The 72,089-nt window shown below is 37.0% G+C and overlaps 1 long non-coding RNA gene across 1 annotated transcript; it reads right to left on the bottom strand.

The window, feature by feature from the left end:
- Positions 1 to 37,373: 37,373 nt before the first annotated feature.
- On the bottom strand, positions 37,374 to 60,716 carry LOC121646363. The gene is made up of 3 exons (XR_006011612.1): positions 60,706 to 60,716; positions 57,155 to 57,158; positions 37,374 to 37,856 (listed from the first exon to the last, which is right to left on the bottom strand). It is a non-coding gene; the product is annotated as an uncharacterized LOC121646363 (long non-coding RNA).
- Between the last annotated feature and the right edge of the window lie 11,373 nt (positions 60,717 to 72,089).

The following is a 72,089-nucleotide window of genomic DNA, read 5'->3' as shown; positions in this document are numbered from 1 at the left end:
TAAATGCTCAGCAGGACCAGGTGAAAATCATCCATCTTTTTTAAGATCCATCCATCTCCATATTTACCAGCCAGCTGCACATCAGCTACACATTCATGTGAGAATAAAATGCATGCATTTTCAATGGGCCAAGGTTTTTCCAACACAAAATAATAATAATAATAATAATAATAATAAAAAGATAAATAGAAACCATCTCAGTTCTGACATAATACACTGCCATTTCCTGTTTTTTCTTTTTTTTTTTTTTTTTAAGAAGCTAAAATACAGTAGCAATATATAATAAACAACCACAACTAAAGTAGACCCTTACCATTTCTGTAGGAATTCTGGAAAAGTAGCAACCATGTTGTGTTAATCAAATGAATAATTAATTGATCATCAATAAGTACAAAAGCAGATGTTTGACTTTCTGCTGATTTGCAGCGTTCAGGTTTGTTAACACAGTTCAGTAATTTAGAGATCTTCATTCACATTGTGAAATATTTTTTATAAGTTGAATATATTAAGGACAGATTTCAGTCTTCCCAGAAGCCGCTGCCCCATCAACTTCAGACCAAGATCAAGACTGTGCAATGTTCAGAGAAACTGCAAAAACCCCAACAGCTGCAACTCAGGCTTTACAGGCCATTTTTTACTGAGATAAGGTTTAGCTGTATATGCTGATGAAAACCAGCAACCTTGCAAATCTTCAAGCTTTTTTTTCAGAAATCGTGGATGAGGTCATACTCTTGCTCCCCCAAATTCTTTTAATCCTATTGGTTCTAATCTTGGCAGTATATCACAACCTCAAAAATCAGGTGATTTCCTAGCTGCTGATTATGCATGCTTTTGTCTACTTTCTTGTCTTGACCTCACTCAGGTCTCAATCAGGGCTCCTCCACTGTCTCCAGTTGGTGTAAAATGGTGCATCTCATGGAAAAAAAATGGCATGAATATATTGCATGTGCTCTTGTCTCTATGACCTGTCTTCCTGTTTAGTTACAGTGATTTCTAAAATCACAAATAAATCTTCTGACTTTTGTATTGTTTCGCCTAGACTAAAAGATCTTTTGCAGGTCACAATATTTTCGGATTCGCTTTAGATTTTTGGTCAGTAGATCATAAACTACATAAGATCTGACCTCATGTAGTTTATGATCATATTAGAAGTACAGTATATGAATCAAAGTACTACGTTCTGTGCTTCTGACTCATTTTGATGGCACACTGGCATTCATTCATCACATTCCGGGGGTTGACATTGACCTACAGCGTCCTGGGGCTGAGCCAGCCTCGGAGCATCGCACAGCATCTTGTAACACGCTAGCAAATGGATATCAACACATTGCCTGTTTTGAATGTGCACTATTTCTCATTCATTAAAGAAACCCAAGAGCACATTACCTGGGGAAGTGGTGAAAAGACAGTAAAAGTGACAGTAACATCCAACTGGCCTTTACTGGCTGGAGAGAAGAAAGGATGCAAGATGGATGCTGAATTTGTTCAGTAGTGAGGCTTTAAGAGATCACTTAACTATTCATCCAACAGCAGACCAATGTGCTACTGTTTATGCTGAGTGGCACAATGATATTTGCTCACAGCAAAGTGAAATAGTTTTGATTATTGATTCCATAACATCTAACCATATTCTTATTAGCTACTAGTTACTATTCTTACACATATGTAGTATCAGAGTAAATGTGAAATCAGCATTAGAACATTGTTATCATGTTGGCTCAATGAACAAACTTGAACAACTAAAGGATGCAACAAATCATTAGCAACACATAAAATGCTAATGTTTCATTTATGATGTGCTATTTTTTACATAATTTTATTAAATTAGGTAAAAGTACAACTTAAAACAAGAACAAGGTTTGCCAGAATCAGTAATTAACAATTTATGAGATTTATGAGTTTATATATTTAAAAAAAGGTTTGTTTTTTAGTGTACAAAAAAAAACAACAACAACAACAACAACAAAAACAGTAAGGAACAAAACAGTGTGCACAAACTGTCTGGTGGGTGTATATTTCCTGGTTCAAAATACAGTATAGCTATGGTTTTCACCTTCTTGTCAGGTAAAAACTGAGTAATACCTTTCAGAGAATTGTCTGCCGGGTTCAGTTTTACCTTAGAAAGAAAAAGGAACTGATTTAAAAATGAGCAAGCTCAATCACTAATGATGGATTCTTTTGTACAAAAATAGCTGTAAATGGAATATGAAATAGAATTTCAAATACACTGGTATGCTTAGGGCTGTGGCTTTGAATGCAAGCATTACTCTGCATTTATCAGCCTGCAGATGGAAGAAGTAGCACTTAGCCCCAGTTGTTTGTATATGATGGCAGTTTATTAGAGTTGAGTCCCTGGCGTCCTTATGCAAAAGAGAGAGAGAAAAAAAAATAATACAACAATGAGCAAGCACCATATTTGCACACATATGCACATTTTGATTTTACTGAAAAGAAAAAAAAAAAAATAACAACACTTTTGTCATTGGAGAAAGTGGCCTCTAGATGAATTTGTCATGCTTGGTAATTTGCCACTCCTCACAAAAGATCCAGTTTTGTTTTTTTTTTTCAAATGATCTCTCTCTCACTCTCTCTCCCTCATACTTGTATTTTAACTTCCCTTTAAAAGCATCATACTATAAAATGTTGATGTGCTCAGCAGTATGCAGTATGTCTCAGAATTTCTTGTAATTCTGATCTGCAGACTCAGGAAAGGAGTACAGTAATTCAAACCACAAATGAATGCCGTAAAGAGCTAGAAGCCATGATGACTATGTCCAGTGATGCAAGAAGGAAAATTATGAGTAAGATGGGTGCTGTTAGTTCTAATGGGGCTGATGAGAAGGACTGCCGTGCAGATGACATTGTACTGTCATTGTCACATTAACACAGAGAGAAAAGCAAGCCTGTAGCGTCAGTTTTTGTACTTTAATGCACTGAATGTGACTCTGTTGTTTTTCAAAAAATAATAATAAAAAAATGTGCGGTGTCATAGCTGATCTACTATAATGGGAATAAAAATCATCTGAAACTTTTCCCCCTTCCCTTTAATTGTAAAATACACTTAAAAATCCATCTTGAATATAAGTGCTCAAGTGTTGCGTCTATAGTTCCCCTTTACTGAAGTAGTTCAAAAAATGTTTTTCTCACTTTATTCGGTTAATGTTTAGGTAATTAATTATTTATTTTAAGCACAATTCATCTATCTTTATCAGTGGGGAATGGTTATGTGGTGTTAATTATAGAGCAAATTCAACCAGCACCTGCCTAAAATCTTGGTCTCTGCACTATTAAGTATTATCTTTTTTTCTCTTAAGAAGAAATATCTATCTTTAATTAAAAGATTTTTTTTTTTTAAATCTAGGAGTGAACACAATGGGGGCATTCGTCTTTATGTGACTGTGTATACTTCACATGATGTATGATGGTGGCAAAGCAACACATGCTGGTTAGACCTCTTGTCTGATGTGGAGGAATGTAACCTTGTCACATGACATTAATGCCTTGCAAGATCAAGGTGACTTCACCAGTCAGGCTCTACAGCCACTCTCTGCAAACTAATAGCTGAAATACACCTCCATGAAGAAACAGTAATTAATGCTGTTTCACAAACAGCAGCGAACTCCACACATGCTTTCACTTTACAAGTTATTTGGACTTTAGCAGGAAAAGGTGCATACTAAATTCTAAGAGGTTTCCTCACTGCTGAACTTATCCCCATATCAAATAAATAATAAAAGAAGAATGAAAAATTATAGATCACTCAAAGAGGTCAGATTTAAAAATGAATACCTCCCTCCAACTGGGGCACCAAAATCCAGAGTTGTTTTAAAATGATGGATGATGTTTATGTTTCAGCATACTAAATTCAAAGCTGACAAAACACAAACTGTGTGTCTGAAATCTTTTCATAAATTGATGTAGGAAATAGATCCCTAGTCACCTACTGCAAAATATAACAAAGTCAAAGTCACAGTTGAAGTGCATGATCATATAAATCAAATGATGTGCAGCACTTTGATTATTGATTGTGACAAAACTATTTATTTACACATAAGGATTGACAAAAGCCAGATTGTGTCTTTAATCTTACTGAACAAGATCAGCATCTAAAAAAAAAAAAGAAAAAGAAAAAGGCTTAGGCCTTGTAATTGTTTATTAATAGTCACACTATAACTGGAATTCAGTCAGCTAGAGTGGGATTTTACTTACTGGGGTCTGTGCAGGATACTGATAGATGTGTGTAGGATGGACAGCCTGCCAATGGGCACATGAACAGGAGATCCTGTCTGACGTGACTGCAGCTTGCAGCTATTTTACAATAGTTTTACAGCAATTGTCGACATATAATATAAGTCAACCACACCCACCCACCCACCCCCCACACACACACATACACACATATATATATATATATATATATACACACACAGTGGTCCCTTGTTTATTGCGGGGGTTACGTTCTGAAAACACCCCGAAATAAATGAAATTCGCGAAATGCCGACCTTATTAAGGCCTAATTATCCCTCCTTAGAGTGTTTATAGACCTTTCCCAAACTATAAAGAACATTTTCAACATTCTTTTTCAACACACTTTATACACTGTCAACAATGTGAATTTCTTAATACTTACTCACATTCCTACATTAAAATTTGGACATAGAATGGTTGAAATAGGAATTAAATATACTTAAATATGCAGTGCTGCATACAAAAAAAATCTAAACCGCGATATGGCAAGGGACCACTGTATATATATATATTAGTGCTGTCAAATGAATAAAATTTTTAATCAGATTAATCACTGTTTTTGAATTTAATTAATCATGATTAGTCACCATTCATGATTATGCCTGAACTTTTTTAGACCCGCCCCTGCATGGCTGAAATATAAAGTATAAACCCTGTCTACCACCAACCAACTACTGTGTTAGAGAAGGTCCTGGCAAAAACAATACTTTTGGGGTAAATATGTAATTGTGTGAACCATGAACCGTTAGTTTCCTCCTTCTCTTCTTAACCACAAACAAATGCAACGAGAAGTGAAAAGCCAATCAGCTGATCACGACAGCTGCCATGATTCACTGAACAACAAGAGAGGAGAGGGAGCAAACAGCTGCTGCACAAACAATGAGACTACCAGAGAGCCTTTAGAGCAGACAGTTGGTGCAGGATAAGTTTAGAAAAGAATGCGGGAAAAGTGCAGGTATGGCTGATCTTTTCAGTCTCCACTCTGCTAGACCTGCTATCATAACAGAGAAATAACGGCTGTTTGGGGCTTGTCATACCGTTGCTTTAATTTTGCTAAAAATATTAACGCAATTAATTCCATAAATTAGTTACCAACATTAATGCATTATTTTGGACATCCCTAATCAGTATATATATATATATATATATATATATATATATATATATGCAGGGTGTTAGGCATACATGTTACCACCATACTGAGTCTTCCTGTCACCACACCAGCAAGCACACTCAGGTGGAGCTGCAGTCCCAGTGGTACTACACGAAAAGAGGACAATGAACTGTCATGGATCAGTGACTGTGACCAATAAACCCTATGTCCTGCAGTGCTGTAGTGGGACCATTTTTAAGCCCAAGGAGTTCCAAGTCCTCTTCTCTTTGATGTGGAGAAAGCAGGAAAATTAGGTCAGTTTTTACTGCACTGTAAATTTTATTACTAAAAACTTTTTCAAAAAGAAAATAAAGTTGAAATTAAACAAGGATACCTACGTCACTGTAGTCTAAACAGTGTGCTGGTTTCTTCAGTTTTGTGAATAACTGTCACATTATTATAGCATGTGAGAATTTCCTTTTCAGGATATCCCACCATGAAGAGCCACCAAGCTTCTAATTTTTTTTTTATAAACTTTGATGCTTATAAGCTTGAGTTATTTAACTATTATTCATTTTCATTACAGTGAAGATTGAATAACTGGTCTAAACAATCAAATTTAGCAATATAGCAAATATGGTCTCTAAGGATATCACCACTTTTCAAGGTTCCACCTCTCCCTTAAAACAAATTAAAAATCCCACCAACAGCAACAGCAATGGTGGAATACAATGCAACATTCTGTAAAAGCTAATAAGCATGATATGGCTTTGGCAGCAACATCTACAACCAGGAATGAATGAGCATGAAGCCATTTTGTAATTTATGCCATAAGTGCCTTTGTCTCTGAAAGATTTCTATGTAGCACTGATATTTCCTGCTTAAGCTAAATTTAAGTAGTTAGCCATAAAAAAAAAAAAACCTCCAGGGGACTGGTACATCAAACTGGTCAACTTTATATGTGTACTTTGTTTGCTACTAAATGTTGATTTAGCAGATTTATCTTGGCCAAAATATACCAAAACCAAGAATAAAAACATTTGCCACATATTCATTCATTCAGTCATGAAGTTTTTATTAAACCAAGCTCAGCTAGAGCTATGCTCCTCAAGAGGAGAGGCTCTTCAGCTCTGATCAACATGCTAATAAACTAATCATGTTCTCATTTGGCGCTAATCAAACAATCAAACTATTTGTTCCTGTATCCTATTTCATGCCGGTATAGTTCCCAGCAGACTGACGACTGAGGGGCAAAGGGGATAAGCATGCATGTGTTCACCATGAGAACTTACACAGGTAATTGATGATGTTATTTAACAATCACAGAAAAAAGAGGTCGTCACATTTGAAAATAAGAACTCCCATCATGTCATCTGTCTCCTATGTTAACAAAGTTTATGTGAATGTAAAGGTAGTGGTCAGGTTTATGAATTTAAAGCATCATCACATTTTCTTTGTTTAGATAAGCAAATTGAACTGTCTAAAGCTATTGTGATCAGTGAGAACTGATGATCACATTTAAGTTCATATGAAACTGTTATAACCTCTAAAATTGCAGTTGTAGACTAAGGCCACATGTAAGCGGTTTAAAGAATGTTAAGAAATCAAGAATCTTACAGAAAGAATATTCACAATATTATAATAATTGAAGCATGTTAAGCTTTAATGACTACATTTATATCTGAGTTTACACTATTCCATATTGCCATTTTACATGACAAAAAAAAATAAAAAAATAAAATAAAATTCAGACAATAACAAAGATTCTGCATATGAACATTACAACTTATTTAACTCAACATTAAAGACTTACTATGTAGCTTTCCTTGAAAACTTTATATGCTGCATTCCTGACTTATTTCATGCTACAGTAACTTTTAATATGTACTTTTCTCCATCGCTGCCCAGCAGCATCCAGAGGCTGAGAAACCGTACTTTACAACTTTTGCTTCTGGTACGCCACTTGACGTTGCACCTTAGTTTTGCTTCAGGCAATAAGTCATACGTAACAACATGCAAAAGAACATTACTGGAGAAAGAAAGAAAGAAAGAAAGAAAGAAAGAAAGAAAGAAAGAAAGAAAGAAAGAAAGAAAGAAAGAAAGAAAGAAAGAAAGAAAACGAACGACAGGGACAGCATAGGACTCAGAGTAACAGTTTAAAGAGTGCTCAGAGTACAGGTAGAATGCCCGATGGATGCCAAACTAGATGTCATTAGGGGGCGTGTCACAGACAAAATCTGCCAAAGTTCTATAATGTGTCTTTAACGAACCACAATACTCAAGGGAAAGTTGGGCTGTTGGAGCTGCATCAGCAACTAGAACACATGAGCAAATCAGTGGAATAATGAATAATGCACTGCACTTCACCTAAATGAATAAAGCAGCTAATGTCAGTGATCTAATCTAAGCACAGCTTTAGTGCAGTGCATGAACTAATATTGTGAACCTAATGCTTAGCATGATGACTGCATCAAGAGCAGTCATTTGTCAATATCTCCACATAAGTAAGAGAGTACTGTGGGAAAGCTTTCTGAGGAACTACAATACAGTTAAAATTACAATTGTGACTTAAACACTGACAAATCTTGGATTCATACCATTTACAATGGAATAAAAAAATCAGAAAAAAAAAAGTTAAGAATACTTTTCCCTTTATGGTTAAATTTGGCATAAAGTTTTACACGATCTGAACCTTTTATTTTTTTGTGTAAGTAAGGTACTTGGTTATGCAGATAAAAGCATGAGTAAAAGCTGAAAAAAAAACAACTGAATGAAGATAAGTAAAGAAGTAAAGAAAGTTGTTATAAAGCCATTTCAAACTCCAATCCCACAGTTGGAGGCACTGACAGCACCAAGGCAACACATGTTTATTTGTATAGCACAATTCAACGACATTCAAAGTGATTTACAGAGACACTGAAACATCAGAAAATAAACAGCATAATTTCAAATTAAAAACAAAAGCGAAAGGAAAAAGAAAGAACATTAGATAAAAACAGTGTTAAAACACAATGAAGTTTAAAAATTCAAGCTTAAAAGCAACTGAAGAATTTGACTTTTAAATGAAAAAAAACTAGTTAAATTCAGCTGAGAACAACCTGGATTTAAAATGTTTCAGCTGATCTGAGGCTTTCTGATTCCAGACATGTGGAATATAGATTGTTGGTGGTTTTTAGGCATATAGACTGAAGCTCTGTGGTGACCTTTTATTGTTTCTTTTTGGCTTCAAAGACAATCACCTCAGTTTTGTTTTTTGTTTAACTGAAGACAGTTCAGGCACATCCAGCCATTAATCTCTTCAATGCATTTACCAAGAGCCTGTATAGGGCCTCTGTCTTTATCGCAAATCTTTATGGTGAAACAGAATTTTCAGCATTTACCAAATGGTAATGATCGGGCAAGGTTTTAACATTTGTGTCAACCTGACATTATCAAAGCAATGAAAATGACCTTCATTTTATTGCCTCGACGTCTTAGATCTGCTGCTACACTCAGGAAAAAACAGTTCAGGAAGCAAAACCAATAAAATTTTGGGCAAAATGAGATGTGCTAAGGCTGTGCAAGAGGTATCCTTTGTGGGGTTTGCAGTTCAATTACAATCTGCCCAGAATAAATCCAACAGATCTGCACTAGTAGTAATTATGTGAAATGAGCTGGATATACAGGTGGTGTCTTGGGGGATTATACATTCAAAACAGATGCAGATAATATCTCCTGGGTAGGGTAAAGTTGTATACAGCAACTGTTTGATTAGTGTCGTGTTGGATAATAGAAGTTCCTGTGAGACTACTGGTCCCGCATCAGTGAATCTATTCTTTAAGATGAAAATGCACAGCAAGACTCCAGGGTTAAAAACCATGTTTTAGATAAGAAAGAAAATAATGCAAAATCAATACAGACCCACTCATCTCATGTTTTTCAGGTTAAACGCTCTGCCTGGAATTTCTTTCAAAATCATACATCCTGGCATGTTCAGTCAAAAAAAAGAAAGCAATCATTACAATCTTCTTGACGTATGATGTTTCTAACTAAGTGAGAAAACAATCACTAAAATATTCAGTGTTCTCAGGCGTAAAGAGAAGAAATTAAGAAATGTCAGCTATGAAGATGGGTGTACAGGAAATTCAGCCACCCACTGTGTCATTTATTCTTGCCTTCCCAACACTGGCACTACCAGTGCACTGCTACTACTATACAACCAAGTTTTTGACTGGGTTCTTCACTCTCTTTTACTTAAAAAAAAATCCCTTGAGAGCCATGTTGATTGTTTTGTCACTTGGGACTGTCAGTTCAACTGCTCTACACTAGAAAGAACAGTGGCATTGGTTCTGTATAAAAGGCTTTGATACTCTCTTTAAAGTTTCCTATTATTATTGGTTTTGTAATACAATTTATATTGTCCTTTGTTTCTGGGTAAACACCATAGCGCCATAGTAGTGTTAGCATGATGACATCATTGTCAATGTCCGCACTGTACTGCCAACATTGTATGTATGCTGGACGGCTGAAGTTGCAGAAATATTGCCATACGTAAAGAACTGTTCTCCACATGTTTGTGTGTCAAGGACAAGTAGAGCTATTAATCTTGTGTTGCTGTTTGTGTTGTAGATGGAAACGACTTTCCCATTAGTGTTAGATGTTTGGTTTCTAGGTGCTGCTTTAGTTTAAATATAGATAAATAAAGAACAGCTTTATTATAAATTTATTTACTGATGTTTTTGTTCACCTCCAGGTCACTGGCTGGTCAGTAGTTAAAGTTTTAAAGAGTGTTTTACATTTTATGTTGATCACAATACATTTATATTTGGAATACAAAACCTGTCTTTCATGGTCTCACCTTTGTGTGGGTGTGTACTTTTTGTATTAATGAGGTTGGTGGTTCTTGTGTGTGTGTTGCTCCAGGACAGGGGTGTTCGAGACTGGGAAGGAAAAATCAGAGTTTACCACTAGTTTAAACTCGGCTATACTACTGAAAAAGTAGTAATGGTAAAGATGGAAAACTACAGAAGCGTGGAGCTGCCACCCAAATTAAAAAAAAATCGGACCTTATCACGTTATAACGTGATATGTTTATTGTAAAAACGTAAAACGTATCACGTTATAACGTGATACTTTATTGTAATAACGTGAAACTTATCACGTTATAACGTGATAAGTTTATTGTAATAACGTGAAACGTATCACGTTATAACGTGATACTTTATTGTAATGACGTGAAACGTATCACGTTATAACGTGATAAGTTTATTGTAATAACGTGAAACCTATCACGTTATAACGTGATAAGTTTATTATAAGAACATAGCCTGTACTGTATGCAGATGTTGTTACGACCTATATTGGAGCAAAATACATTTTATGGAAAATATACTCATCAAGCAGAAACTTTTCAGTTCTTTTTGACAATGATTAATTGTTCTACTCTGGTTTATTGTTGTACAGAAATGTGGGACAGTTATGAGAAACACGTAGGTCACCTGCCTGCACGTAGTCAGACGGTGCTTGCGTGTGTGTCTGAATTGCCACATCCCCAACATGGGACCTCTTGAGCCAGTGTCCTGCAGGTTTTCAGTATGTCCATACTGCAGCACACCTGACTCAAATAATGGGTCGTTAAGAGGCTGGTGCAGACCTGGTTTATTCTTGCACACAAGACCGTTATAAGCAACACGGTGCGTCACCTGCCTGCACGCAGTGAGACGGTGCGTGCATGTGTCTGAGTGGCAATAGAGTGTGCGCGCTGCTTTCAGTTAATAATATGTTGTCTCCTGGCAATAAAAATGAAAATTATAAAGGCTTTATGCACCGCTGGGACTGGGAGAAATAAGTTGCCGACACAAAGACGTGGTCCTGTCTACTTAAAGAGTGCAACGTCAACAAGTGTCCTCCAAGCTTCATCAAATCTCTCCAATGAAGTAAAACTTAATCCCATGTAGTAAATTAGGAATTTCTCTGGAAATAATAAACCACACTGAAAACCTGCAGGACACTGGTTCAAGAGGTCCCAGGTTGGGGATGCCTGCTCTGTGGCAATTCAGACACACACGCACGCACCGTCTGACTGCGTGCAGGCAGGTGACCTACGTGTTTCTCATAACTGTCCCACATTTCTGTACAACAATAAACCAGAGTAGAACAATTAATCATTGTCAAAAAGAACTGAAAAGTTTCTGCTTGATGAGTATATTTTCCATGAAATGTATTTTGCTCCAATATAGGTCGTAACAACATCTGCATACAGTACAGGCTATGTTCTTATAATAAACTTATCACGTTATAACGTGATACGTTTCACGTTATTACAATAAAGTATCACGTTATAACGTTATACGTTTCACGTTATTACAATAAACTTATCACGTTATAACGTGATACGTTTCACGTTATTACAATAAACTTATCACGTTATAACGTGATACGTTTCACGTCATTACAATAAAGTATCACGTTATAACGTGATACGTTTCACGTCATTACAATAAAGTATCACGTTATAACGTGATACGTTTCACGTTATTACAATAAAGTATCACGTTATAACGTGATAAGTTTCACGTTATTACAATAAAGTATCACGTTATAACGTGATACGTTTCACGTTATTACAATAAAGTATCACGTTATAACGTGATAAGTTTCACGTTATTACAATAAAGGTTTCACGTTATTACAATAAAGTATCACGTTATAACGTGATACGTTTCACGTTATTACAATAAACTTATCACGTTATAACGTGATACGTTTCACGTTATTACAATAAACTTATCACGTTATAACGTGATACGTTTCACGTCATTACAATAAAGTATCACGTTATAACGTGATACGTTTCACGTTATTACAATGATAAGTTTCACGTTATTACAATAAAGTATCACGTTATAACGTGATACGTTTCACGTTATTACAATAAAGTATCACGTTATAACGTGATACGTTTCACGTTATTACAATAAAGTATCACGTTATAACGTGATACGTTTTACGTTTTTACAATAAACATATCACGTTATAACGTGATAAGGTCCGATTTTTTTTTAATTTGGGTGGCAGCTCCACGCTTCCGTAGAAAACAGCAAGTGAAAGAAGGAAAAAAGGGAAATGATGGAAGGAAAACAAGTGATGAAGCCTGTAGGGAAAGAAGGAAAAGACAGATGAGATGATAGAGAGGTACAGTAAATACTACAGCATGATCTTTATTCTGAAAATTGCAAGTGACTGAAAACAGTTCACGTTCATCATTTTGTTGCAGAAGATGTGCACCAAAGAGCAAGTTGTGGAGATAAACAGCAGATGTCTGGAAAAGTAAAAGTTTAATACAGATTTTAGAGATCTTGTTTACATTGTCACGTTTAAGATTGAAAATAAATACATATCGAAGCACATATTGTAGTATTTGGCTTTAAACAAGGTGACACAATGCTCAAGAAAGCTTAAATAAAATGTCGGTTTTACTGTGTTGGTTTACTGAGGTTTCTTTACGAGGGTGTGGGCTCAGCCCCTAATGTTCCCAGGTCCAGGAAACGCCCCTGGTTTTGTATATGATTAGATGCTTGTATTTGAAGTGTAGCTTGTAAACATGATTTGTGGCTAACGAATACAGCCAAGTGCTACTTATGCTAGCCAGAGGATCTATAGTGTTCAAGATTATTCTGTGAAGAATATGTTGTACTAATGTGCTTGCTGGGGCAGTATGCCAGCTGTATGAATGTATTGTGCAGACATTTATGTGGAATTAAGTCATTAGCTGACTACATTCTTGGCTGGCTGGTTAAGCTTGAGGATAGATGTGTTCCTATCTGCACTTATTTCAGTTGTACATCATTTATGTACATTATATAAGAATGCAGTGTTCTGTAACTTACAGCAAATAAAATAGAGTTGGAATCATTTGAACTTATTTGTATTCAGCTTATTGACAGAAAACCTCATTGAAGAGAAGTCCAAACATGGGTTTGGAATACAGATCAGTTAAAGCAACCATCTTGTCTGATTCTTTTTTCTCCATTTATTTTAATCTATGCTTGCACCTATGCAGTAAAGGAAACTTCCTGCCCTCAGGTTGTGTTTTGGCGACACTTCAGGTTGAGAAATGATAAAACCTTTGGTTCCTCACAGTCTTTACCTCTTAGTTATCTCCCCTGTAGGTTCATAGTCTCTTCAATATCAGTACTAATGTCTGTACAATGTACAGAACCTAAATTAGGTAAAAGTTAAATTAGGTTATCAAATACTTCAATTTTTATTTGTAATTGATGCTTTGTTGAATTCTGAGATTAAACCTTTTAATTCAGGTATGTGCACATTAAAATTCAACATGCAAAATTCTCAGGGATTTGCTTTTTGTTTGTTTGTTAGTTTTTCTTTTTTAATATGATTTTGTATGCACATGTTTATATTCTTGTGTTTGCCTCACATCACTTTGAGGTAATAATCTGACTCAGACATCTGAATCATCCTCCTCCTGCATGAACACCTTATTAAACACCTGCTTATATAAAACATTTTTCTTTCTTTTTTTAGATATACTTTTATATTCTTTGTGTGTGTGATAAATCTTTTTATATCTCGTACACACACAGAAGCACTGCTTGCCAAAAGGCAAACCAGGCAAACGCTTGGGGCTTGAGCCAGAAGGGAGCCTCCGTGGGTCAACCAACTTTGAACGAAGACAGAGCAGTGACAGTGTGGAGAGTTTGCAATGATAGTGGCCGACCACTACGGGAACGCCTTAAAGGGCATCCATGTCTCGGTCTTGACACGAGTAGTGCTGCATCTTATGTAAACAAACAAGAGAAGGCAGGTTTATAAAAATGAGAAGTTTTTTATCTAAGAGTGCCAAAAGAAAGGCAAGAAGAGTAAAGGAGAGACTAAGATAGTGGTAAGGAGTGCAGATAATCCAGAAGCTAATTTAGCTCAGAGCAGCTCAATCTGTCCTCTTGATGGCTGCCTGGGTGTCACCAGGCTGAAACTAAATTAACAGATAATTCGGATAATATCAAATTAAAGCTGTCTAGTTTATATTAACTGTAAAGCTAAGAATGTTAAATTTCAGAATTCATAGACAAGAAATGTGATGAGTACTACTAAAAAGCATGGATGAAAGTTGGTGGTGTTTATACTTTATTTCCCAGTAGACTTTATGCTTCTAAAAACTTCTTATGTATGTGCTATATTAGCTTTAAATATAAGCCTACAGGGTCATTATGCAGGTTTTAGCACACAGTTTAATCTTCTGAAACCACATTAAATCATTTCGACCCTGGTTAATTAAATGAAAATAGTAAATAATAAAGTATTAGTCAGTAGAATAGTGAAACTTGTCAAAGAATATTCAAACATTGCAATTGAAAAATTTAATGCTGTAACAACAATTCCTTTAAAGATAATATTATTAATATGTTGTCATTGTTTTATGTATACATTATCATAATAAAAGATTATTGAACCTGTGAAATTATGCTTGGGGCCCCCAGAGATCCAAAAATCGCCTCTTCATACACACACACACACACACACACACACACACACACACACACACACACACACACAAACACAAACAAGCATACACAAAACTTATACATCTACATTTAGCTTGATTCAGAGTTTTAGTAAATCAACGAATCAATGGATAGGTTTATAGTTTCTAAATTTTTAATATAATCAATAAAAAGTTTATTGTTAAAATATTTGTAGGTGCCATAAAAAAATAATGTCAACACTTACTTCGTTTCTATATCAAAGAAAAAGCAAGAGCTAATTTTATAATCGTATAGTTTTCATACTATCAGAGGACTGTTCATCTCGACGTTTGGATGCCCATTCTCGTATGTGAAAGCATTGTTCAGCTGACAGAGTCCCTTAAAGGGATCATGAAGATATGTGCAGCTTTCCTGACAGTTGCTTAGTGTTGGAGTTCAGAATATTATTACTGCCATTATCAGATTTCTAAGCCAATGGGACATGTCACACATCAGCCCACACAAACAGCTCACCGTTAACAATGTTTGATACCACGCCTCAAAGCGCACCACTACCCATTAGAAGGAATATGGGCCACTGCTAATGGGCTGCGTTTCAATATAAAAGAACCAAGCCAAATCTGGACAAAATGTTACATACATGCATCATTCAAACACCAGCAAAACACTACATGTTTATAAATATTGTGATATAACACGTGAAAAATGGTTGCCCTAACTAACAAAACATCTAACAGCATGGCCAGTGCAGACATGAGTGGTACATGAAAGATTAGAAAGAAAGAGTCCAACTGTAATTGAGCACTATGCATATTGTATAAGAGAGCCAGTCACTAATGCAACATCACAGAACCAAAAAGAGCTAATGGGAAAATATGGGAAGCCACATTTTACACAACTGACTGAACGCCAACACGTCAAAATATGAATAAGCATCAGATAGAATTCAAATTAAAAAGTTAGATAATACAAGTACACTACACATAAATGTAACATGCAAAAGCTTATACTCTTTAATTCTTATAACAAAATGTATATTTAATGGCAATAGTGCCATCATCAAAAAAAAACACCTTTATATTAATAATTTTAATACATAAGCAACATAAAATGTACACAGCATAAAAGACCCCATAGAAACAAATGAGTCAGAACAAATTATAAAGCCACAATATAATGTTTTCTTTTTGTGGGAAGGGGCCTAAATAAGGAGCGGAATTTTTTTATGCGTTATGAAGCCAATTTTACACTTTGGTGCACAAAAAAGATCTATTCTATTCAATTCTATTCTATTCTATTTTATGCATCAGACATTATAACAAGACATTGCACAAGAACAAGAGAACTGCCTAATGCTAAGTGGATGTCACACGTTATCATGAGCTACAACTGATATAACATGCATCACTATAACAGCAGCAGTTTGCACTCCCTGGCAGCTTTAGCGGCTGAAATTTGGCTCGTTTCTTCGAGGACAGAACATTACATGTCGAACAAGGCCAAGTCGTAACAACAGACACTGATGCCTGGATATCAGATCAGCTAGATAGCATCCCTGTCAAATGTGTTCAGATAACAAGACACAGCAAAGCCTCACAATGAGAGTGTACAACATCCAAAAACCTTGTTAATGTGATCCCATACAAAATGCTGCACATCATTAAGTCAAAGTGTGGAAAAAGGGACATGAAAGAGGTAAATGGTATATAAGAGATGGAGTTACATAAACTCTAAATGGATGTACTCAGAGCTCAGCCATACTTAAGTGTCTTCTCTTTGTTCCAGTTCTGCCGCCATGGCCTTCAGCTAAAGCAAGAAAATACTCTGTAGAAAAGAGAAAGGTGAGGTGGAGCAGAGAAGGGAGTGAAGACTGCGGAGAAAAGCACTTAACAAGAGGAGAGATGATAAAATAGTGAGATGGTAAAATGTAGTGCTGGAATTCTTTAATTGTTTCTGAGTTATTGTCTTTCGCTTAACATTTTAATCCATGATGTAATTATTTGATTACCTAGTAAAAATGTTATCTGATTATTGATTGTTGTTTTGGGCTTAAAAACGAGGGCACAAAAAATAGAAAGGGGCATGAGTTTCAGCTAAAATCTGTTTCTGCTAGCACATAACAGAAACAGTGAAGAAGAGAGAAGAGATAAACAGGGGCAAGGCGTTTGCTTGTACGATATGTAAATTTACTTGATTTGATGCCTCATGCCTCTATTCTTTTTCCAGCATTAAACCTCTCACTTCCCCTGAAGTCAAGCTGTTTATAATTAGTTCATGACATGATTCATATTCTATCTAAATTAATTAATCTTGAAGACATTGTTTAGCAAGTTGCACCTAAGTAGGATTTCAAGCCCTGACAAAAGAAATAAGGCATGGTGTTCTGGGAGTATAGAGATGTATCCAGAGATATAATCTGTTAAAAATATTCCTCAGCATATTTGCATTTTTGATAACTTGAATTAAATCATTAATTCCCATGAAAAATACAATTTGTACTTGCTGATGCTTCCACTGATCTAATTTGAAACAATGTATAATTCTATGAATTATTGATATTCTGCAGCATCGCTGCTCCTGTGCTCGAGTCAGGTAGGCTGTTGTATGAGCATGCATAGGGGTTTCTAAAAATGTTGCTGTGCAGGTACCCATAACACCCATATTACACTCATTCTCTAAATGGCCAGTAATAGAGGAAGCATCACTTTTACTCGTGAATGTCAAACTTTAATGGGCCAAAGCACCGAAGGCAGGGCAAAGACTTATTGAAATGCAAGGGTTTCTTCTTATTCTCATTTTTTCTTTGCATTGCATTTTAACAAACTCCTGCACATTTTATCATAAGTACTTTCTGAAGGAATGTGTGATTCAAAATCTTTAAACACTTTCTCAAAGGAGGTGTCGTTCAGTGGTTGTGATTAATGGTGGTTGATGTTTTGGCATCAAACAAGATATTCAGTAACTTCTACATACAACACCCGATCTGCACTACACTAAACATGCATTAATACAGTTCCACCCTGACCACATCTATTAGCCCCTTGGCAACAGCAAGTGAGTCATTTTAAAGCCTAAATGAGCTGAATTCATTAGAAAAACTTTACTATACTGCCTCATTTTCCTCACTTATGATTTCAAGCAGGTTATAACAGCCTTCACACAAACTGTGCTGCATTGGCCATTTCAGAAGGGATGAACAGGTAATGCTGCACACCTCTGTGTGAGGACATGCATGTCTAGAGGTGAGGGCATGAGCGCCGTGGCAGGGAGGTCCCCTGTGAATGCGGCTGAATAGGCTGAATAGGCTGAAGTGACAAAGAAGGGGCAACACAGCACATCTGTATAAGTTTAACCAGACTTTTTGTTTAAAGGTTGGTTTAGCCACACCCATTTCCTGCACAGGTAGCCACACTCACCACAACACCACCACAAATAAACTACAAGAGCTTCTTTCCATTCTTGCTATTTCTGAACCAGACTTTCTAGATGGGTTTGTTTCTTGCTTTGCCTCTCCCTGCTCCACACAAAAGGTTTGAGGACTCAGCTCAACACTCCTAAGCTTTTGTGTCTGGGCCCTGCTAGGAGCCAGCTCTCTGCCACACCGTTTCCTTACAGACACACATTGCTGTAATGATGCTTTATGCAGTTATACCAACTACTGGGTAATTCTGTGACAGGGAATTCATTGTTTGCAAATCTGTGAGGCCTGTGCTCACAGATTTTGCCACATTCGCCTGTCCACCTAGCTCCACTGGGACCTGCTGTGACTGTTTGAGCCCAAATGTTTGTATCCAAGTGGCCTGAGCACCCCAACGACACATGTGCCTTGTCAAGTCTCCATTCACAAAAAAGCAACAAACCAGGTGAAGAAAATGTAGACTGTAGACTGATTACATAGCCATGTGTGGGAAGCGTGGGCAAAACTGACCCAAAGGGTAGTTTTTATAGGTCTGTGTGTGTGTCTGCATTCCAAATAGCTCTGCACACATTGACATGGAAAGCATAAATTACCTTTGATGACAAGAAGCAACCGATTCATTCTTCTCAGCTTTCAAATGATTAAATGTAAGACTGGGCTTTCACTGGAACCTGGAGTGTTTCCTGCTAAGCCTTGAGCTAAGAGAAACTCATTTCAAGACTGTGGCAGCAAAGGTAAACAACATATTAGTATTAGAGGTTAGCAACATTTTCAACCGACTGTAATCAAACATGTATTTGATTTACTTGCTCTTAAGACCTGGAGTGAAGGTGCATCTTAGCAACTACAGGACTGCTGTGAGACAACGGACTGGGTTGTGTCTGAACATTAAGATCTCGAGCAGTACACAGCAGCAGTATTTTTGCACTGACATCATCACTGTGAACAGGCGCATCAGGGTTTATCACAATGCAGTAGAAAGCCCTGGATGACCAGAGAGGTCCAGGGTCTGTTAAGGGAGCGGAATCCTGCCTTCAAGTCTGACAGAGAATTGATAGAGAAGTCTGATAGAGAGTTGTACAGCATTGCCAGAACCAACCTCGAGATGCCATCCTGATGTAACTGCAACACATTTTTTTGTAGCAGTATAATGACAAGTCATGTCCCACTTTTCATCTGTTGTTGTGATCATGTTTTATATGATCTTATTTGTTTAGTTTATGTTATGCTTAAGACATGCAATCTTGCATGTAACTCACCTCCCTCCTGTTAACTTAGAATGTTAAACAGAAATTAAAATAATCCAATACATCTGAATTAGCTTTTTTTATTAGATCTAAATACATTAAAGTACTTCAAGGTCCTGGTATTTATGCAATTCTTTTGTCCTGTTGTACCAGTTGTACTGGCATACACACACACACACACACACACACACACGCACACATTAGGGCATTATAAGCAGTTGTCAATTCTTTCAAAACATGTCAAACATGGTGACACTACTACCAAGTTTGCCATTACAACTGCCATCTGGTTTCTAGCAAGACCCTGCCACCTGCACAGTAACAGCCAGCATGTTCACTCTTCGCTTCCCACTCACACACATGCACAAACACACAATACTCACAGTCAGACAGCCATGCTTGCATGTCTTAGCTGGTTGTCAGCGATTTTTTTATAGCTGCATTTACATTTTCTACATATTTTTGTATTAAAATGGACTTAGTGTTAGTTATTGATGATTATTAGGGTCCGAGCCATACAAAGTATGGCGGGGCCCTATTGTTTCTGCTATGTTTATTATTCTCGTTCTCCTAAGCGCTTTGACCCCAAATTTGACCCCCTAAACACCCATGAAAAGTTGTGAAACTTGGCACAGACGTCACGTCCGGCGTAACTCGGATATTATAAGGTCCGCATACACTTCAATGCAAAATTGGCTCAACAGCGCCACCTACAGTCACCAAAAATCACCACATGAATGGGGCCCCGGAAGTCTACTTCAACGTAGGAAGACAAAACTCGGCACACACGTGCACCACCCCGAGTTCACCAAAAAACTCAAAGTAACACCTGTCGCCATGGCAACAGGGCGCCCGCCATCTTGGCGTGTTCGGCCATTTTTTTGCCATTTTTTGCACTTTACACACATCGTATTTGAACGAACTAGTCTGAGGGGATTCGTGCGATGGACTCCAAACTTGGTGGGAAGCTTCCTGACAAGTTGGGGACCAATAATTGTTCAAATCTTTCTAATAGCAGGAAACGTGTTACCGTGGCAACCGACGGAAAACAGCCTTCTCGCCATGAAACACGGTTTGCTCATATCTCCATAGAAATAGATGGGAACTGCACCAAACTTGACAGGATTCATACGTGTGACACCCCAAGTCCAGCAAAGAAGTCAATAGAACACCTGTTGCCATGGCAACGGGGTGCCCGCCATCTTGGATTTAACTGCCATTTTAACGAACTAGTCTGAGGGGATTCGTGCGACTGACTTCAAACTTGGTGGGAAGCTTCCTGACAAGTTGGGGACCAAACGCTCCTCAAATCTTTCTAATAGGAAAAAGCGTGTAACCGTGGCAACCGACGGAAAAATGCCCTCGCCATGAAACACGGTTTGCTTATATCTCCATAGGAATACGTGGGATCTGCACCAAACTTGACAGGATTCATACTTGTGACACCCCAACTCCGGCATTGATGTCAATAGAACACCTGTTGCCATGGCAACGCACTGCCCGCCATCTTGGATTTCCCTCCCATTTGAACCAACTAGTGTGAGGGGATTCGTGCGACTGAGTCCAAACTTGGTGGGAACCTTCCTGACAAGTTGGGGACCAAACGCTCCTCAAATCTTTCTAATAGGAAAAAGCGTGTAACCGTGGCAACTGACGAAAAATGCCCTCGCCATGAAACACGGTTTGCTTATATCTCCATAGGAATACGTGGGATCTGCACCAAACTTGCCACGATTCATACTTCTGACAACCCAAGTCCAGCATTGATGTCAATCGAACACCTGTTGCCATAGCAACAGGGTGCCCGCCATCTTGGATTTCACTGCCATTTGAACAAACTAGTCTGAGGGGATTCGTGCGACTGACTCCAAACTTGGTGTGAAGCTTCCTGGCAAGTTGGGGACCAAACGCTCCTCAAATCTTTCTAATACAAAAAAACATTACAGCACCTGTTGTCATGGCGACATCGGGTGGCGGGGTCCAGGCAGCTCGGACCCGATGGATGCCGCTTGCGGCTTTAATTAAGATTGTATATGATTGTATATTGTATATGAGACTGTAAAGATAAATGTAAAGATTTTTGTAAATAATCTGCATGTTTTGTGATAACTGCTGGTCACAAAGCTTAGTGCACAGTTTCCAACACTCTCTGCTTTGAATGTGTCCAAAGACACACATGAGATCAACAGTGTGCAGGAACCAGGAATGTGATTAATGTTTTTTCATTACTTATTTTATTGAATATTAATAACTACCTTTAGAAACACATTAATACCTTTTCATAACTAACAGAACTGCAGCCTTCAGTTTAATTTAAACCTTAGGGAAAAGTTATTTTTCTTCTTAGAGTCCAAGGGTAACATCAGTATTTCTATAGAGTTGTGTCTCATCTTAGACATTATGCAACTGTCAATTAAGAGTCACTTTTATTCTTCAATATTATGATTCACCGATTGTATCACAGAAAAAAAGAAATAATAGCAAGTGGGGGAGGGGCATGGAATGGGAGTGACACCAGCTTGTTCGGCCTCTAAATGTCAAATATTAGTCTTTCAGACATCTCTGTATATGCAAACATATGCATGTGAGTATTGCATTAAGAGCCATCTAAGATAAATTACCTTAGTTTAAAAAAACCAAGTATATTTAGTGAAGCAACCCCAGTGTAACCTTCAACTTGCCCTACATCCACCTACACACTCTAACACACAACTCTGTTCTTCTCTTTCTTCGTCAACAATAGCCCACACAGCTACACACTCCTCAGTCATTCTGCCCACAGCCCACTGTCCTTTAATTGCTAATTAGTTCCACTAGATTTAAGAGTAACACTGCTGCTGCAATACACAGCATGTATATCAGAGCCTGATTTATTTATTTTCCTATTTGGCATGTATATTTCTTTGCATTTGGCACGTGCATGTGTGTGTGTGTGTGTGTGTGTGTGTGTGTGTGTGTGTGTGTGTGTGTGTGTGTGTGTGCGTGTTCGTGTTCGTGTGAAGGAGGCAGACAGGTTTAATGCCGAAGGCAATCACAGTCCTGAAACATTTATAACTCATTACCCTGAGAGAGACCAAGAGCTGGAGAAGGAAAGAAAGAGGAAAAAAAGAGACAAAGAGAAGACGATTTAAAGGACAGAGGAAGAGCAAAGAGAAAATAAAAGCGAGACAAAAAATGGAAAATAGCAATTGCAAGATCCTTTATAGTTTTTAAGCCTGCAGAGGTTGAAGTAGAGTCATTTTGAACATGTGTTTGCCAAACAAATTCATAGTATTAATATGTGCACATGTGCATTCTGTCTCTGTAGCTTTTTTTAAACCAAAATATGGTTGTACACAAATGAATTTTAGTTATTCAACCCTTACCAAGTACTTTTTATTTCTAGCTCTCACCAAATTATAGCAAATTGCCAGTATAACATATTTTCACTCCTAAACATAATACCACTTGGTCAAAGGCCCCCCGCACATCAGTTTTCAATACATGGGGTAAGCTACACACCAGTTTCTGACACGAGAAATTGTTCTACATCCTCATATTCCTGTTTTTATTCTGCAGCAGTATGTGACACAACAGCTGTGCTCATAGTAAATAGTGACAGGAAACCAAAGTCCTGTATTACTAAGAGACAATAAAGACCTTGTAAAGAAGTAGGGAAGTAGGGAGACACACCAAACTGACAATCACGCCATTTGTGCTCAAGTCTAACCTTGATACCTCTCATTTTCATTTATTTCCTTTTTCTTAAATGCTACTTTCTGTGTAAGGCCATTGTCAGGGACCAAGCAGTAAAGCAGCGAGGGCACAGAAAGTAATTTCAAAAACCTGGGTTTTTATTGACCCAAAAATCCAAAAGAATGAATAAACTAGCAAGCCAATAAAAGAGGTCAACTAAATTTAACAATACTCAAGTGTAACTCAAACAAAATCATACTTAACTGAGGGAAAAACTGACCTAACACAATGATACAATGAGGGTAACATATAGTGGTTTGGCCAAACCAAATAACACACACACAGGGAAAACAAAATGGAAGACAATAACTAGACTAAGACTCCAAACTAACTAAACTTGAAACCCACCCCCCATGATCCAGCAGCACATGGTAGAGCCTGGTGAGCCGGCACCCAGATTTAAAGTTCCTCAGCCCTTTGCCACGCCTTTCATGAATCAGGAAATGAAGCTTGCGCCACCACGGTAACTCAAAACAAGAAAACATGTTAAAGCACATAACCTTCCATTGTTGATATGTGTGCACTCCAAATCATCAATGCAAGGTAAAACCTGAATACAAATACAGTTTAATATTTATCTGCAAATAAATGTATAATGAAAATATTTGACCAACATTACCATTGTGGGGCTTAAGCAATCAAAGCCATACATGCAAATTGCTTCACTAAAGGTAGCGCTTGAGGATACAATGCCCTGGGACCCCAATCTACCATCAGATTCAGTAAAGGTTTTGTATTTTTGATTGTCCTTGTAATAAATAAATATATATACTTCTTCATATTTTTGACTGCTTTCATTTTTTACTGCTTCTTTTGCTTAAACAAGACATATAGAATTAATTAAGCATATGTTTTTAGACATATGTCTAAAAAGATATTGATATATGTAATATATAATGATCAATTGTTTATTATTTAGTCTTTTATAATTTATTCTTTTATAATGCCCAAAATATGTTCATTTATTACAAATTAAGTCAAACAGATGAACAGATAATTGGTTCAGTATGATTGTGTAATTGCAGTCAGAAGTTTGCAGATTCACAGTTTTTAATCCACGTGTGTCAAACTGCAGGCCACATTCGGCCCCTGAATGAATTATTTTTGGCCCGCATGATCATATCTAATTACTGTTAGAGCTGATCCGCTGATAGAGTGCATGCAGCACCATAATACTACAAATTCCACAATGCATTGGTGCGTTGGTGTGTCAATCACAGCCCGTGAGTGCATACCTTCTGGTGGATTTATACTCACGCGGCATCTGCGTCACCGCCATAGGTGCTGCGTAGCTCCATGGAGGCCTGACGCACACCTCTTCCAGATCTGACATGCACCCTCACTACGTAGACAGAGACTAGAATCAGTTGTGTGTTTTTAAATTGCTGTGTTATATACTTTGATGTTGTAGATGTTTTATTTTAATATGCATAAATTGTTTCATTAGGTAAAGCACTTTGTCTTTTGGCATGAAAAGCTCTTTTTAAATAAAATGTGATTGTTTGTAAAAAGTTGTTGTATTTTAAAGGAAACAGTAGAAAATTATATTTAATGGGGAAACACTGTGGGTACTGTTTCACTCCTACCTGTTGACCATGATATGACATCTTCATAAAAGAGCAGCATGATCCAAGCCTTACAGCTAAAGTACAAGGATGAACATATGTCAATGCTCAATGTGAAAACCTTCCCCATGATGGGATGCAGCAGCAGGAAAGCATCTCTTGGGCTGGACTGGATTGGAACAACATGGCCTGTTCTCTGACAAGCTGTCACATTGGGATTTTTATAGATTGCTGTGACTCATGGAGACATACAAGGATGCATTTAAATATTCATCACATCATGTAGCATTAATCAAATAAATTATTGAAAGATGATATAAATTAATCACTACAATTAGTTTATTCAGCTTTTGTACTGCAGATGATAGTCTTATATTAATGTCTCATGGCCTAATCGCAGAACATTTTCACTCATTTGTAGAGAACTCACAGTCATAAGATGATTGTGGCACCAGTGTGTTTAATCAACTGCCAGGTTGCAGATCAGCTTTGAGTAAGATAAAACCTCATTGATTCTGCTAATTGTTCAAGAAGTCAGATTTTTTTATTTAACTGGTCATCGGCTCTTGCTGCGTCAACCTAATATATTTTGAGTTTATTTGCAATTCATTTTACCTTCAGTGAATATACACTATGTAATCCTCTTATTAGTTATATTTCTCTAATGTTCGGGGACTGTGTCAACTACCTGCATAAAACATTATTCAGTTAGGACAATAAATTAAATTTATATAATAATAATAATAATAATAATAATAATAATAATAAAAGAAACCTTGAGCAGAAACTGACTGTCCATAAATCACTGGTGCATTGTCATATGAATCACAGTTTATACTTAAATTCATATGGATAATCAGAGATCAGAGTTTAATTATTACACACATGTGAGCTGGAATTGCTGAAGCAGATAGGACATTTGAAAGCATCAATTGCCAGAAATAGATTTCACTGAATTGCTAGACAAATAACTAATATAATGTCACTGCATCATGACCACTTTCTTCTCACACCTCTGCATTGTCCATAAATCCCTGGTAGAGCCTGAGATTTACTTTACTTAATGTTAATTTTAATGTAGGGATACACTGAGGCACACTGCATTTGAAGTATAAACAAAGAGGATACACTTCATGTTTTTAAATCATTTCCCTGGAGACCTTTTTGAAATTGTGTACAAGTCTAGCATGCAGAAATAAAAAGTTGTGTATGTACTTTGCCCCAGCCTCATGCCATGCCATGAAGATTTAATTAAGGCAACCACGCTGGAGCATGCATAATTGCAGTGTGTTTAGGAGAGGCACTGCACATCTGTCAAATCCGAGGCTGAACACTGATGTATAGATATGCATGATGGAGGAGAGAGTTGCAATATAGTGCGGAACACAGAGTTTTTACTGGCAGCAGTAATGCTGAACAGCACTCTGCATTACTGCTGCTTCGTTCCATAATGCAATGCTTTCCATTAATCTGATGGCAAGTGAGCATGTCGGCTTCTTGTGTGAATAAGCATTCTAGTCACTTTCCCTTAAAAGCTGTGATGGCAATCCTATTAGCTTGAACCTTGTAGCATTTTATGGAACCGTGGTGCTGTTACCCACATAAAAGAAATTAGGACTTTATCACTTTATAACAAGATAGTTTTATTGTAAAAACGTGAAACGTGTCATGTTATAACATGATAAGTTTTATTGTAAGAACATGAATCAAAGTAACCTAAACTGTATGCAGACATTGTCACAACTTATATTGGAGCAAAGCACATTTTATTGAAAATATTCTCATCAAGCAGAAACAGTTTCTTTCAGTTACTTTCTGTCAATGACCACTTGTTCTGCTCTGGTTTATTGTTGTACACACAGAAATGTGGGACAGTTGTGAGCATATGTCACCTGCCTGACCGCTGTGAGACGATGTGTGTGTGTCTGAGTTGCCATAGAGTGTGTGTGCTGCTTTTAGTTAATAACATGTACCAGTGATTACGCCTATGACTGTCTTTCTGAAAATAAAAATTAAAATTATAAGCACCGCTGGGACTGGGAGAATTAAGTTCCCAACACAAAGATGTGGTCCTCTCTGCTTTGATAGTGCAACGTCAACAATATCACAGTGTTCTCCAAACTTCAGCGAATCTCTCCAAAGAAGTACAACTTACTCCCATTTGGTAATTAAACATCTCTCTGGCCATTGCATGCAGAATTTCCCCATATAACGACGAATATGGTTCATAGTCCACATTTTCACCCCAAAACATATCACATCAATTCAGCCTATGCTACACTGTTCAGAACCAAAAACTTCAACAAATTTTATCAAATAAATACCTAAAAACTAAAAGGAAAATGGAAAAAAATATGCTATTTGCCCCCTATGTATCCTGTTCTCTGATACACAAGACAGTAAAAAGACTGCAGACCATGAAGCCAACTGAAGTAAAAGACTGTTTTTCTAGATTTGACAACTGTGCTTGCTGCTGAAAGCACAAAGAAAACCCTCATGAATAAGAAGCTAAAAAAAGTCATTTATCACAGTACCTGTTCAGCAGGCTTAATGCTACATTTCAGCTTCTTGTCCGTGCTGGTATACCTTGGACAAGTACTACGTGTTTTAGTCAAATGGCCATTCTCACACAGAAACATGGCATGATGTGGCATGAGTATTGCATAGATATGTTGATGAATATGTATGTAATATGACTACATCTTAATTTTTGTTTAACTTTTGTCCAGAGAAAAAAAGAAGTTTAGATTTAGGCAAAAAAACAATTTAGTGCAAGATGTAGATTTTGTGTAGATTTCCAAAATTTAACAATCATCATTCATCAAACTGCAGCATGTTTCTTGTTGAGAAAGAAACTCAGTGCTGATAAGATGCCACCTGGTTCCTAGGGATGTTATGCTCGAGCGGTCTGCTCGATCACGTGTCGAGCATGTGACACGGAAGTGTTGCGAGCATTGTCTCTGAGCATTGATTCAGCATGCCAAAAGTCACGTGATAGACCAAACGAGGCCTCGTTACGTCATCAGCGCGTATCGAGCAGCAAGCGGGATCTTTGAAGGGACTGGGCTTGTCAATCTCTCAGATTCCAAACACTGAGGAGATCGCGGGTTTTTGAGGAGAATCTGTAGCGATTGTGCGACATTGCATTTTGAAAACAAATTTAGGAAAAGCATGACATCAGCATGAGCTTATATTGAATCACATTTAGCTTTTAGAGATTTGGGGAAACAAACGTCTGCGCGAGACGCCGTTGCCAGAGTAACTGCTGAAGGAGCTCGGAGTCTGAGAGAAGGACGGAGCAGGTGGTGCCTTCAACATCACAGGTAAGCTTAATTCCCCTTTCTTTATATAGATGTTTTTTAATAGCCTTACAAAGAGCAGACTTTAAAGTTAATCATAAACTTCAACCAGAAGCATCAGAGGAAACGTCTCAGTCTACAGCTGCAGAGAAAAACCACAACCTGCAGGACCTTAGACACCAGGCTGGTTTCTGATCACCATCAGCAGAGAATTTAATGATTTTAAACTTGGTTAATTACAATTTTGTTCTTGTGTTTCTTTCAGGTGCAACCTCTCCAAAGCTGGAGAGGTAGTGTGCCAGAAGATGAGCAGACTGAAGCCTGACAGAAAATACGTTTTTAAATAAAAATCTATGACACATCACAAAGTTACCAAAGTTTTTTTTCCTCATAACACATTTCAAGATTCAAAGTGTCTTTGTCATTTGCACAGTAAGGAAACAAGTTTCCCTGAACAATGAAAATCTTACTTTGCCGTCCAACCTGAATGCCATAAAACATTATAAAATAAAAATAAACAATTAAAAAAAAACTAGATAGACGATAAAAAAAACTGAGTAAATAATCTATGTTGTGCAGTGTGCTATAAACTGTTGTACCACATTTAACAACGTTCAGCTATACAAAAGAAAACAACTCATGAGGTAGACGAAAACACACATTTGCAATATCTATTATAAATAATAAGACACATAAAACAGTAAACAATTTTATTACAACTGTATAAAATAACTAACACAGTCACTATCCCCGTTACACAAACACTCCTTCCCTCATACCTTCCCACTGAGTAACTACTATCATTACAGATTGGTTTACTTAAGTTACACCACAATTCTGTTACCTAAACAAATGTTACCTAATACCCCTCCTTGTTATTTATATGAACAACAGAAAATAAATATTCACTTGGATGGTAGATTACGTATCGTTTATTGAACACGTATTCAAAGTTCAGATAGGAATGACAGATGTGAGGTGTCAATGCTGTCCTTCTGATACATCAGACACCCACAGCCAGCAGATGGAGCTCTTTGGTTTGGTCAAATGATTCAGAACACTAAGCCATTTTCAAGCATTTGGTTCAAAGTTGGCTCGATGATTCATGAGGCCTCGCTTTCACCATCCCTACTGGTTCCTAGAAACATATGGTAAGCAGTTTCTTTGGCAACTGGGTAGGTTATAGAGTTTATACTTACATGCAGATGGATAATCAGAGTTTAACTGTTACACACATGTGAGCTGGAATTGCTGAATTGCCAGAAAAAGATTTCACTGAATTGCTAGAAAAAAGCTAATATAGTGTGTGCAGAATTATTAGGCAAATGAGTATTTTGATCACATCATCCTCTTTATGCATGTTGTTCTACTCCAACCAGTACAGGCTTGAAAGCCTACTACCAATTAAGCATATCAGGTGATGTGCAGCTCTGTAATGAGAAGGGGTGTGGTCTAATGACATCAACACCCTATATCAGGTGTGCATAATTATTAGGCAACTTCCATTCCTTTGGCAAAATGGGTCAGAAGAGAGATTTGATGGACTCTGAAAAGTCAAAAATAGTGAGATGTCTTGCAGAGGGATGCAGCACTCTTAAAATTGCCAAGCTTTTGAGGCGTGATCATCGAACAATCAAGCGTTTCATTCAAAATAGTCAACAGGGGCGCAAGAAGCGTGTTGAAAAAACAAGGCGCAAAATAACTGCCCATGAACTGAGGAAAATCAAGCGTAAAGCTGCCAAGATGCCACTGGCCACCAGTTTTGCCATATTTCAGAGCTGCAACATCACTGGAGTGCCAAGAAGCACAAGGTGTGCAATACTCAGGGACATGGCCAAGGTAAGGAAGGCTGAAAAACGACCACCACTGAACAAGACACACAAGATAAAACGTCAAGACTGGGCCAAGAAATATCATAAGACTGATTTTTCTAAGGTTTTATGGACTGATGAAGTGAGAGTGAGTCTTGATGGGCCAGATGGATGGGCCCATGGCTGGATCAGTACAGGGCAGAGAGCTCCACTCCAACTCAGACGCCAGCAAGGTGGAGGTGGGATACTGGTATGGGCTGGTATCATCAAAGATGAGCTTGTGGGACCTTTTCGGGTTGAGGATGGAGTCAAGCTCAACTCCCAGTCCTACTGCCAGTTTCTGGAAGACACCTTCTTCAAGCAGTGGTACAGGAAGAAGTCAGCATCGTTCAAGAAAAACATGATTTTCATGCAGGACAATGCTCCATCACACGCATCCAAGTACTCCACTGCGTGGCTGGCCAGAAAAGGTCTAAAAGAAGAAAAAACAATGACATGCCCTTCTTGTTCACCTGATCTTAACCCCATAGAGAACCTGTGGTCCCTCATCAAATGTGAGATCTACAGGGAGGGAAAACAGTACACCTCTCTGAACAGTGTCCGGGAGGCTGTGGTTGCTGCTGCACGCAATGTTGATCGTGAACAGATCAAGACACTGACAGAATCTATGGATGGCAGGCTTTTGAGTGTCCTCGCAAAGAAAGGTGGTTATATTGGTCACTGATTTGTTTTTGTTTTGTTTTTGAATGCCAGAAATGTATATTTGTAAATTTTGAGTTGTTATATTGGTTTCCCTGGTGAAAATAAATAAGTGAAATGGGTATATATTTGGTTTTTGTTAAGTTGCCTAATAATTATGCACAGTAATAGTCACCTGCACACACAGATATCCTCCTAAGATACTAAAACTAAAAAAGCCCCACTCCAACTTCCAAACATATTCAGCTTTGATATTTATGAGTCTTTTGTGTTCATTGGGAACATAGTTGTTGTTCTATAATAAAATTAATCCTCAAAAATACAACTTGCCTAATAATTCTGCACACCCTGTATAATGTCACTGCATCACGGCCACTTCATTCTCACACCTCTGCTTTGTCATATGAATCCTTTCTTCTGGAACCCTCTGGCAGTTTTTTACTGCTCTACTTTAGAGTTGATTTCTCCTACACACCTTTGTCTGTCTCATAGTCTACCTCCCTTTCTTTCAGTATTTCATTTGTGATATGTATCTCTCCCTCCCTCCTTTCAATCTCAGCCTCCTCAGTATTTTATGGCTGTTGTAATAGCCACCTGACCTTTCCTCTTAGTGATTACTTTATAATGAGACCACAACTCCCCATTTCTCCCTCCTTACTACCCACCTCCTTTCCATTCTCATCTCAGCCGTGTGCATGTGCCATTTCTCTTCCTCAAGATTACTTTAATAACTTCTGTTAGAAGGGAGATCACAGTGAGGGTGGTAAAAAAAGTGGAAAATTGAGAAAGAAGAGGAGGAAAACATGATTTTTTATGCATAATACAATACATACAGTGGGTGATCCAGCAAAATTCACATTTTCTTCATCTTCTGTCTCCAAAGCTCCTTCCAAACACCCTCAGATTGCCAGTAGCTCTGCACCTGCTGGAGGGTCCTTAAATCACCTTTGTCATAAATTTTGTGTTCCACTTAGGAAAGCAGAAAGATTACACACAATGTCTCCCTCAGCTTATTTATTCAGAAGTAACAATTAACAATGACAGAAAACAGCAGGTGACCTAACAGTCTGGAGACATGACACTGACTCCATGGCGACAGACCTAGATAGCATTATATCAATGTATAATGCTTCCCACTAATCTAAATATGTAGTGGGGGGTAAATGACCTGCAGTATCAAATTAGCCTGCAGTTAATTTCTGTTGCTCTCGTGTGAATGTGCACAGACTTGAACTAGTTGTTCACCTATCCTTTTCAATAATTTGTATGGTGATGATAAATATGGCAACCGTCCACCAGTAACACAATTATTAAGATTAACAGAGCCCTGCTGAGAAATGTGTTTGTTCTTTGGCCAGAAAACAGTATCTAAAACTGTTACATAAGAAGCTTATCTTAAGCAGAAACATTAGTATTTTTTCCCCCCAAACTTTAATTAATGAAGGCTGTGGATCTGTCTACAGAAGTCACAGATGTTTTTTTCTTTTTAATACAATAGCTCATGTTGTCTTAAGTAGTGGCAGTGTTCTGTACAGTCATGAATAATAATAATAATAAAAAAAAAAAATCTTGCTCTCAACAGGTCTAAAAATTACATACAGATTGCTTTAGATGAACAACACTGACTTGATGACATCATATGTTTATTAAATCTATTAAAAAACTGCAAAAGGTGTGCACTGAAAGCTATTCTGGTGCCTCCATAGCTTGTATAATCACCTTTAGTAACAACAAACTGTTATCATTTCCTATGACGTAAGTCTTGTTTTGGAGGAAATTTGGCTGACTCAACCTAAAAGTGTTACCTTAGTTCATTGAGATTTGCATCTATCCAGACATGGTACATGGTATTGTGTTGTTATTTAAGATAAAAGAAAAAACACAGTCAAAATCCAAAGGTAGTGTGTGAAAAACTAAGTACAGCTTTACTGCTTACATAGTAATTAAGAGGGTAAGTAGCTGCCACCTGCTACTAATTAATTGGTTAACTGATCTTCAGCTGGTCTGAACACCTCTATGAAAGCAGAATTTTTAGCAGTTTGCTGGTTTGGAGCATTCAGCTGTGTGTTAACATAATGCCAAGGAAGAAAAACATCAGCCATGACCTTAGAGAAGCAACTGCAGCCATTAGTTTGTGAAGGATTGTTGAGGCCATTTCCAGACTATCGTCTACTAACCTCTAGTAGAAAGATTATTCCTTAGTGAATAAATAAATAAATAAATAAAATCACCAGTAACAAATTTTCCAAGGAATTGAGGTCCTAATTGTTTCACTTTACTGAGGTAGTTCACTTTACAGTCTGTGCAATGTTTCAGAAAACCACAAAAACCCAAGTGATATGTCGCAGGCCTCAGTTAGCATGTTAAATGTTTAATTCATGACTGTTCAAGTAGAAAAGACTTGCAACACAAAACAAACCACTGGAGTTCTGGAACATTCTCACAACAGGAAACAAATGTATCCTTAAATCCTATTTACAAAATGTTTATGGCATTTATTAATATTTTCATATCCTTCAAACATTCAAGAGCAGAAATGCTGGAGCACTGACATGTTTGAAGAAAATCAGCATTTGTATTTTCTTCTATGTTCAGTTAATTGAATTAAAATAATAACATTATAATGTTTTGTCAGCTTATTTTAAACAATTTTTGGTAAATTATAAAGCGTTTTTGTCTTTTTACAATAAATGAAAAAAAATCATATATTATGATCTTCTGTTATAATATCCCTCAGGAGAAAATAAGTAGTTTCCATTCATCACGTTTATTTAAAAAAAAATCACAGTCAAGGAGGGACTTAATTCTATCAATGGTCTTCCAAACACATGCAAAAGATGGCACACATGCACAAGTTATACATCTACATAACAAGACAAATATCAGATAAAGGCTCAACTAAACCAATTTTAGAAAAACAGAGGACCATTCAAACCAGTGACTTAAATAGACAAATGTTGAACACAAGTGAACAACAAAATAAAAAAAAAAGACAGAAGAATTTAACATATCATTAAAAACTGTATTTCTATTAGTATCAAATCGCTTTACAAAATGTAAATTTTTTCACTTAAAATAAGCTATTTATACTTGCCAGTGATGTGCAGAAATTTGAAGTAGTTACCTGCAGTGCAATACTTGCAGTCAGTATGTGGCTTTAAAGGTTTAAAGCACCCTTTCTAAAGCAATTTCACTCTATACATGTCCAAGTCCCATCTGGTACTCCTCACCAGCTGAATGTGGTCTCCTGCTTATGCAATTTGTTTTACAAACCAGAAAGTTTATTCTATTGTGAATCACTTCCTAATTAGCCACTCACCATGTGGATGTGTTGACTGAGATAATCACGGGACCAGATTTTAAAATTGCTAAGTCCAGGAGCCATTAACTACCTTTTTATGAATAAAGCTGCCTTTATATTATTATTTAAAGCAAGTAAGACTTTAAAAAGGGGGCACGACAGGTTCAGTGCACATCTTTATTGTTATACTTTTTTTCGTTCATTTATTTTTATGCATCGTTGTTTTACTTCTGTCTGTGTCTATACACAACCCTTCAGTTGCATGACTTTATAGTGGCATTTTCCAACATTTACCTATGCAAATTAGGGCCAGCTGATATGTCCTTTCAGTTTACTTAGAGATTGGCATCCATCAATCTGAGACGCAAAGGCAAAAACAATTTTGCCATATATGAGCAAGTTTGTGAATCTAATGTTGACTTTCCTTGAGAGATTTTGTTAAGAACAAATTTAAGAAGATCCATAAAAAGTTATGGTGAATGAGGAGAAATAGCCATGCAGCTGTTTGATCATAATGCAAAATACAGTATTTGTTCAAAACAAACAAACAAACCAATAAAACCACCATAGAGGCACAAACACATCCCAACTATTACTGCAATGAAAGTTAGTGACTGAAATGGCCAGAAGGTTCATTACCACATTTTAAGAAAATTAAGAACAACATATCAATACAAATACTCAGTGAAGGCTTGTGGTGACATTGAGTGGGTGTTCTCACAAATGCATTATAGAAGCCAGCTGATCAAGTTTTAACATTGAAGGCATCCCATGAAAATGTATAAGCTTTAAGCTATCACAACAGCATTATGTGCCTTTATATCCAAAGAAATGCACTGATGGCAAAATACTCTCTCTCTCTCTCTCTCTCTCTCTCTCTCTTTCTCTCTCTCTCTCTCTCTCTCTCTCGCACACACAGAAAAAAAAATCAAAACAAATGAATAAAACAAAATGTCATCTCAGGCTTGTGTTACAGAATTTGTTTCAGCTATATTGACAGAAACTTTAAGCCATTTAACACATTAAGCCAAACATCAGGGCAAAACCAAAATAGTAACGACAGTAAAAATAATGGACGCTAAGAGAGACAGAAAATAGAAATGCTAAACAAAATATGTGTTATGTGTTTTGGGAAATGAATAAGGATGGTGTACCTTTTTTGAAGAGGAGCTTAGCGCAAACAGGTTGATCACCATTTCACTGAAGTCAGGTGGTTTCTGAATGAAGTCCTCCCACTAGAAAGCATGGCCAGTGCTTTCAGTTTTTCCTGTCCTATATTACTTCTCAGAAAAGATTTAATGCTCTTCAGTGTACTGAAGCACCTCTCTGATTCTACTGATGTCATCGGGGTTGTGATGGCTATTTGCGTCAATTTCAGAGTTTCAGAGAAAGTGTCTTGAAGGTTATACTCTGTCAGTATCTTCAAAAATGTCACTGCAGACATTAACCCTGCTGTACATTGCCACTAGTTCACCCTTCAGTTTCTCTTTGCAGATAATTTGGAAATGTTGTCATTCAGCTGTTTTTTTTCTTTGGAGGGAAAACTGGCCTCAAATTGTGAAAACAGCTCAGTGTTAACATTAAGTGTTTGGCTTTCTTAAAGCAAGCTTTAGACTACTCGATCCTTATTGCGCAGCACTGAACGGCCACCAGCATCAGATTTCTGCATCCTGCGTGGTGCTGATGTTGCAGCCGCGTTTGTATCTGGATGTTGACGGGTGTCATCCTTGATAAGCTTCTCCTTCAGTTCAGTTATAGACCTAGAAAAATTCTTCAGGGCTTGTCCAGTATTCAGGGCATTTTTCTGAATGATGTTGTAGAGAACATCAATGTGCATCAATGCAGTGTGACAAAAAAAAAAAAAAAAAAAAAGAAAATTAAGAAAATTAAGAAATAAAGTTTTCATCCTCCAGTAATGTGGACAGACCGTGGGCTTTATGGACTGACACACTGTCCCAGAACTGACTGTTTTCGATTTTTTCAAAACATGTCTTCAGAGTGTTTTGCTTCTTGAATGGACTGTGTGGCTCTTAAAATTCCACCTTTTTTGTCCCGACGCAGGAATCCTTCTGCCACACACTTTATCCAGAGCTGCAGTTCTCCTGGGAGAATTGGAGAAAAACATTGCAAATGCAGCTATATTTGCAAAAGAATTCTGAGAGGTGTGAGACATGAGCAGGCCTGTTGAGTTATTAGGTTTAGCCAATGGGCATAACAGTGCATAAAGTGTGCATGAGGAAACTAATGTGGCCTGTAAGCTTGACGCTGCGCCGTTCATAACAGCAGCCCTATCATAAGTCTGTGCGATCAGTTTACATTCCAGTTTATATGGCTGGAGTTTTTAATTCAGAACTGTTTCAAATCCCTGTGCAAAGAAATCACTCCACAACAGAACATTCAATGATGTACATGAGAACAATCACACACTGACTTACACCTGCCACATCTGTCTGATCAGCTTGCACAGCCACAAATGGTGCTTGTGATATTTCTTGTCATAAATTGACAGCATGCAGTCAAGCAACTCATTCTGGCTGGTCTATAACGTATACTTTGCAACCTGTGTGTTTGACAGGTGATCAGCTAACTGGCTATCTAAAAAGGGAAACCAGTCAACAAGGTCCAGAAACATGCTCCAACTGAGAAAAGTGGACCCACGTAAAGTGAGCTCATGTGACCTGCAAAATTTAATACAGTCCACTTGTGCTGCATTCATGTTGTCTTATTTTATCAGATAAATGTTTCAGCTCCACAATACCTTACTGGGTCCAAGCTGTGTCTCCCCCAAAAGTAAGCAAGGGATAGAGAAAGTAACTTTTTATCTAGGCTAGCTGTTGGCCGACTTTTCTCTGAAACAAAGTTACGCATATGCTTCAATACTGGTGCTTGTCTTTCTGTGGAATTTGGATATGCTTTGGGTGGTGTGACTCCACTTTCTTTACTTCACGTTTTTCCTCTAATTACATTGAAGAAAACAAATTTGAAAACAAATAATCCACTTGTTCGCGCTGAATTCTGTCATTGCCACAGGTTTTGCTACACACACACAGACACACCCACACACACCCACACACACACACTGGCAGAACTCGTCTGACATCAAGTTGTCTGTCATTGGCCCAAATTTGCTGGGGTTGGGCTGCACCAAGCGGAAACGTCCTGCGGTGAAATGTGAAGCCTATGCAGAAGTGCAAAAAAAATTGCAGTTCACCCCTCACCTGCTAGGGGCTGGCTCCAAAGCAGAGCAAATCCCCAAGACTCCCATGTTAAAACGACCACCTTCACAGCAGAAATATACATGTTTTAAGTCTGGTACAAAAATCCATTTTAGGATTAATAGGTCAAGCTTACCTTCATGACAACTGTGAGGAGGGGAAATTTTTTTCTAACTCATTTGTTTGGATGTCCTTTTGATTGACACATACCCAATATCCGTGGCAAGAAGGGAGAGTGTAGCACCGGTTTTTAGCCGGCTAACAGTGCACCTTAGCTTTAACCCACCTACCTTAATTTGTAGAGGATTGAAATGAAACTCAAATGAGAAATGGAATTAAATGCTGAGATCATATTTAAAAAGGGGTTTTGATTGATAAGATTGTTGGTGTTTGAGATAAAATCAGTGCAATTAATGCAGTAGCCAGAGGGCGCCAGCAGGGGGAGTTTGGCCCTACTGAGCTGTGTAGCGAGGCGCCCCGTTTCCTCGCTCCAGTTAATACACGCAGGAGCCGAGGAAAGCTGGTGTCCATGTGTTCTTAACTTATTCTCCCCCTTACCAGGTTTGAACACCCTCATAATGATCTATGCTCGCAAGTGGGTAAATAAGTGATAAACCTGCCAGGGGTTACTTTGTAGCTTGATGTGACTGTGTGTTTTAATGTGATAAACTAAATTCTGTATCTGTGATGATCCACGTACCGAGTTGACATAATTAGCTTGAAGCTAACGGCGTTCTGTGCTAACCGAACCTCCGTCTGTTGAGTTGCTGTAGTTAGTAAGACCCATGGATTATCTTAGTACCTGTGCTGCCATGTATGTATCACCATGTATGTATCCATTGTGTTCTGTGTTTCATTTCTGTACTGCTAAATTAGGAGTGCTGTTAATTCTGTTGTGACGTATGGGTTAGAGGCCTGATACCTTTGGAAATGAGTCGAGTCACAGTATGTTTATTCTGTTTATGATATTTTGGTATGTTCACTCTACTGAAGGGTTTGTAAATGTTGGCATTATAGCTGTGTATATAACATCTGTGTCTACAGTTATTTGCAATGTATGCAATGCATTGACCCCAGTTAATACAAGCAGGAGCCGAGGAAAACTGGTGTCTATGTGTTCTTAACTTATTCTCCCCTTTACCAGGGCGTTTACACATTAGCCAGTTAGCTCATGTTAGATCCGAGTTGGCTCAGTTAGCTCTTAGCTACAGGCAGCTCAGAAGTTGATAGACGTCAATCATCCACCCCCACGCTCACACCCCCCTTCTCAGCTCCACCATTTTGCCCATTTTTGTATTTTCTGGGAGCGAAAGCAGGTATGACACTGCCAAGATGGCAATGGTAGGAACCGCCCAACGAGCTTCACTTTTGCTCTTCAGATGGGTGACGTCACAGAGGCTCCATTCATCTTTTATACACAGTCTATGAGCTGCACAGATTTAATCCAAATGAGCAGCAAATGAAGGGGGCATGCCTTCTGGCTGCCACTCATGTTAACACAAAGTCAAATGAAACTGTGCTGCTCTGCTTGGGCTGTAGATAATTAGCCCATTTCAACAGATTTAATATTTTTTGTGCAGATTTTGCTCTGTAGCTGCTAATGGCTGATTGAGAATTAGAACAATCTGTTCAAAGATTTTAATAATTAAATAATTAAAATTTTATAACTTTCTCATCTTTATTGAAAAAAACCTAGCTGTTAAGTTGTTGGTAGAGGAGTGATGATTTTGGACATAGGAGGTTTTTGCCCAACAGCAACGATCAAACTGGGCCATGTGACAGGACAATGACTCTACACACAGCAGCAAATCTAAAACATAGTTTCTAGATGAAAAGAAAAAAAAAGCCTTAAGAAGGCAGTGGTTAAATTAATGCTATAAGCCTCAATTAAATTGTTATAAAGATGAGTGGGCCAAAATTTCTCCACAATGATGTGAAAGATTTATTATGATATATCATGTCATACAGATAATTATTTCTTGATTGTGTTGCTACTAAAAAGCTTTGGAACTACATGCTATGGAATGTTTGTGCTTTTGGATTAATTTTATTAATAAATTATGTAATAACAACAGCAATAACGAAACAATATTGGACTTTCATGCACTTTGCTTGTTTGTAAACATGCAATGTGAATAAATTTGACATTTGGCATCATGTAAAACTGTACAATGGAAGGAAGTTGAACTTTCTATTTCACTTGATTTGCTGCATGACACAATGAGTGCTCATGTACTTTTTGGACACATTTATGACTTTGGCAAATGCTTTGTTTAAAGTGATGTAAAGTCCATCCAGAGATTTATAGGATTTAGTAAGGCCTGCTTCCCCTCTGATTTAATAGCATTTTTTCTATTCTAACAATCTAAATTAATTTAAAATGAAAAATGTCACATTCCTGATCAATGCGAAAAAATTATAATCTGATAAAAAAAATAAATAAACAAGGTTTCTGAAACAATAACTCACTGATGGATTTAGTCATCTATAACTATCCCATGTAATAAGATAGCATTACCTCTGAAAGCACTTGGCTGTAGCTTTCAGAAGTATCAGTTCTTCATTTCCCTACCCTGTGCCAATCCTAAACAAATCTGTTGTGGTAACTAAGCAGGGGCTTCCTGCTGTTTGGAAAACCACACTTGCTGATTAAGTGCACCAACAAGTATCAAACTTCAAACTCAGAAACTTCTCAAAACAGCATGTGTGTATCTTCAGGCAGGTGCACACACAAACACAATCAACAAACCTGTGATGTGTCAGACTCACTGAGAGACAATTTTGCTTGTTTTGACTCCCACTCACACATAACCAATGCACCCCTGCCCACCTCACCTTACTCCTCTGACAAACACCACCCAAGGAGAAGAAATCAGAAGAGAGCAATCAAGCAGAGAGGATATATCTCCACAGGAGGGACAGATAGAAAGAGACAAGACCGAGGAAAGGAGAGACAGAAACAGAATGAGAGCACAGAGAAACAGATTAAGAAATACAGAGGCAGAAGGAGAAACAGAATCTGACATAGAAATTTCTGTGCAAAGAAAGGTATCTGAAATCGAGATGATGATTGTGAAATCATTGACCATGGTGTGATTTTAAAAAGAACAAAGATATATTTGTTTCCTTGCCTTTTTTTTCATATATGAAGTTTTAAATCCTTTTAATTAGATTACAACAAAATATATCTATTCAGGACCCAGTGAGTAAACACATAACTCACTTAACATGTCGACAAGACTAAATGTCTGTTGTTAATACCACAGAAAACACACACACACACACACACACACACATATATATATATATATATATATATGTATACCATGGTCTGGGTGAATACTCAATTCTGATTGGCTGGAGGGTGTGACAGGGCGTCACTGTGAAAGCAGCCTGCAGGCTTACTGAACGATGTAGGAAACTATTTGGGTACTTTCACTGTTTGAAACAAAATGGCGCATAGTCCTCTGGACACAAACATGCTGTAAGAGCTGAACCCGCCCTACAATGTTTGTGTCACGTAATATTCTTTGGCGACCGTGCTGCAGGTTCTGAGTTACAGCCGGGTACCTTGGCAACACGTCACAACAACTTGTGAAAAATTTACGATTTTGCCGGTAAAAAATAACATTAATGCATTCATAAATTATTTAATATTTTTTTCTTTCTTAATGGACCATGGCTGTGCCCGACGAGGTGTCCATTATCAGAAATTAATGGAATGTGGATGCTGGTTCAAACATATACATATATATACTGTATATATATATATATATATATATATATATATATATGTATATATATGGCATTTTGTTGAAATATCTCCTTATTACTTTTGAGCTTCTGTCTGGATCAGTGGAGGTATGAGAGGATGGAAACTATAATGGAGTTCAAACACATTGTGTCAAGCAGCAGCATAATGCATACTGCTGACAATATTTTATTTTGGCCAATCCCATGAGAGATACAAAAATGGTTATACGGATAAACTATGAAAATAGTAGGTCCATAATAAAGCTTTCTCTAGAGATACAACTTAATTTATGATTCAACAAGTCATTGTCATTTCATGGCCAGTAATTCTTAAAAGGAGGTGAAAAAAGAGATTTTTATCTACTAAGGATTTAATTAACAAGTCTAACAAGATTAATACAATAATACCTAAATTCAGAGGATTTCATGTTTGCCAATATTCTGCCATGATCCCATTTTGATTTGATTTGATTCAAGAGCCGCAATCTCTGCTATTCATAAATAAAAAAATAAATATCACAATATAATGTTATCCATGAGCTCAGTCAGACTTGTGAATTAATTAAACAACAACAAACATCTATTGTTTTAACAAAATAAAACAATTCTGAAAATTGAGCTTTAAAATGTTCATGTGATATGTGGAAAACAAAAAAAAAAAAAAAAAAAAAAAAAAAAATTAACTGAAACAACACTTTACTATTTGCATAGATCAGAGCAGTGAAATATTGTAAAACAGGACATTGTGGTGCAAAGCAGATGTAAACTGTCTAGGTCCAAAAACTTTAGCAGAAACCAATGATCTGGATTTTAGAAGACTTGTCAACTTGTCAAATTGTCAACTTACTGATTATTTTGGAAGCCAATAACATCTCATCCAGAGCTCAGTCAGGTTTCAGAACTGTCTATGGGCAAACAGCTGCAACCGTCAATGTCTTCAATAACATACTTCTGCCTTGGACTCTTTGTGCTGCACATTTTATTCATTTAACCAAGGCCTTCAGTTCTAGGAATCACAATTGTCTCATTGAATAGCTTTTAAGTATATCAGTATTTTAGTTAAATCTTTGTGTGGTATCACCACAAAGACTCCAGTACATGAAATTAGAGCAACTTCTATCTCAATCCCTTCCAGATACAATAGGTGTCCCATAGGGTTTGATCCTTGGTCCCCACCCATTTCTCAGTTTACATTAATAGTAAACTCTACAGTAGACATATTCATCCAACTCTACTTTGATTAATTTTACTCCATCAGAAACTCCCCAGATATAGTCTGTCAACAACCTCAGCTTAGTTTCAGTAGTCTCCAGCAGGCCAGGCCATAGTTGTTATTTGGTAAGAAGGGGCCCTCAAATATCCTAGGTATCTTAACCCTTGATGGGATGCCTCTAGATGAGGTCCCCTGAGTATGGCTATCTGGAAATCTGGCTGGACATTAATTTCATTTTCAAAGCACACTGTCAAATAACGCCCATGGCAATATAAAAAAATGGGCATCCTCTGAAAGGATGCACTCCTCTTTCATTGCTTCTGCAAGACTAACACTGGTTCAAATGACCATCCCCCTAATGTTTGACTTTGGTAATGTAATTTACAGATCAGCACAATAAGGGCTTATTGTAAAAGCTTCATGACCTCTACCATTCTGCCATTTGCTTTGTAAGAAAGGCTCCTTTCAAAACACACCACTGTGTTATATTTTCAAATTGAATTTATACTATTGCCCAATAAAATGATGCAGATCAGTGTATTGTTTTATCCATATTATGCTGGGCTCACACCAAACGATTTTCACAGTCGCAGACTAAAAATGGAAGTCTTTAGGAAATCTAAGTAGTCTTACTAGAATCGTTAGGTTTATCGTTAGGTTTAAGCTGGTAATCTGTGCTGTTTAACGTCAATCATTTCCCAACAATATCAAACGTGTTTGATTTTATCGCAATTCCCAGTGACGAAACACGATCAACAACCAATTGATGAGCTCTGACAAAAGCAGAAACAGGAATCATGAGAAAACACCAACAAATACGGGCTAAAAGAAAAAAAGAAAGAAAGAAAAAAAAACAAAACAAACAAGAAGCAGTGATGAAACGTTGTCGGAAGACGGTCCAGAAAGAGGAGTGGATGGTTATTAAGAAGTAAATGTCTGCTGTGGATCTTTTAAGTGTTACGGTATAATGATCTAACAAACGAGAGAAGAACAGAAACTCATTCATCCCAGGTTCTGATGAGTCGGTGTAACACCTGGTGGAGATGCAAAGGCTCACTTAAAATGATGTGTAATTCCCTGGAGGGAAACTCTCCCCTTGTTTGCTTTGCAGTGGGCAGATCAGTCCTTAGATGTGAGCTGGTGTGAGCTGGTAGTTTTGTAGAGTCTTTTACAAATCTTTTAAAAGTCTTCTGATGTAAGCCCAGCATTACTACACAACTTTGTAAGCCAGAGGTCCCATTTTCATTGTCATAGTGCTTCAATACTGCTCTGCCATTTGTAATTCTTTACTTTTCTACTGTGCTCACATTCACAAAGGATTCAAATTATGCATTAAAAATACATAGTTGGTGTTTAAAATTAATTTAAATAGTTGAATCTAAATGTTAAATGCATGTTTTGACAGACATGTTTTTAATTAAATGACACTTATACAACTTAATCTTTCTTTTCTTCTGCATTATTTTTACAATTTACAATCAGTTTCCTTCACAACCACGACATGAGCATACAACAGTTTCAAATTACAGAATTTTGGAAGAGGCTGGTCTGAAATATGGTCACAGTGTTGTTGTAATTAATAAGAAAAATTAAGTCTTGAAAAAAAGGCATGAAGTGCCTTTGATATCACAGCGTGACTTCTATACAGCAAACAAAGATACACATCTGGAAATATTTCCTGTTAATCATGTTCTACCAAAACAATGGAATGGAAAACAATGCTAAATATGAGAGTCATGATGTAAAATAATTTTTTAAAACCCAGATCTCTGTCCTTGTTTTAATATTTTCTGGTACAACTTATAAAACATATTAATTACACGCAAAAATAATGAGGATGTTTTATCCACTAGATGCAGTATGGGATGTCATTATCTTAATTAACAGTACTCTCAATTTAGCAAGGGTACACAGGAGAACTTGAAGAAGGCTCAGAGAGGTGAAGAGCTGAAAACATTGTGAAGTGGGAGTGACAGAGAGATGATGTGACAAGTAATGGAAGCAAGGATATGAGACTAAAATGGGAGAGAATAAGAAAGGGGTTTTGCACAAAGAAAATAAAAGAAAATTGATCAAGTCAATGTAAAGCAAGGATTCATATTTGATATTTAAAAATATCACACCTCATAGTGGTTGTGTGATAAATCTATCTATCTATCTATCTATCTATCTATATATATATATATATATATATATATATATATATATATATATATATATATATGGTTGAATATGATAGAGAGGCACTGAAATAAGCATTCATTACAACCTAGGTAGAATGCCATATCTGAATGCACAACACAAACTTTGAAGAAGAATTGAACTACAGGAACAGAAAACCACACCTGCCAATTCTATCAACTAAGAAGAGGAAACTGGTGCTATATTTTTATTTTATTTTTTATTTAACCTTTATTTAACCAGGTAAAAAAATGTTTGAGAACTAGTTCTCATTTACAAACATGACCTGGCCAAGAGGCCCCAGCAGGAATAAATAACGTACATACATATAAACAGACAACTGTGCATACACAGGACCACAATACAACAATACAATACAAATAAAAAAAAAACGCAGAGTGAGTACAAATATATAAAAATGAAAGGGGGAAAGGGAGTAGAACACAGTGTATAAGACGGATTTATGTGAGAGAAAAAGTAGTGGGTAGTGGGTATATTTCACACAGGCTCACAAAATTGGACAATAGAAGATGGAAAATTGTTGCCTGGTCTAATGAGTCTTAATTCCAGCTGCCACATTCAGATGGCAGGGTCAGAATATGGCATAAACAGTATGAAGGCATGGACCCAACCTGTCTTAAGTGAACAGTTCAAGCTGCTTGTGGTGGTAATGGTGTAGGGGATGATATTATTTGGAACCCTTAGGACCAGCTGAGCATCATTTTAACACCACAGTCGATCTCAATATTGTTGCTGACCATGTCCATCCTTTTATGGCCACATTCACCCATTTTCTGATGGCTACTTCCAGCAGGATAATGCACCATGTCATAAAAGCTCAAATAATCTCAAACTGCTTTTTGCAACATGACAATGAGTTCATTGTACTCCAATAGCCCCCACAATCTCCATATCTTAGTCCAAAAGAGCTATTTTGTGATGTGATGGAATGGTAGACTCCTAACATGGATGTGCAACATAAAAAATCTGCAGCAACTTTGTGATGCTATAATGTCAAGATAGATCAAAATCTCTGAGGAATGTTTCCAATGCCTTGTTGAACCTATGCCACTTACAATTAAAACAGTTGAAGGAGCACTCTGAAGGCAAGAGGGGGTACAACCCAGGACTAGCAAGTTGTATTAAATTAAGTGGTCAGTTGCTGCATAAAGATGCTAAAGAATGAGAGTGGTATGTATGTGAGTAAACTGAAAATCTTCACTATGAAGCACATAATGGAAATAAATACAAGTGGGTAAAGAGCAGTGGGATGTTTTATCTAATTAAAAGTCAGTCTTAAAAATGACAGAATCAAGATGTGCTGGGATTAATGATCAGCTCATGATGACTTCCACATTCATTACAATAATCCTTTGCATTTTGCCTACACATATGATCTGTTTGACTTTGCCCACTAAAGATCTTGAGGGTGACAACGACCCCAGAGAAAACATTTCAGACATCTCCTAGCAACAGGAAGGTAATTGTACAATATGACATAAATAAAGATGGAACACTGTAACACATGGACACAGAGTAGAGGGAACACTATGCAATAAATCACAAATAGTTACTCCTAGTATTTGTAATTGAACATAATTTATCTACCTTTCCAACCAGTTACCATGCTAAACTTGTCAAGAACTCAACAACTGCTTCTTTATGCAATGCTTGGGTTATCTCTTTATTTAAAAGTGAACTCTTTCAAACTGGTTCTTTATCAGAATTTTCTGTTCTGACTGTAACTTATACTTTAATGTGTAATCAATTAGGTTAGTAGTAGAACAAACAATGTCCAAATAAAGATAATTTGAATTAAAAGAAAAAATGAAAATACAACATGTTGAATTGAAAAGCAAAAAATCCAAATTCATGGAGAGCTAAACTCCTGTGAAGGGAACTGAAACAAAATCTGAGGATGATTCTTCAGAGAAAAACAAAATCTGTTATTTGTTTTGCTGTTAATGTTAGATAAATTCACAAAATATCCCTTGTTATTGCTGCAGAAAATTTTATATTTGTTTTAAGAGATCCTTTACGGCAGCACATAGAAATCCATCTGCAATGATCTCATCCCATAGAGAAAAATCTATTTTAAAAATTCACCTTGTGCAGATGAAGTGGCGTTCAGTCCTTGAAAAAGCTGCCAAATATAAAAGATAATAATACAGTTATTTTGAGCCAACAAGAAAATTCATCATCTAAAGTGTGAAAAACAATATTTCCTCACATAAATTGATGGAAAAGAAAAGAAAAAAAACAAAAGCATGCAGCCAAGATAACTCTAGGACAAGTCTCTGACAGTTCTTGAGTGGCCCTGTCAAAGTTTGTACTGTACATTTCATCATGATGTTAGATGACTTTATATGAACGGACTTTAAAGCAGAGAATCTAGGTTATATAAACAGTTCTACAGCTCATCCATCATAAGACTAGAAGATCACAATGTACAGTTTGCTCATGTGCTTCCCATCTAACCTGATGGAGCCCAGGAGGAATGGGGAAATATTTATATGCAAGCATGCTTTCACTTTGCCACATGATATTTCATCAATAGGAAAAATAAACTAGAATTGATTTAAGCTCAAAATCTACAAAGTGTAAAACACAGGATGTGGGCTGAATACTTTCTTCAATAACTGGTAACTGTACCTTTAATTATTACCTAATTATTAAATATTACCTCTGCTGTTGGCTAAACTGATTAATTGTGCAAATTTAAACATAATATTATCAGTAGTTACAGTATCAGTAGTTCATTTATGAATCAACTGGTCAAACAAATAATTAACAGGCTTTCATTAATGCCAACTTTCACTTCTAATTTAATCATCCTTTCCCTAATTAAATACATCTGCCATTTTTAAATAAAAGTAATTTTACATTAAAAATCTAAATTATCTGTCTGGCTGAAAAGGCGTCATAAAAGTTGAGTAATGATAAACAGCTAAACATTAATATTGGAAAAGAGAAAATTATTTAAGGCCTCATTACACATATTTTACTTAAGGAGAAGAATATGAAGATTTCCTTTGTCAGAACTGCTACAGTGCAGATTATGCATGCTTATTCCAGAGTGAGGGATAAAACTGATAAGAAGAGCACAGAGGCAGACTATTGCAATTAATTCTCAGTAAAGCTGCTTTATGGTGTCCGTTTGTGTTTAATATTTATAATGATACCAACCAATTAAGATAATTTAAAGGGAAAGAATAAGAAGAATTAATTCAGACTGAATGTCAGCCTTTAAATTTAGTTAAATTTAAGCATTATTGATCAATATTAATCATGAGGACAAATAGTGTTTTTCCAGATTTAAAAAAAATAAACAAACAAACAAACACAAAAACATAGCCAGTTAAAGATCAACTCCTCCTAACCCAGACCACAACTTAACTTGACAGTTTTGGCCTCAGTTGTAACCGAGTTCAGCTACATCATGGTAAATATGTTGCGCAATTCATGATATAAAATAAAAATTAAAAAATCAATATTGTATTTATTAATCAAAATGTATTCTTAATTACAAAAAAATGTTTATTAAATTGTTTATTATTAATGGAAATTGGAGGAAAAGGTGTTGGAGGTACCTCATGGGAGGAAAAAAACCCTGCATGCCAGCTGACATGAACAAGTCCTGCCAATGTTGAAACAGGAGTAAGCCTTGAGCACCAGAGAGACAGAGGCCCAGATCTACCACACTAGGCAGGATCCCAGGTGCAGGCTGTGCAAAGAGGCCCCTTAAACAATCCAGCACCTAACAACAGGGTGCAAGATACTGGCAGCAAAAAGTTGAAACGCCATTACCAAGTAGCCGGCATAGTGAACAGAAACATCTGTGCAGAAAATGGACTGGAGATCCCGAGGTCACTATGTGAAACACCTCCCAGCCTGGTGGAGAATGAGAGAGCCAAGATCCTGATACAGACTGACAAACTGGTAATGGCCAACCAACTGGACATTGTGATGATAAATAAGCAGCAAGGAAAAGCTGTAGTGATCAATGTAGCCATCCTGAATAATGGCAATATCAGGAAAAAGGAAAATGAGAAACTAAAAAGAATACCAAGGACTCTAGGAAGAGTTTCTTACATCACATATCATGTATACACTGCTTGGCCCAAAAGAAAAGTCATCACCTGGATTTTCATTCATTCACACATTCATTTCACACATTCATTCTTATGCGGGTAGCTGGAGCTTATTCCAGCAGTTAGCAGACGAGAGGCAAGGAACATCCTGGACAGGTCGCCAGTCTATCGCAGGGCCATCATCTGGATTTAACTAAGCAAATATGTACGGGCCTCATATTAGAAAATTACTGATTGGGAGATTATCTTTCAGCTGGCAACAGGTTATTTAACACCAACTGATGCAATGAGTAGCTTGTCATTTCTTAGCCAGTTGTGTGGAAAGACACAAAAAGATGTGAATCTGTTTAAGAAGGGTCCACACACATAATGCGGAGAGAACTTAGGGGTTTTGGGACTGAACAGATGTGCAGCCATGAGAAAACCACTAATCAGTACGGTTACCTAGAGAAAAAGGCTTCGGTTGGCTAGGAAGCATAAAGATTGGACTCTGGAGCAATGAAAGGTCATGTGGTCTGATGAATTCAGATTTACCCAGTTCCATAGTGGTGGGAGCATCAGGATAAGAATAGAGGCAGATGAGTTGATTTTGGTGAACACTGGATTGAAATAAATATTAAATCACACATTGCAAAAGCTTAGTGAAACAATACCACGGTCAAAGTGAGCCGCGATCCAAGCTAAATGCCAGGCAATCTATGTTACAACAGTAGATATATATGTGTGACTGCCATTGTGTGTTTATATGCATTTGAGTGAGATAGTGAATTGAGATTTTAAACATGGAAAATGTGTAATACAGTGCTGGGGACAGCTTGAGACAAATGGAGAGGTGGGGTTTAGGGTTAACAGGGGGTCAAGGGAAAAAACATACATAGTCAAAATCTTTATGGGCTTCCTTGTTAGGCTAAAGGGTGCCATTTACAACAATCTGTCTTTTGCCAAAATCCCAAGAGAGGAAAAAATGCTTTGATTTTCATTCGAAAAGGGCACTTTTTCCACCCAAGACTAAAAGGTCAGGCATGACACAAGGGTAGTGGTGATGCCTGGGAGGTTCGATTAAAATTACAGATGGTGTTGCTGTAACTATCACTGTTTACAGAAAACACTGAAATTAAAAATATTTGTTGAGCTGGTTTCACAAATTATTATTACTTTATAAGGCTCAGTGTTGAATGGACTATAATATTAAAAGTCAGAGCAGCTGTGTTAAATGAATATTTTTTCTCTGTGCATCCCTGTGAGTCACCTCCTGCAATGTTTGCTGTCTAGGACCCTGTCTTCACCCACACAGAGGGCTCTAAATAAGAGTAGACATTAGTTCTCTTTTATTATCTGTGCAGCAACCCCAAGGATCAACAAAACATAACTCAGAGCCAAACAATGTCGACTGCAACCTTGAAAATTGTGTTATAAAAGGTCCACAGGTAAGAAAGCCCAGCATTCTATTTAATTAGCACATAATCACTGTATGGAGCTCATGTTAGCACTATTGGGAGCCGTTTGAGACATTATTCAGAATCACCCTCTCATGGACACACGTGAATTCATTCCCATATTATACTAAAACCTCCTATATTTTATATTAAAATCATTCACACACTATAGTGAAACCTCTCATACACCATACTGGAATTACTTCTCATATATTATACTGAAATGCTCTCATGCGCCATACTGAAATCATTTACACTCTATAGTGAAACTTCATGAAATCACATTTTACTAGTAATTATGAAAGGCATTCTACTAGTGTGTGTGATTTCAGTTAAGTCATTTAGGTTAAAGTGAAAGTAACAGTTAAAATAACACACACATTTTCAAAGGAAACTAAAGAAGTTGGAGAACATGGTGACAAAGTTTTATGAAGACTAATTGTGGATACTGTTGTCGACTCAACCGCCTGGAAGAAATCTCAGTGAAGCTAGGGATGGTGAAACCGAAGCGTCGTGAAACACAAAGTCACTTTGACACGAGTGATGTGAGATCGAGTTACTGCTTCGAAACATTGGCATTGCTGTCTGTCTGTGTAGGATGCATTTGAGGGGAAGCGTAAACAAGGCTTCATTACTCCATTATCTCATGCTGCTCCGTGTCTCCTTGACTCAGTGTTTAATAAAGAATGTCCTCAACCCAGTCTTAGTGTTTTCATTTGTCAGTGTTTAAATCAGTGTTGAAGTGTCCAACTCTATTTTTTTTTTCAAATGTGAAAATAATAGAAAAAGGGTGCTTATGCAAATGGGATAGTGATTGTGTTGATGTATTTTTAATGTTGTGCACGGACATCTTGTGTGCAGAAAGGGGAGTAGGTGCTGCGTCTGTTCAATGGCTGTGATTTTTTTTTAGTCCTGATTATGTGGTCATGAGTTTATGCTGAATCATAAACATATTTGGAATTACTTTTAATACCATGGCACTTCCCGAGGGAAAATCAGTGATGAGATATGTGATTGCTGCTAGTTCATGCTGCTTGTGTGGTACAGCATGAACAATGTTAAATTCCACCTGATGTTGACCTCCTGAATTAATTAATGGGGTGGCCTCTCACCCTCTAGACTTATCAATAGGATTATTTCTTTCTTTCTAACTATATGAAGCTTATATGTTTTTGTTTGTGTGAAAGCGCGTGTGCATGTGTAAGTCTGTAAATGTATTAAGCATGTGTTTGTCACTGTGTGAACATATAGTTAAATAACTAAACTAAGTGTGATCTAATCTGAGATCATTCTAATGTTCTAACATTCATTCAGTCTAAATGAAATGATGAATTAAAAATCTCCTGTCAAAAACCTATGATTTACGATGCCAACTGAAAGAAATCTTTTTAAAGCATTTACAGACTGAATAACTCAGCCCCTTAAAAATTCCTGATAGCTTCTCAAGGTGCACAAGTTGACAAGGTCTCCATTGGTGTGGTCAAGTGACTTTTGGCACATTAAAGCAAAGTGAAACAATGCTTGCAACTCTTCGGGTTTATAGGATCGAAGCGGAATCGAGCTTAACATCATTAAGTGAAGCAGCTGCCTTCTTCAATACTGGCCTCAGCAGAGACTATTAGACCGCTGTCTAACATGACTGCAGCCGGGCAATCAAAAGTAGCAAGTCTGGATGAAGACACGCCACAGAGGATTTTAGTGTATTGAAGAAAGGATTTCAGTATAGTATATGAGTGGCAATTTCAGTATCATGTTTGAGAGTTTTCACTGCGATATATGAGAGGTTTCACTATACTGTGTGAATGGTTTCAGTATGATATATGAGAGGACTTGGTATAATGTGTGAATGACCTAAATTTCATGTTTCTGTGAGAGAGTAATTCTGAATCATTTTTCAAACAGCCTGTCATATAGCACGGTCATAGTCTTAAACACTGTTTAGTATTTAAAGGGCTTGCAAAACAATTTAGAACTTTTATCTCATGATGAAAAGTATTTTTAATTCCATCTAGACAGTGTTAGTGAAGCTTGACTTGTAGCTAATGCAATGTCTCTAACTTGTAATCACTTCATCACTATTTTTCAGGGAATATTTCCCCCACACCACATTAACAACAACCAACAGTTCTGATCTAAATTCTTGTTTCCCACAGCAACAGGTGGCAACTATAAAAAAAATATTCTTTTTTTTTTAAATAGAAATACATAAAAATCATATTGATTTATCTTCCAACATTTCTTGCATTGAGAGTAATCCCTGACTTATTGTGATTAAGCCGGTAAAAAAACACCTCCCACCCTTGTGTTTTTGAGCACAGGTTAATATTAGAATGCCTCAGAATCAGTGCAGTTACTGCTTGTTATTACTGGGTGAACCACTCATCTTTATAGTGACATTTGCTAAATTAAAACAATACTTTCACCTTTCATAGATTTTTAAGAAGCTCATTATTTCTATGGTTTTGCTTTGACTTTTCAGTTAAACATTTTCTGCCTTAACCAAGTATCAGGGACCAACTACAGTAATGAAGAGGTTAACTCAAATATATAACACATACAGATTGCCTTAACCTTTCTGTGAATGGTCTCATTCAGCATCAATGTTTAACCAGAACTTATTATTCTGTCCACACCAGGCCTTGACCAGTAATGTAATATAATTTAATTTCCAACATTAATAATCAATTGAATTTTATATGCCTTCGAAATATGGCAGTTTTAATAGAAAGTTACAGATCATCACAATGTACTAGAGGTGGTTGAGAGAGGTGTTATTATCCTCACTGTGCCTAGGCAGTCTCTAAGTCATATATATCCATTCAAATGTGAAACAAGAGACATTATTCTCTCATTTTGTTATTAAATACAGTCTTAAATTCCTTTTACCTGAGCTCATCCAATTGGGATCACAGCTCCAGTATATTTCTTCAAATAGAAAAAAATATCTGGAAACAAAAGCTAACACATGCAAATAAAAAAAGAAAATGGTGTAATTCATTTAACCAAATGACCACACAGCATACACACACAGTTTATCAAAGTGCATCTGGGGAACTTTGCTCATAACCACACCATCTCATCACAGGTTTCTCATAAAATCAAAAAGGCAATATTAATGTTTACCAATCGTACAATAAAGATTACAACTCATAAACCTCAATAATATGAATGAAGCCTGCAGATATTGCTTGTGAGACTGACCTATGCAGGCTGATATGGACTATATTTACTTTATATCAGTATAAAATCTCAAATAACTATGACAGAAAATACTTATGAGAGGTAATTAAGCCCTAAAACAGATCCATTTGGCCCATATTTGGTCTGGACTCCTGGTGTTGACTCCATGTGAATGTAACGAAACTCAGCACATGACCACCACATGTTGCCCATAAAAAAATTGCTGTTAATCTATTCCCAGGCCGGCTCCTCATATTCAGATCCACACAACACTTTTAATCCATTTTCAAGCCAACAATTGACATCTGGACCACATGTGGCCAACAATATGATAATAAAATCAAAGATAAACTATAATAACTACAACATACATAGCAATTTTATCAAAAAAAACAAATAATTCGCTGAACTTACAATTTCAGTAGGGAAGATATGAGGGAAGACACCTCTGCAACAGCTTCTAGAGGACTTTCTAAGTGAATCTGGACTTAGAAGATTTCCTTATTACTGTAGAGTATAGGTAAAAGATGAGGTAGACAGAATAAAATTGTATGTGTTAAACAGCATAAATCATGGTCTAGCTAATTCTGCATCAGTAAAATATAAGGCTGCTCTACAGTTCTATAGTTCCACAGGAGCTACAGCAGCATTATGAGGAAACTTTGCTTTATTTCAACTTAGCCAGCCTCAAGCTAGTGCAAATGAAATGTTAACAGCATTTTCAAAGTTAAAAAACAAACCACAAAAAAAAACATACCTTTACACTGAGACCTCTTTTCTTCCTCTTTCCTAAAATCTGCTCCTGAGGGTTTCGACTAGTTGTTGTTCATCTTTTATTTTCAAGACAGCGTACGAGGAAAGGCCACCAATCAGGGCTCTAAATCATTGCTTTTCATTATTTGATTAATTTTATTTACTTATTTATTTTTTGCCAAGGACCGGCTATGGTACCATCCATATTCAAAATACGTAGCTACAGTTCTAAAATTGCTCGACATGTTTTAAAGGTTAATTGGATTTGCTTTGGGATATTAAGTCCATGGAGGCCTCACCACTCTCACTGATTACACAAGTCAGTACAATGCACCATAAAAAAAAGAAAGAACAGAGAAATTAACACCAGCATGTTGACTTTTATTCAGCCTGTTAGAAGCCAAATACAAATAGAACAGGTGTAGAAGGAATAGTTAACTACCTTCTGTGTTGGCCGGGCACTGGTAAAGACGACTACAGTAGACCAGCATACAGCACATGCTGTATCAACTTGTCAAGTACCATCTGTGAGCAGGTCTGGTTTTAGTGTAGAGGAAAAAGGAAAGACATGGGTCAGGGAAGAGATAACCTATGCACAACTGTGTGGTCTTGCTTTTGCCACCTTATCATGTACTGTTTGAGTATCACTAATGACTTTGTCCATCCTGGATAAAGCTTGTTACAGTTATTACACAATATGCTTAATCATTATAACAATGTCCATTTGCTTACAAGAACAGCTGAGAAACAGAAACAGTACATTAATATTATAGATTATATTTCCCCTCTTTTTTGCCTCATTAATTATTATTTTTTGTAGTGAATTGTGGACAAAAGGGCCCAGCAGCAGAAAGAAAGAGACAGACATCTGAGGAACTAAGCTTTGGAATTTTACTGACCTACATGTCACAGATTTACAAGACACAAAATATTAACTTAACCAGGGAAGGAGAGAATACTTTGAGCTACATCAAAATTATGGTTCAAACTGGATGACAGTGATGAGTACCAGATCACCTTTGTTGAACTCTTGCATATCCTAATACAAACATCCCTGTGCCTTAATATGCTTGATAGGGGTGTTTTATATTTTTATTAGGACTGTCAAATTTTTAATTAGATTAATCACAACTTACAAATGAATTAATCATGATTATTCACCATTCACCACCTGATATATTTGTACTGTATCTAACTCTCAGTTACAGTACTTTTAACTTTTTAAATATTTTGCTCCACACTCTTCATTAACAGGCAATACTATCTGACTGTAAGCCAGGGTTAGATCAGCCACTGGGGAGGGTCCTGCGACAGCCCCCACAGCTCATTGAAAAGAAGTAAACTATACATGCTTTCATGTCAGTCTCCAAAAGTCTCCAGTAATGCCAGAAAAAGTTGCTAGTTGCAATAGAGTTGCTACAGGGTCCAAAAACTCACCAAATATAGCGCCAAAGTTGCTAAGTGCTGAGCTTTGACGTCAGGGCTTTTTGTAACATTATGAAGATCCCTGATATGCAAAAATGTTTTTGCTGCTCCAAGGAAGTGCCTGCTCTCAGTTGGCTGAAGAGAGTAAAACATGCTTCCCTGTTCCCAAACTCAGACGGAAAACTCAGAAGGACAGATAAGAAGTTGAAGAAAAAGAGAATGAGAAGCAAAAATTAATGAGTGGATGAAAAGGACTGATCAAAGAATGGTAATACAAAGAGATAATAAGATGGACTGAAGGAAGATGTAACGTTCCTTCAGTCCATCTGACGTGTGTACCTGTGTATAAGGTGTACCAGGAACTTGTGCAATTTCAAACGTTCCGCATGGTACGGAATTTAAACTGCGATTAAAGCCATTTGTCCCACCCCTAAAAAAATAAATAAAAAAACAAATATATATGTGATCATTTCAATACTGGAGTATGTGTGTAATAGACAAAAAGTACAGCATGAAAAAAAAGAACTGGTTTATAAATGTATTTTAACTTTTACTATTGTTCCATGACTTCTGATTCCAGGGGTATTTTTCTCCTTTTATTTTTTTCTATTTAGACACTAGGGGCCTGGTTTATGAAAGGTTTACATGTGTAAAAATGTGTGCAAACTTGATAAATATATGGTACAAAATGCAATATGGGCATCTCTGTCAGAAAGCGCAAAATACTAGGAGGACCAGATGCAAATAGATAGAAGTGGCATATACAGTATGATTTAACTAACATGAAACTGATTGCACTGGCTAATTTTGCGTCTATATTTACTGTATGTCTATACGTTTGAAAAGCAGGTGCGAACTGGCACAACTTTACGTACAAATGGCTGCAATTATTGTTGCAAATAAGAGACATAGATGCCTTAAGGGCAATGGAGAGACCACCTGATCTGATTGTGTAAATGTTTTTGGAATGCCAGAGGCAAAGATTATTGAAACATATGTCTGTATTGCTGTGTTGAATGTTGTTACTCAGGATGGGCTAATGCTGCTGTGCATTCTGTCTGCTGACATTGAGAGCCCTTACCACCGCAAGTACCCCATCTTCGATCCCTCTCTTAAGGGCATTAATGAGCATCATCAGCCCAGATCCAGCACTGACCAGCTGCTGTGTGAGTGCTGCAATGCGCCCTCATTAGTCCGAGGCATCTCCTGTGCCAGAGCCTACCTGTCTTATTTGCTAAGGTTTTATTATAGGCATTTTTTTTTAAACTGATCTTATATCTTATCACCTCCTCTTAACCTCATCTGGTGTTCATGTGGTTTTGCCAACTGCATTTACTCTTTAGCAAATACTCTTTCATATTGAAGTCATTCTGGTGATGTTTAGATTTCTTTGCTGGAGTTCAGCAATACTTTATTTGCCTGGTCCACTGATATCTAGGTATCTATTAGGTCAAATTTCATTTTGAGTTTGTGACCTTCCTGCTCTGCTTCTAAACTCTCCATGGCAACACCACAATGCACGCTAAATCCTCATTTGAATACTGCATATCATAAAAAAAAAAACAAACATGTACAATCTTTTTGCATGCGCAGGGAATTTTTCTGTTTGCTTTGCTGATTTAAAACTTGTGGGATTTGGTCACATCCCACTAATTATTATGAGTAGTTCTGGTCTCAAAACACAGTTTTGAGGAAGAAGTCACAAATCCTTCATCCAACTAATCCCAAAGATCCCAGGTATTTTTTTGGAGTAGATATGGTGGATTTTTTCTATTTAACACAGTAGATATTATTTACAAGTGCCCAAAATAAAAAAAAAAAAGAACAGTTGTTCATTCTTACTATAAAAAAAAAATAATTCCTCGTGATCATGTTACAAGGTTGTTATGGTTTATGGATTTTGAAGAAAAAAAAGTTCAGGAAATGCCAAAATGGAAAAAGGAGCAAGTGGCTACACTATTAGGTATCTGGATTACCATCTGAATCCAGGAATTTTTTAAGTATACTTTACTCTTGGGCGATAGGGATAATTTTGCCATTACATTTTCTAAATTAGCAGAGAGTACCCAGATTTATTGGAAAATAAATAAATTAATAACAAGATGAGATCATGGTAGATGTAAAATACAGTAACAATTAACCCAGATTGCCACCATTAGAGAAAATGCTAATTTTTTCTCATTCATTCATTCTCTGTACCATAATGGACTAAGTCTTTGCTTGATTGCGGGTAAGTTGGAGTAACTATTTAGCAGGTGAGCATTTAGTATTTAGCAGGTGAAAGGCAGAGTACACCCTGGACAGGTCACCAGTCCATTGCAGGGCCAACACAGATAGGGACTAACACACACACATTCACTACCAGGGAGAATTTAGAGTGACCAATTCACTTAACATGCATGTCTTTGGACAGTGGGAGGAGAACCTAGAGAGAGGTGAGGCTGCGGTGCTAACCACCACATCACCGTGCAGCCCAGCACACACTAAATTCATGATGAACCAAATTTTGAAATAAATTCATGTGTAGAATTTGAGCATGAGTGGTGGTGTGGCATGGAACCTCAGTTTCTAGTCTTACACTCTGAGATCTGTATAGCAGACATCTGACCCTGGAACTGTGTTGGTTAAATTAGAAATCTACCCGGCCCCCTTAACGGTTATGTCCCCTGTTGTTGACTCAGGTTTTGGCTACAGAGAAATAAACGGGCAGTGTTTCCCAGACTTGATCTCCGTAACTAAGTTTCACTTAAGAATTGTTACAGCGTGCATCTTAAACCTACCTGGTCACAAGTTATAACACATAATAATATATGTCTAGGGGAAACTGATCTTAACACGACAAATGCTCTTCATGACTGAGATGTGTGATGGTGGCCATCCCAAGCCAGCAACCCCCATTCCTGTGACCCATGGTTTGTTTGTATGTATATTCAGGGCCAGTGAGCAGCTTACTTTAACAAAGCACATTTAATGAGTAATTAAATAACTGCTGTGTTAATTAATTAAAGAGTTAATAATACCATGTTAACTTGCCCCAACCATATTTTCTTGTCATTTTGTTCTTTGTTTTGTAACTGATTGAGAAAGGATATTATAAGGTAATGAGAAGCTTCAGTGCAATACAAAACTGCACTAGTGAATTAGCAAACAAACTTAGTGGTGCATTATTACATCCCTCAAGTACATATTGTATGTGAATTTAAACTACTTTAATTTCAGTTTATAGGGCTCTTAAGATGAAAAAAGATCATTAAGTTTACAGACAAATGATGCAAACAAGGTAGCACACATCAAAAGAATAATAATGACTGCACTTGGTGCACTTGTATCATTCTGTGGAAGAGGCAGACACAATGATCACAATTAATACATAACAAAGCAAACTACCAGGGGCTACCAGCATTAACAGTTCACTGTCTAATGCAAAATGGGCTTATTAAATGACTGACCAATTTATTGAGGGGTTAAAATTAGTAAGCAGGTTCAACAGCCGGAATATTGAAAGCAGCCATGTAATTACAAAGCATTTACAACAGATGAAATGGCTTTTCATTGGAGTCTGATAAGGTGAAGTGTTCAGTTTTATTTCAAAGTCAAATAAATGTTTCTTCCTGTGGAGCAAACAAGTGCATTACATTTCTATTTTTCCTCCTTCTGTTCTTCCCAGTTTGGATAAAACACCTTGAAAAAAAAATTTCAAAAACAAATTTAAGCGAAGAGAGAATGACAAGGGAAAATGTGTACTGTGTGTCTCTCTGCTTATGACACAGTTTGAGCTGAGGATCTGACGAGTCAGGTTGGCCTTCTTGCTGAGAGAGGGGGGCTTAATACTGCAAGGTCGCTTCTTAGATCCTCAAACTAGCAGGATCAGTGTGTGAGAGGAGTGAAGCTGTTCCCACTTCATGAGACATTTACTATAAGCCAAGACCTGAGGAGATTTTACCACCCATGACTTGTAAAATTATTTTATTGAGTTTTGGCACAGAGTCAGACTCCACAGTTGAATCAGATCCTGGTTGAACACTCTGCAGGTGAGAGTCAGAGCCAGCCACAGTGAAGAGACATGATTTATCTGCAGAATCACAGGAAAATGCTGACTGAATGAATGATGAGTAACAAGTTAGAATGAGAGAAAAGGCCTGTTTCAGGGAAAAGATGGTGGAGATTGGACTACACAAAACCGCACAGGAATTCAAATTAAATATTGTAATCAAATTCATGATGAACTTCTCACCGACTATATTCTGTTAAAATTGGGCACTACCTTAATATATGCATAACACATCAAACTACATGGAATTACTTACATTTTATAGCTTCTGCTACAACCACACACATACACACAAATTCATTCAAACCACAAGGAGTTTGAACAGCTTAGAAACATCATGACAGTTAAGTCTGTTAGTCTTTATATATGAAAATGATTACCAACATCAACACATCTGCTGAATGCATCATTTTCCCCAGGAATTCATGTGTTTTGCATAATGTAAATATTTATGACTGAGGACACAGAGTTTTCAGCTTTAGTTGAAAGGTTATTGGTGCTCTTTGGTCAGGACCAGTCTTGGTGGGTTTTTACCTCTGGACAAATTTTTTTGTGACCCCCTAACACAACATTGCTCTATGACATTTAATTAATTCATAAAGAGCCATGCACAGATATCTGCTCTTGAGGATATGCTGTGGTGAATTATCAACTCTGCTGTTTTGGCACCATCTATTTTTTGTTGCAAGCAAAGTCTGCTGTAAAAATAACACTACATATAACTATGCTTGTAAACTGAAATGAAATTAAAAATACTTTATTAAGATGAAAATTGCAACCAGAGGGAAACTACAAAAAACGGTACTTATTCAATATATTTAAGTTATTTAAGCTGGAGTTTGGGCTGGCATCACTACTGGGGCTCTGCGTTCCCCCCAGCATTGTGGTCTCTGGGGTGCTTGGCTGGGGGCACTGGGATGGTGGGCTGGGTGTTGGGCAGGGAATTGCCCTGGATGGTGTGTGGCCCCTCAAGCTCACTGGGCCCTGGGTTCTGTCCCTGGTTAATGCACAGTGGGGTTTCTCGGCTTGACTCCTGGCCCAGGCCTCCTAGGGCCGGCACTCCCTGACAGGGGGGAGCCTTCGTTGCTGTTCATGTTTTTCAGTTTTTCTTCTCACAGGTGTCGATTTTACTGTTGTGTTCTCTTAGAAGCCTTTAAGATGTTTACTGTTTCTTTCCAGTAGCAGCTGTTTAGTTTCTCTGTTTAGCTTTTATTGCAGTTGTTGTGGTTTGTTTTCTACCTTTTGTTTTATTCTACATTTGTTTTATCTTTTCCCATTTCTCCTCTATCCACATTTTTCCTTTTGCTGTTTCTCCAGTCCAGGTTTTTAAAAGTAAATTTCTTCAGCACAATACAGCGACCAGGTTAAAAAAAAAATATATATATATATATATGTATATATATATATGTATGTTTATATATATATATATATATATATATATATACATAGACAAATATTGACAATAAGACAGAAAAGAGATACAAGAAACTATAAAAGCTGCATAACTACATTTTTTTCCCCCTTTTAGTCCCTGGTATGGTAATCTCTATCCTCAGTGTTTTATGTCTGCAACACATTATCCTCCAGTGTGAATCATTAGCATTGCCTGATCACATTTATGTTTGCAATGAAGTGTGTAAACTTTCAGTAGGTAATTTGCCTCGAAACTATGTGAGTATATTTGCTTTTTCTTACATTTTTCTCATCATTTTTATAAACTCAGCAGTTGCATAATCTACCTACACAGTCATATATTTAGCCTTTATTTATTAGCCTTTATAATGATTGAAGTTTCAGAAACTGCAAGACATTCTAATTGTAAAGCTAAATAAATAAAGTATAGCATCAAACCCTGGTTAACATACATTTAACTCGTCGAATGACTCCTTTTAATTTCCACAAAAAGTCAATGCAATAAATAGTTTTAGTAATAACATTCTTTGATCTTTATTTTCATCAGTTTATTTATTTATTAGTTAAACTTGTTTTGTGAGTTTCCATCTTACTAATATTCTGTTTCTGTGCTTGCACTGCTGCTTTAAAACCAAAGATTTTCTGTGCAGATCAAAGAAAGCTCTGACCACTCAAGGACATTAGAGGTATAATTCCTGAACAAAGCTTTGGTTGATTTGAACATGTGTTCAGATCACTAGTTATCTGGAAAGACTATCAAACTTTAATTTTCCAACCGATGAGCATCTTTTTCAAAACAGCCTGTTTTCACAATGCAAGCCATACGTTCAGCGATTAGTTCAGCAACAAAAGATACCAACAACAGATTGGACGAACTCCATGCTCCACCGATGTTTCAGCACACATGGTGCTGATCTGAGTCCAGACAGTTGCATTTTAGAAGTGTCACTTCATTCAGTTCTTCTAGTGACCAAGCTCCTTTGTATCTTAAACATCTGAAAGTACAATATTTTCCTAACAGAACAGTTTACGGCATACTGATACTCATACTGCAGGTTTGCTTGTGGTTCCTTGAGTTTCTATGGATACACAGAGATTGCATTAGATATTTAGGACTGGAACAAAAAAGGGGGAAGGACACAGAAAAACATGGTCATTTGTGGGCCGCTGGCAGGGGAAAGACCCAACAAACAAAATCTGTGTTTCTATTACAGTTTTTCGCAAAATAAAAGCAATTTTTCTAAAATTAAAAAAAAATTTGCAATTGCGATTTACAAGCATTTCCATTGATGTATTAGCCAATTTTCTTGTAAAATTCACATCCCACAAGACTCCAGTTTGAGGAGGTAAAGATTACTAGTTCTTTGTAAAACTCTTGCATTTTGCTGTTGTTTGCTATCAAGGATGGTAGTTATATTATTTCTTAATTGTTTGTAAAAAGATTTCAGACTCCTCCTACTAATACTGCATCATCTTTATTTGAAATGAACTTGTCACGTGACCCCTTATGTCACGTCTGGGGACGTGTAAATGTGAAAAAAATGTCTCCATTACACTTTTGTGATACACTTTTATATCGACACATCTGAAAAACCACCTCATGAGAGCATAAAAACATTTTAGCGATATCAGACAGGTATTCTCAAATACTATTTTACTAATTCTAGGAGTAATGGAAACACACCTAAAGACAACCCTGAGTAACAAAGATAGAGGAGTTTGAGTAGCCAAAAGAAAACACAAGTACCAAAAATCTAATTATATTTTGCTACCTTTATTCTGTCTAAATGAAACCAAAAAACGGTTAGAAATTCTTTAACCTTCTTTGGAGTTTTAGGGTAATGATTCCTGAAGTTGATCTTGTTTACTCTAATCATTGACCTGATCAAATGCAATACTGGTGACCTGGCTGGACCTGGGATCACTAGAAAAACACACCATAGACACACTTTGAACTTCAAAGACATGAAAAGATTTTTGTTTATTTGATATCCAAAGTCCTTATTGTGGATCTTGATGATTCAACTACTTGGTATCTGGTTACCTTACTTTGACTGAAAGGCCTTGAGTATCTATCAAGAGTCAGAAGACACAACTTAGATTTTAAGAACACTTTAATATCCAAAACATGCTCAGGTTCAAGAATCAAGTAACCTTGGAAAAAGACAAGATGCCCACAAATGAAGGTGCAGGAATACAATGTAAAAAAAAAAAAAGAACTGAGAGGAAATAGTTCTTTAAAATGTGTTATCGCTCATGCAATGTGCTGTCTTCTTTTTTCAGTTTTTTACCCTTAACCTTCTTTCTCCACATATCTTTCTTTAATGCTCCCGTCTCTTCTTTCTCCTCATTCATCCTCCCACCAACTCCCAACAGTCATCCTCCCTCCATCTGCCTGTGTCCCTCCACCTGCCATGTTTGCTTTCACCCATAACTCTTTCTGTTTTTTAGTCCTTTTCTTTCCACCCTCCTGTCCCTTTATGCTCATCACACACTTATTCCATGTCTATCTGTTTCTCAACCACATGTTCTTTTCTTTTCCTCTTTTCCACCCTCTCTCCATCTGTCCTTCTGCTCTGTGGTGAAATGAACTGATGTGTCAGCTGAGTTGATCATCCCTCCAGCTGCTGTCTGCCAACTGCATCTCTCTTTCTCTTATGTGTCGTTGTCTTTCTTAGTCTCTTCCCCTCTGCCTCTTCTTGTCACTCTCACCCCCCCCCCAACTCTTTGCCATCTTTCACTCTATCATGTCTGTTCCTCTCTGTTTCTCTCTCATTGCATCCATCCCATGTCTGCTCCCACCATCTCTTTTATTTCCCCCTGAGACAAGCCTGTCAGGAAGATTCAGCCACTTGTCCACAAGCACTCTGATGTGGTTCTGTCTGCATGTGTATGTGTGCATGTTCTGCACACCATTTGCACATATATGTGTGTGTTGAAGAGGCAATGAAAGGGAAGAGAGAGTGATTGTGTTCCTTACACATGAACCATGAATGACCAATGCAGAGCCTTTCTATTGGATGAACTTAAATAAAGGAAAGTGAGTTTTTCCAAGTGAGATGAACAGACAAATAGGTGGTAAAGGAAATAAAACATACTGGACAAGGTGATGAGTGGTAGAAACAAAGGAGCTGGTGATTCTGGGAAAAAAAAGAAGTGGCATGAATAGATTTAGCTGAAAGATGGAAAGATAGGCAAGGAAAATGTTTGATGGATAGATGTGAACAAAGTAAATAAACTCAGATGGAGTGGCACTCAGATGTTTTAAATTCTTAAGTATCTGAATAAGCCTGGACAGCTTACCTACTTTATCAAATCAGAGTTATAGAGTGAAGACTAACAACTAAGAAAATGAGAAGTTGATGAAATCTACTGTTAGAAGAACTGCTGTTGGCATAGATACAATTACGAGTTATTTCAGTCACTCAGGTTTTTGCATGCTTACTATTTGTTTTTCCATATTCGTAACATTAGATGTTTTGATATAGATATTATCCTCCATGTTGCTCTGGTAAATCTTTAACAGATGAGAATATATATATATATATATATATAAGTAAAACATGAAAAAAATATTGTTTCAACATAACACTGGTAGTGCAAGCTTATGATCGTATGCCACATGACTACACCATGACAGACAACGAGCCACAGGTCACAGGTCTATAATGGTTAAACAGGATAGATTTGTATGAAATCTTCATCAAGAGTTTCTTTTAGAATTTGTCTATTTTTTAAAGGCAAATGAGATACATTTGAAATAAAACTATGGTTTCATTGTTGGCCAAATTACTGCCTTAAATATTTTAAAGGTCTTATCTTCTTTTTTCTGACCCTTTTCTGAATTTTTCCTGTGCTGATAAAGCCTTATCGCACAATGCAGACTCTACAGTAAATGTGGCTCCTTTCACCCAACAATAAACAATGTGCAAGAGAATCAGCGCAGTATAAACAGTGACACTAATTATTGATATAATTCAGCTGTGGAGATGGTCAGCAACTCAAAGTTTCTGGAGGTAAAGATCACAGTGTCGGACTGGACATATCTGCTTAGAGTGGTGAGGACAGCAAAGACAATCATTGAGACATCACTCCACTCCCCCCAGGACATTGTACACAAACACTACCTGACCAGAGCTCAAAGCATTCTCAAGGACCCCACACATTCCCATCATCAACTGCTTTCTGTGCTGCCCTTGAGGGAAAAGGTTCCACAGCATCGTTGCCTAAACACCTACACTCCTCAACTCCTCCGAGCCATCTGGCTGCTGAACTCCAGCTATTTCAATGACCTCTGAGCAGTATTATCATTCTTATGGAATATATCTTTTGACTATACCAATAGTGCAATAACATAAAGTACACTTTTTATATCTTTCCTCATACCCCAAAGCTGCTTTGTGATTTTCTTTCTATTTTTATAAATTATTTTATCTCACTCACACACTGTTTTACCAGTTCTTTGTTTCTGGAACTAATCATGCAAAATTTCATTGTGTTGTACATTCAATACTGAATAACAATGAAGTCTTGTCCAAGTCTAAATATTTTACAAGTCACAGGTCCACCAAATGATTAATGCAAAGAGAAACAAACAAAAAAAAACACTAAAAATGTTTAAGTTTGTTTATAAAATGACAAAATAAATAAATAAAGCCACTTAATTCGCTTTAAATCATGCAGTTTCAAAACCAGATATTTTCTGGTTTTACTGGTTTGGTTTTGGTTTAATTATGTGATTGTATTATTGTTTGTTCATCAAGTCAAAACAATGTAGTTGTGAAAAATAACAAAAACATACTCAAACACAAGCTACAAGGTGGTGATTGAGACTGTCACCTCATGGAAAGAAAGTTCTTTATTCTAAGCTCAGTTGTGGCGTTTCTACCTGTTCTCTTCATGCATGTGTAGGGTCTCTCTGGTATTTCACCTCCCTCCCACAGTCCATAATCATGCAAGCAAAATTAATTTGTGTTTCTAAATTCACAAGAATTAAAATGGAATTTTTTTATTATTGGGCCTTTATTTAATTATTTAACTCCAGCATCAATGTAGGTACTCGCTATTGCAACTGGTATGTAACTGTATGGTGACTGGTCCAGGTGGTGGCCACATGAAGATAGCACCAGAAGACTACACTGACACAAAATCACCTTTGTAGGCAACACTTCTTCATGTTAGTATATAAATCACAAGCCAAATATAAAGGACTTGACCAGCAGTTTAGCCCAGGAGTTAATTAGATTTAGAAAAGTTGTAAGTTGGTTTTGATTGGTCTAGCAATGGCATTATATCACATTTGTGTTCTTATCTGTGTTGTAAAAACAACCAAAGAGAAAACTGATGGATTTTATTTAATTTTCCTTTAGTCTTTATTTCAAAGCACCTAATAACATAAAAGTTTAACTTTGTATACTGATAAACAAAATTAGTGCAGAGTTAGGTTTACCTAAAAGGGTTGGACAAACTATGAGTAGTATATAAATGTTATTTCTTTGTTGATATTAGACCATTTACAAGACAATTAAAAGTAAAGTAGGTAGAAGTCATGGTGGGTTTTAGCTGAGAGATGTGGCCTATATGGAGTAATTCAAGATGGTGGGAAAAAAAGGAAAATTTCACCAAGCTACATTAAAAAGCATCACTCCATCCAAAACTTTGTGACATAGCATGTAGGAGGTTTTGCAAAGTTGACATGTCACAGTGCTACTTATCAGCACTTGCTTGACACTAACTAGGTTAAAGTTTGACGACTGTAGTTATATAATTCTGCACTCAGGTGTCAGATAATAGTATAACTAGTTAAGCTTGCTGCCTGTGTGCCCTAATTGGCTTGAGTTTGAATCCAACCACTTCTGTTCCAGGGCTGCCTCGGCTGTCTGCTCTGTTGCAATCCAGCTGCCTAAATTAGAATATAAAAATAATAATAAAAAGAAAAAAATTAAAAGAAAAGTTGAGTGGACTTCTTATTGTGACAGGTAATTAAGATCAAATTTTAAGGAAACCATGTACCTAGTATGCTGAACTCATTAAAAAGATGCATGCGCCATACATATTTGACTTATAACAGCATGATTTGTATTATTAATGCTCCTTGACACAACTCTAAAGTCTAAATCAGAATTCTATTGATCAAAATTTACATCTGATTAGTTATGCTGGCTGTAGCATCAAACGACTATCACCAATTTAAAAATCAATAAAATTCCTACATATTGGAATCATTTCTTAATTTGACTTAATCTATTTTTTAAAAGTTGGAAAAATAATGTAATAATTACACATTTAGCAATAGCTTTAACCAGGTTGGTGCTGCATTTTGTATTTTTTGTATTTTGTATTTTAGAAAAATTGTGCATGGAGATATCATTCAGTAATTTTCTTATACATGTCAAATAATTTAACAAAGAATCATTCTGCCAAAATAAAAAAAAAAAATAACATTAAGTTCTTGTAGGTCACAAAGTAACATTAGCATGGTCACAATTATACAATGCATGAACATCATCTGCAAATAGTTCTGACTGAACGAGCCTTCAGAGGAAAAAATGAACCTGTCACCTTTATGTGGCAATAAAGTTGGATAATATTGCCATTAGCAATAATAAAGATTTTAAACTGGCAGAAGGTGGGAAAGACATTCACTCACTAAAACTCAATAGCAACCAAAACTAAAAGGAACCATCTTTTAGGAGCACATCAAAAGGACAAAATTGCTAATATTTTTCATTATTCACATTAATCCTTCTTTTATTTTGAGCGGATTATAGCAGAATGTTTCTACTCTAGGTGAATTTCAATCCCTCTCTTTGTGGGTAAAAGTCACTCATTAGAGTCTGCATCATGAACAGCATAACAAGCCACTGTGCGTACGTGTTGCTGTACAAATGCCAATCATCATTGGTCTTATGTGGACAATGGCTAATCACCAAGCTGTGAAGTGACCAATCATGCAGTCACACTGGTGTTAAATGTCAATCATCTTTGGTGAATTGGACAAGAGATGTGAGAAGCCAGCTGGCAAATTAGTCATCTGAATGGTAGATCCTTGGGCACACATATGTGCATACACATAGAAATGCTCTCACAAAAGAGTGCATATATGCAAGGACGGGGGTACATACAAACATGAATATTTAATATAAACCTTGATGCATATGCATTGCCTGAGCAGTGCTCCTGGTGATTATGACACTTAGAATGATGTGAACAATGTGCTCATGCAAAATGCTCCAAATGATTACTCTGAGGAATTTCAATAACAAACACAAACACACACACACACACACAGAACATAACATCTAGCCAAATTCGGTTATATAATTAAACATACCTAGACATTTAATGAACTGATTTATTCGAAGTGTTAAATTATTCACAATGGAATTAACGTCTTATCTAAAACAATACGATCCAAACAAGGATAGGAAAAATGCAGTTGCTTGCTGGCTTCTTGTAATACTGGTCAGATGTAATGTATTCTGTGAAGCCACTAGAGTGTGGGCCGTGCATAATTGGTGTCATCAAGTGATACTCTTCAAGACTCTGCAGTTGTTCTGCTTAAGCAGCAGTGCTTTCTCTCTCTTTCATGGGAATAGGATTACAATTAAACCCTGGACAGGATCATCTAGTGTTTGGTAGAGTCTGTCCATGAGTAGTAGAGATTTCAAAGGGAATTCCTCAGTTTGATTTTGTGTAGATTTTTTTTCAGATGAACTGAACATTTTTAAAGGAGCTTATTTGAAAATGGAAACAATAAACATACACAGACACACACACACTCACACACAAACAAAAGAACAATTTTGGGGGTTAAGTATAAGTTTAGTTCATTTTAATCATACTATGGGTTTTTAACTCAGTTCAATTTAGCAATATTTGTATAATGTCAGTCTTATTATAATGTGGTTGTGCCCAACTCTGTTCACTCACTGTGTTCACTGTAATGCAATTATAAAACATCTTAAATCAAACTCATCATCGCCCACAGTAGTCCATTTCAGAAAACATGCAGGCTTCAGTTTATTGAAGGTGGAGTAAATCAACCTAGTAAAGCCAGATATACCTGCAAATGAAAATAAATAAACAAAAGTTAATTATATATTGAAGTGCTTGACACTTGATGTGGTATAAGTAACAATTTAAGTGCAAATACTAAATGTAATATTGAGGTGTTTCAATCTGCAAAGTTGGTTGGTAATTTTCTTGGGAATTTAAATTCTTCTATTAATTTTTACATCACTATTCAAGAAGTGAATGAGTGGTCAGTACTGACAAAACATTTAGGTGGGAGGTATTATATAAACCCATTTTACCAAAATACCTTAAAATTAGGGCTGGGTATTGTCACTATTTTCCCAAATCATTTAAATTTGATTCCCAACAGCCTACTTCAATTAGATTCCGATTAAATCCGATAGGATATGTATTTATTTACAGCAAATAGTGTAACACCACCTATTAATAAATGCTTTTTATCTTCTACCTTCTTGAGTGCCTCAGTAATCTTTTCATGAGTTCAACTTGATCCCATAACTGAAGAGCACTAGAGGAAAACCATATTTTACACCCAAGCAGCACTCCAGGCACTTTTCTTTTTTTTTTTTCTACCACCTATTTTTCTTGGATATTAAAGACATTCTCAGATAACTATTTTTTATAAATCACTGGGTGCATTTACTTGACAGTCAAAATCAGTTATCTGGAAGTAATCAAATTACTGTAATAATCTGATCTGATGCATCTACATGAATTTTTGATATACCAGAACAATACAGTGTTTGTCCAGATTCATAGCAAGAAATGCTGTGATAAAAAAAACAAAAAAAAACACTGAGGACAGAAAAAAAGTTACTTTTTCAGCGTCCAGATAAAACAGCTTCATTCTCAGGCATTGCAAAGTCAAATTCCTCAATGGCCACTGATGATATCCTCATGTCATAAGGGGGCCATGTTTATATTATAATGCAAGAAACAAAATGCAGTATTTCCAAACATTTCTTTTATTTCAATTACTAACAGCTCCCACATATTTAACTAAATCATACAGAAACACCAGTCTGTGCATTATTCTCTATAGTTGCACTGAGCATTAAGTGCTGGTGATTTTTTCCTTGCTTTGACACTAAATAAAAATGGATAGATTAGCAAAAATCTTACACTGAAAAAAAAATAATTAATGAATAAATAAATAAATAAATCCCTGCACTTAAATGTAGCAATTTACTTCTGTCCAGACATCTGACAGTATTTCTCTTCACAAAGTTTAACTACATTTGGCCTGATAGAGGTCACAGTTGAAACCCTGAGTACAACTTCATGATGGTTATCACCCAGCCTGGACCTGTACTCTTTTGACAATTCTGGGCAAGAAGGAGGCAATTTCCATAGAAATTGTGCAGTCATGTCTGCTCTTCCCTGTGCTTTTCTGAACTTAGTCTTTAGCAGGCTGTTGAATTGTGAGTCAAGAAATTTCATTTGTAACACACTTGGGACGCTGTTCACATCAGCTGAGAAGGGGTTTGCAAACAGCTGGAAAGTGTCATGGTGTGTCTTAAAGACGGCAAATCGCTGATCAAACTCCTGCAGCAGGTTATCAGTAGCAGACACGTAGTCCTCCCCACAGAATGCTGTGCCCTCCTCCGCACAGACATGACCTGTTCATATTTCAGACAGTTGCTGCACAGGGCCTGCTGGTGTACGTAACAACCGCTGGATCTGTGTTTTCCTGCTCCAACTACCTTTGTACCACCACTAACTTGTGTTGTTCTTACTCTCAAATGTAAGTCGCTTTGGATAAAACTGTCTGCTAAATGATTGTAGAATAGAATAGAATACCAGCCTGTGTGTTTTATCAGTTGTGCAAGGGGCTCCATCAGTGCACACTCCTGCACAACTGCAGAAATATATCCATGGCTGTGGTGCACCCATTCATCAGACACACACTCCTCTGTTTCTTCAAACTGCTTATTGATACCCTTTTTAAAAATGGCTAGCTGAGCACTGTGCTATGTCCGTGCTCTCATCAAGCGCCACAGAGTATGAGTGAAAGTTTGTGCTTTGTCATGTAACTGTTCATAAATGTCTCTTCATACGTCACTGATGCACTCCACAACCGTGTTTTCAGACAGAGATTATTGAACAACTTTCTCTTCTCTGGACACAAGATATCAGCAACTTAAAGTATGGAATATTTCAGAACGGCTATCCTGCTTTGACGATTAACTCACTAACCACATAACTTGCTTCAACAGCAGCATCAGCTTCCTTCTTGGCCTTATGGAAAAGACTTTACTGGGAAGTTAATCCTCGGTGTAGCTGTGTCGCTCTTTTATTCCTCTCATCTCCTGTGTATTTTTATACTGCTCCCCATGTTCAGTCAAGTAATGGTGTGTGAGATTGTATTCTTTTAAAACCGTGAATTTTTCCTTGCATTATCAGTCATGTTGAATTTCCATTGAAGTCCACAGAAAAATACTGTGATGTCCATCGTTTTTGACATTTTCTGTGCTCACTGTCCACCTTTCTTTTCTGCTTGGGAAGAGACATTTTTGTTGTTTGCTGCAAAACAAACTGCTAAACACAGATACCTGCTCACCTTTTGAAAAACAACTGTGCAGTGCGGTTGTTTTGAGCGGGCCGGATGTAGTCCAGGGGCCAGGAGGTTGAGACCCCTGAACTAAACATTATTAAAGTTCAGATCTCAGATAGTGTGTTTATGTTACTAAAACCTAAAAAGAATATTGGATCCAGTTTAGGCCATAATACGACTCAGAAATTCCTACAGTAATGCAGATTCAGCTTGTTCAGTTGTGCACGTTCATATGATCCCATCAGCTTAACACTGGAGCTGGAGAAATACTCCTGCTCCTCACTGGAGCAAGAGTGCTTCCATCTTCACCTGCCTGAGAGAATTTTGAAAATATTATTATATTTTTTTATGATTTGCAGCACTTTAATTGACCATGTCCATTTTATTTAAAGGTAATATGTGTGTGGTGACATCATTTCCTGCTGAACATGGTGCGATCTTAGCGTTAGCGTAGCTGCTAATGTGAGCGGTAAAAGGCCGAAAACTACTTTACAGGTGAATGTAATCCACTCTGGTGAATGAAAACATCTGAATTTGACATTATCTCATCAAGAGAAGCTGATTTTAGATGGCCACCCCAAGGCTTAATTAGTCACACTTAAGTAGGGTCACATTACCGAAAAAGAGGACGTATAAAAACATTTGATCTTCAAGTTTTATTAATGGTATTGGATTTATTCAAATTTAATTAATTCAAATTGATAAATTGACTTTTTAAACCCAGTCCTACTTAAAATCTCTTAGCTTTCTGTTGTTGGGAGGACTCAGCTGGTGTGTTCTGTACAGCTCTGGGTATTCCTTGGGTGCATGCATACTGGAGGGGTTTTTTAGGATGCATTTGGAGCTCCACATCAACTTTTGTTCAGCTGGATTGTTGAGCTACTAA

The sequence above is a fragment of the Melanotaenia boesemani genome, chromosome 9 (genome assembly GCF_017639745.1).
Source record: "Melanotaenia boesemani isolate fMelBoe1 chromosome 9, fMelBoe1.pri, whole genome shotgun sequence".
NCBI classification, from domain to species: Eukaryota; Metazoa; Chordata; class Actinopteri; order Atheriniformes; family Melanotaeniidae; genus Melanotaenia; species Melanotaenia boesemani.
Note: the sequence above shows the minus strand (reverse complement) of the source record. Positions and strands in the feature narration are given on the sequence as shown.